The 72,089-nt window shown below is 44.6% G+C and overlaps 1 protein-coding gene and 1 long non-coding RNA gene across 2 annotated transcripts; one reads left to right on the top strand and one right to left on the bottom strand.

The window, feature by feature from the left end:
- Nucleotides 1-17,746: 17,746 nt before the first annotated feature.
- LOC139181161 (X antigen family member 5-like) lies at nucleotides 17,747-22,691 on the bottom strand. Its single transcript, XM_070784034.1, has 4 exons — nucleotides 22,002-22,691; nucleotides 21,388-21,526; nucleotides 20,852-20,977; nucleotides 17,747-17,853 (listed from the first exon to the last, which is right to left on the bottom strand). Exons 1-4 carry the CDS (start codon nucleotides 22,071-22,073, stop codon nucleotides 17,831-17,833), a joined length of 360 nt encoding a protein of 119 aa, XP_070640135.1. The 5' UTR covers nucleotides 22,074-22,691; the 3' UTR covers nucleotides 17,747-17,830.
- A 23,255-nt stretch (nucleotides 22,692-45,946) lies between these two features.
- Nucleotides 45,947-50,279, top strand: LOC139181068 (uncharacterized). Its single transcript, XR_011565197.1, has 4 exons — nucleotides 45,947-46,023; nucleotides 46,499-46,637; nucleotides 47,048-47,173; nucleotides 50,173-50,279. It is a non-coding gene; the product is annotated as an uncharacterized lncRNA (long non-coding RNA).
- The last annotated feature ends 21,810 nt before the right edge of the window (nucleotides 50,280-72,089 follow it).

The following is a 72,089-nucleotide window of genomic DNA, read 5'->3' as shown; positions in this document are numbered from 1 at the left end:
CGTACCCACACACTGTATTGTTTCCTCATAAAAGGGGAAAAAGGAAGAAAAAAAGGAGAAAATGAAGGAAAAAGAATAAAAGGAGACCCATGATGCTTACTGTATTGCGGCATCCATGTTGGACTGTGAGTAAAGAGAAAACTCCTCAAAGAACCTAATCAGAAAGGTAACTGACAATCACACAACATGAAATCAGGGGAATGGATGGGCTCAAGCACAGTGTCCATGTACACGGAGAGCAGTGGGAGAAGAATGGAGGGCACGGGGGAGGGTAAGAGTAGAAGGAGCCATGGGAGCAAGAGGAAGCTGAGGACAGCAGAGTGACAGGGCCCCTGTGGACTTGCCCAGGACACTGATCAGCAGGTTCAAACCTTCCATCCTGCTGATGGCAGTCTGCGTGGAAGTTACAACTCTCATCCCTGAAATAAAGTAGCCCGGCTCTCCGAGCTGTATTCATCCAACAAGTATCCCCCCAGCACCCACCTGGTCATCGATGCCCTCAGCACAGTGCCGAAAGCAGCCATAGCCTAGGACAGAACTCAGTCTCAGGAGGTAACAGATTGTCCAAGATATAGAATAAATGGGAAGCCAAGTGGGAAGGGACGAACACTAGACACTCCTGTCTGAGTGGGGATCGAAGACAGGATGCCCATCACCCGCTCAAAGGAACAGAAATGTGAGCCTAGAATTTTCAGGGTTCACTCACTGGCAATTCAGTTGAGAAACAGCTGCTATAATGGTGATGCAGTAGGAAGAAGAAAGGCGAGTGCTACTCTGGTACAATAAGGTTCTGGACAATGTGGGATTAAAAGACAGACACAGCCCTGGACCTATAAAAACTGAGCTAAGAGGTTTGCTCTAGCCACTTTTTTCGCGTATGTGGTTTGCAGCGAACAAATTGACAACGTATCAACAGCTGCACTGCTCTGTGTACCTCACCTTAACATCATTCATAAGACGGTGAACGTGTTCTGAGCACCTGTGGGGCACCAGACTCCCAGACCGGTGCTTTCCAGATTTTGTGGGCACAAGAGCGTTGCAGGCAGCAAGAGGGTCCTCAAGGAGCTCACCATGGGGTGGGCAGGGAGCCAGACTGAAGACAATGGTGAAACAAGTGTGATGAGAGCCTTGGCCTCAGGAGCCAGCAGAGGCTGGGATCAGAGGGTCAGGAATGGGCTTCTCCTGGGGGTGGGATAACATAGAATATTATTGTCCCCACTTGCAGACCTGGGAACCGAGGATCAGAGAGGGTGAGCATCTTACTCAAGGTCACACTGCTTGGTAGTGGTCCTGACCATTTTTCATCTGTGTGGGTTCAAATGTGAAGGTTTCTGCACTGTTGATAATGCCACCCTCTCAATGTTGTCACCTATTTTAGCTCACAATCACCACGTTACACATTCCCTTGACTCTAGGTCCTCCTTTATTAGATAAATAATCTCCTGAACAAAGTATAGATTTCCTGTTAGCACATCCAGTCTGTCCACTTTATAAACAAAATGTCCGTGCAGGGCATGTTGGCTCTACCGAAACTGATGGTTTACACTGAGTTTCTACTGCACCCACATGCAGGGTAAAGAAAATGGATCACTGGGATCTGTAGTTTTACTTACCTATTTCACACAATCTCAAGCATAATTTTAAATGTAGCCAATATTCAATTAAAAACAGCAGAACCACTTCCTTCCTAAAATGACCACTCATGAAAAGAGTTCATTCAATATCAGTACATTCTAGGCAGGAGACTAAGCCCCTTTCACAGGGAGTTGTGGAAATTCATTTCCTTAAGACATGGAAATACTTTTTTTTTTTTTTTTTTTTTAATATTTTTACTGTTGCTGGTTCCCTGAGAGACTTAAGCAAGCAATGCCACTTCACTTTTCTGTTTCTGACAAAACAAACAAGCAAAGCAACCCTAACACACAGGCGCATAGACGTATGTAATACACCCAATAGAGGTGTGTCAAATATAAGGCAATAGTATTGGAAATATAAGGGCTTCCCTGGTGGCTCAGTGGTAAAGAATCCACCTGCTAATGCAGGAGACTGGGGTTTGATCCCTGGGTCATGAAGAGCCCATGGAAAAGGAAATGGCAACCCACTCCAGTATTCTGGCCTTGGAAATCCCATGGACAGAGAAACCTGGTGGGTACAGTCCATGGGATCACAAAAGAATGCGACACGACTTAGGGACTAATCAACAACAATCGAAATACAAAGGGAAACCCCTAACTAATCATATATCCAAATTTCTGACCACAGCAGAGGTCTACTGCCCAGGATCAGCTGTACCCCAGGACACCAGACAACCAAAGATGCCTTCCTTTTTAAATTACTATACACTGCTACTGGTCGATTCAGGAGATAAAAGTTTTCAAGAACATTGCATACCAAGGCAGGACTCAAGGAGCCTGTTACAAGTATGTACTTATTCCTATGTCACATCAAGGTCTAACTCACGCACTCTGGAGAAAGAACACCTGTGATGATTTCAATATGGGAAATGCATTCCCCCTGGAATTTTGTCTCATTTTGTGACGTGGGACAGGAGATGTGGAGGAATCTGATGCCAAGGAAAGAGCCTACTTCTGAACCTGGTGAACATTGATTTGAGCCCAGTTATCATGGTCATTAACTGATGTCCATAGCATGTTACCATATCGGTTTAAAAATGGCAGTCTGCAAACAGAGAAAGAAATAAGTCACATACAGACTGTCCATACTGTTCACGGGGTTCTCAAGTACGTCAAGGCTGTATACTGTCACCCTGCTTATTTAACTTATATGCAGAGTACATCATGCGAAATGCCAGGCCGGATGAAGCACAAGCTGGGATCAAGATTGCTGGGAGAAATATCAATAACCCCTGATATGCAGATGACACCACCCTTTTGGCTGAAAGCGAAGAAGAACTAAAGAGACTCTTGATGAAAGTGAAAGAGGAGAGTGAAAAAGTTGGGTTAAATCTCAACATTCAGAAAACTAGGATCATGGCATCCGGTCCCATCACTTCATGGGAAATAGATAGGGAAACAATGGAAACAGTGAGAGACTTTATTGTTTGGACTTCAAAATCACTGCAGATGGTGACTGCAGCCACGAAATTAAAAGACGGCTTCTCCTCGGAAGAAAAGCTATGACCAACTTAGACCACATATTAAAAAGCAGAGACATTACTTTACCAACAGAGGTCCGTCTAGTCAAAGCTTTGGTTTTTCCAGTAGTCATGCATGGATGTGAGAGGTGGACTATAAAGAAAGCTGAGTGCTGAAGAATTGATGCTTGTGAACTGTGATGTTGGAGAAGACTCTTGAGAGTCCCTTGGACTGCAGGGAGATCAAACCATCCATTCTAGAGCAAATCAGTCCTGAATATTCATTGGAAGGACTGACGCTGAAGCTGAAACTGCAATACTTTGGCCACCTGATGAGAAGAACTGGCTCATTGGAAAAGACCCTGATGCTGGGAAAGATTGAAGGCGGAAGGAGAAGGGGACAACAGAGGATGAGATGGTTGGATGGCAGCACCTACTCAATGGACATGAGTTTGAGTAGGATCCGCGAGTTGGTGATGGACAGGGAAGCCTGGCATGCTGCAGTCCATGGGGTTGCAAAGAGTCGGATATGACTGATTGATTGAACTGAACTGAAGACTGTCCAACCGCCATCTGATACTGAAGAGGTGGGGCATCTGCGGAAAATAACTCTTCTGAAAGAACAGGGATCCCACTTGGCTAAAGAGGATTCTGGTCCTGTGACACTACGGCACACGTGGTTGGCCCTAGAGAGATAGATGTCTCTCTCTGCGTGTCTGTCCCTCTCTCTACCCCTGGCTCTCACAAGTTCTTTCTCAGGATCAGGTTCTCAGCAGCAGGACGCCAATGCAGTGCCTCCCATGCTCAGCCCGTGCGAGAAGCCGGGAGTGGGAGGCGGTCTTCTATTCCTCCCATCCACACTAAGGCCTCCCATCCTTAGTGTGTGTGGAATAGAAGGGTGAAGACCACCGAGAGGAGTCCTCCAGCGTCCTATAGAGCCAACCCGCCCTTGAGCGGGGAGGAGTCTGCGGGCATGATTATAACGTCACAAAGATGGGACATTTACCCCTCCACTCCTTATAGAAGGAACTTCCTGCGTATTCCCTGCGTTCTAGTGGGTTGAGAGGGAGCCTGGAGTGGCCTGAAGAAAAGTAGGTTCCTCCCCGAGCACGGCGTCAGTAGGGCGATGGGGATTCAGAGAAGAGGAGTTAGTGCCGGGCCCTCTCGACCGCGTGCCCCGAGGTCCTTGCCAGCAGCTTGGAGGCTAGGAGGGACCATCGCTGCCAGAGTCGCAGGAAGTTTCCTTCCACACAGATGACAGTTGGTGATGGTCGGCTCTTGGGGTTGGAGGGTGGCGGCTTCTCCCCGATTGCCTGGTAATTTGTGTTGTCGCCTGCCAACGTGAGGAGCAGCTCCTGTTACTTGAATGTTTTTCTACCAATTGTTCCTAGTAACACACTGCTGCTGCTGCTGCTGCTGCCAAGTCGCTTCAGTCGTGTCCGACTCTGTGCGACCCCAGAGACGGCAGCCCACCAGGCTCCCCCGTCCCTGGGATTCTCCAGGCAAGAACACTGGAGTGGGTTGCCATTTCCTTCTTCAATGCATAAAAGTGAAAAGTGAAAGTGAAGTCGCGCAGTAGTGTCCGACTCTTCGCGACCCCATGGACTGCAGCCTACCAGGCTCCTACATCCATGGGATTTTTCAGGCAAGAGTACTGGAGTGGGGTGCCATTGCCTTCTCCGAGTAACACACTAGGAAAGAGTAAAAGCAAACTAATAGAGACACTGGCTGTATTTCTACCGATTGCAATTGGGAGAGCACCACAGACCTGATGATCAGACTGCCAGCAAGGTGGTTTGCACTGTACTTCATTCCACAGAGAGTAGTAGAGAAGTGACAGTGGGGACCTTTGCAGGGGGGAAAACATTTAGGGGGAAATCTTGTCGACAAAAGAGGAAACAATTATCTTTGTGACTAGCTAGTTTCAGTTGAACTGACTTTTAGTCACCGTTCCTAGTCATGAGACAGAAAACAAGGAGTTGGATGGTCTGTGTCTGCCTTTTAATGACAAGGAGGAAGGTCTGTACTTGACCTTGTAGTAGGTAAACCCAGGAGTCACTGGATACTTTGGATGAGTCTTACCGAAGTCCGACGGGGAAGGGTGGTGCTTTGCATTAAGTCATTTTGGGGACATGAAAGTCTGCAGAGATTTCTTTACTGTGGCTTTTCTTAACAGCTCAGGTGAAGTTGAACTTTGTCAGCATGGTAAATATGTGCATCTTTCATGCCGGTCCCAGTAGATAAGTATAAAGGCAGAGAGGTTCGAACACCCCCCACCTTTTAAAATTGGATTATGATTGCTTTAAATGTTGTGCTAATTTTTGCTGTAGGACAAGGGTGAATCAGCTATAAGTATATACATATATCCCCTCCCTCTTGAACCTCTCTTCCACCCCCCAACCCCACCCCTCTAGGTCATTACAGAGCACCAAGCTAAGCTTCCTGTGCTATATAGAAGCTTGCCCTAGCTATCTGTTTTACACATGGTAATCTGTATATTTCAGTGCTGCTGCTGCTAAGTCCCTTCAGTTGTGTCCGACTCAGTGCTACTCTCTCAATTCAATCCATCCTCTCCTTGCCTGCTGTGTCCATAATTCTCTTGTCCATGTCTGAGACTCTAATTTTGCCCTGCAAATAGGTTCATCAGTACCTTTTTCTAAATTTCACATATATCTGTTGATGTAGGATGTTTGTTTTTCTCTTTCTGATTTATTTCACTCTATAACAGGCTCTAGCTTCATCCAATTCACTAGAAATGACTCAAATTCGTTCCCTTTTATAACTGATTAATATTCCACTGTATACATGTACCATAACATCTTTATCCATTCATTGACAAACATCTATGTTTCTTCCATATCATGGATATTGTAGATACTGGTGCAAGGAACATTTCGGTACATCTGTCTGAATAATAGTTTTCTCAGGGTGTATGCCCAATAGTGTGATTTCTGGGTCATATGGTAGTTTTATGGGCTTCCGTGGTAGCTCAGCTGGTAGAGAATCCATGTGCAGTGTGGGAGAACCCAGTTCAAATCCTGGGTTGGGAAGACCCCCTGGAGAAGGGATAGGCTAGCCACTCTAGTATTTACGGGCTTCCCTGGCGGCTCAGACAATAACAGATCTGCCTGCACTGCGGGAGACCAGCTTTGGTCCCTGGGTTGGGAAGATCCCCTGGAGGAGGGCATGACAACCCACCTCGGTATTCTTGCCTGGGGAATCCCCATGGGCAGAGTAGCCTGGTGGGCTACAGTCCATGGGGGTGCAAAGAGACGGACACAGCTGAGCAACTAAGCACAGCACAGCACGAGGTAGTTTTATTTATTCCCAGTTTTAAAGGAAATCTCCATACTGTTCTCCATAGTGGCTGTATCAACTTTCATTCTCGCAAACAGTAAAGGAGGATTCCCTTTTCTCCACGTCCACTCCCACATTTATTGTGTGTAGATTTCTGATGACCATTCTGACTGCTGTGACAAGATAGCTAATTGTCGTTCTGATTTGCATTTCTCTCATGATGAACAAGGTTCAGCATCTTTTCATGTCTTTGTTGACAGGTTCCGTTTTTACTCTGGAAGTAATCAACACTTGAACATCACTGTATAGTTAGTTCTCAAGAGGTTTGGGTTTTTTTGGTAATCTAAATGAAGGCAGCAAAAAGGAGTCATTATCACAGAATAGAATCATAATCCTCTTCAATTCAGGAAACTAGGTCCCAGAGAGTGTAAGTAACTTGCCCACGGTCACAGAAGAAGTAAGTGGTGGGACCTTGATTCAAATCTAGGTGTCTGTGGCTTCATCACCTCCCAGCTCGGCATCACAGGGTGATGGTTTCCAGATCCACACATCAGGCTCAGCACTCTCTTCCTGACTACAGACTTCCCTAGTCAACTGACAGGGCTGCAGGGAGACTGCACTCAACAAGTGCTAGGCAACTTCTGGGACACCGGAGATGCCTTCACAGGGAAGAGAAGTGAAAGACACACTGGGTTCCACAGGCCTCTACCCACCCCCTGGAGGGAATGAGGAGCTACAGGAGGTTCTAAAGGGGGCTGTTTCTCTGAGAGACAGGCTGATGGACTGCCGTTCTGCATGCATGTGACAAGAAACACTTGTTCCTTTGAGTTTATTTTTCTTTACGGTTGAGAATACATAGCACATGGTGAAAATACACAAAGCAGATATGTAAAACCAAGCGGATATATGGATAAGCAGATACATTCCCATTATACCAACAGAATACCTGACAGTAAGACAGCACTTCTTTGTAAAAGAAGAACATTCTCCTAGACTAAAGCAATGAAACAGGAAATTAGTCTGTTTCTTAATTCTTAGCCTCATTCCACCATCACAGATGAGGCATCATGGGCACAGAGAAGTTAGGTCAGCTCCCCCAAGTCGTTCTAATAGTTTGTGTTTGAGTCCTCCGGGCAAGGAATATGCAACATGTCCAAACTGTATCCATCCCCCTCCCCCTGCTCCCCACACAGCTGCACCTCCTTTACTGTTACCAGATAAAATGTTATTGTTGAATCACGCAAAGACGCTGGGATTCTTGGCCTCCGGAGGAGAAGAATTCAATCCGGGGCCAGAGACGAGACTTGATCACTCAGAGCTTTTGTGTAATAAAGTTTTATTGAAGTATCAAGGAGATAGAGAAAGCTTCTGACATAGGCATCAGAAGGGGGCAGAAGAGTACCCCCCTCCCCCCGCCTGCTACTCTTCAGCTGGATGTTATATAGTCACTAGCAGTCTGTTAATGAAAGAAAGGAATGTCTGAAAACTCAGAATGGCACCAGGCCCCTCACCCATAAGATGCATTTTGGGATAATCTTGGCACCAAATGGTTCATCCTGGGCCATAAAATGATTAACTTGAATCTTGAAGAAGGGCAGGTCACCATACAAATAGTTTCGTTTGCATAGATTAGGGGAACAATATCTGAGTATAACATGTTGATTTCTCAAGTAGGTTCTGAGCCAAGAGGCGGAACTGACTTGAAGACAGAGTCTGGGGTAAATGCATAGTACATTAGCATAGCTTAAGATAAACATTTTCATAAGAGAAATGCATTGGTTATCTCTAGGTTTGAGAATAGTTAACTTCAGGTGAAACCAGGTGTCATTGTGGCAACACAGTATTTTAAGAGAAACCGCTTTTTAAATTTGTATAGAGAAGGAAAAAAATATCGCTAGTTTGTTTCCTCTTGCCCCTTAAGAGAGATAAAAATGTCTGTCACATGCAGGCTATTTCTTCTGTTTGGAGACCTCTGGCCTTCCTGCCTGTTACTCTCTCACTGATTCAGTGCATCCCAGCCTTCTCCCCAGCTGCTTAGGCCAGAGATGCTTAAAGCCATCCTTGCCTGCTGCCTCTCTCTCACCACACTCTCAATCATCAAGCCTCACCTCTCTGCCTCCTAAGTCTAAGTAAGATTCTCTTCCTTCTCTCCCTCAGCACAGTGAATTCCCTAGGCCAGGTCACCCTCGTCTCTCTCCTTGACAAGCACCAGCAATCCTGATGCTTTCCAACACATGGTCTGTCCTGCTGCCTGAGGAAGGGAAGCTTTCTTCAGTGCAATCTGGGCATGACACCCCTGCTCAAAACTCTGCACAGGCTGCCTGCTGCTCTTAGGATATTGTACAGCCACCTGGACTAGGCGCAGGAGGTCTTGTCTGCCCCCAAATGCCCGATCTTCACCAGACACCCTCCTTCCTCTCCAAGCCCCACTTGATATTCCAGCCACCCAGACCTCTCTCTGTTCATCAGATGGCTGGTGTGCTCACACTCGTACTCCCTAGCTGCCCCCCACCCCCTTGTTGCCCCCTCCCCACCCACCAATTTCACAATCTCACTCCTGCCTTTGCCTCCATCTTACATGCCCTTCTTCCCTCCTCATCTGCCTGATTCCTTCTTAGGTTCAGCGGTCAGGCTGGGTAGGGCAATTTCCATTTTTCCTGGGGAGTACCTGGGTGAAAAGTCACAGTTAACAGATTTGATATTATTACCAAATGCAAGGTGGTGGAGATTTCACTATGAATCCCTGCTGCTCGATGAGCTGATGAGAAATGCAATCAGATGGCAGAGTTTGTCTGGGAAAGGCTTCCTTGCTAAGCAAAGGATACAGACAGAAAAGCTCTCCTTGTGCTTTATATGGGCCTGTTGTTGTCTTTGAATATGGCCTTTTGAATTTGGTCACAGCATTGGAAGCATAAAGGGATCCAGGGTGACCACCTGCTTCACAGTGAGCAGGGATAAGCCGAAGCATGGAAGTTTCACAATGTCACTTTACGGTGTCTGTGACCCAGTACACGGAACAGGACTTGAGCTTCCCCACCCATGCAGTGTGTGTTGATGAGATTTTCACTATTTTTCACGTTATAGTGTTGAGTTCCTGTTAGGACGAGATGAAGTATATTGATACGTCCTCCCTATGCGGGGTGTGATTTACTAGTCCCTGTGGTCATCAGGGAGGCAATGACGAGCTCTCAGCTCAGTATGGGGACCCTCCTAGGGAATGTCACAGCACCTTCTTGCAACTCCTCAGGTGTCTCCACCTGGTGCCATCAACCCATGGAGGGAACTGCCAGTTCCTGTGATGGCCAGTGGAGGGAGCGACCCCACTGCTGCTTCGACCTGCTACAGATTCAACTGTGACGACTGACTCCCTTCACTATAACTCCTCTGAGCAGAACACACCTAAATATGAAATGAAGTGTGTGCCTGTGGTATGTAAAGCCAATTAAATAGTTGGACATGGCACCAGTTCCACCACCACACCCCAAGCCTCACCCCAGCCAGAGGATGGAGTAGACTCTGAAGGGGCTCAGGCATGCCTCCCTTTCCACTGATGTGTCCGTAACGGGTGGCGGGGGGCAGTGTAAATTACTCACCTGGAGCATAATTATGGAGCTTGTGGGAGCCAGGTATATGGGGTTTTATTCCCCACAGACCCAGAGGGGTAAGGATGAACCCCAGCCTTCTCACAGACAAGGAAGCAAGCTGAAAGAGCTTAGGTGGCTGATGCAGTAAAAGCTGGATCTTGGAGTCATGCCCTAGATTCAAGCCAGTCTTCTCTGCAGTCACAACAACACGCGTGGCTTGTGTTTCAGTTACTGAGATGCAGATGTTCCATGAGAGGAGAGCCATCAGTGTCCCAATCTCCTGTCCACTTGTGAAACACGGGTATCCAATAGGGCAAAGCCACCTGAAAGGGTCCTAAGCCCCTTTGTGTGCGCCTTAGGAGGAGCTGCCTTGCAGCCAAGAAACTGGAGTCCGCTGTTAGGAAAGGGTTGCTCCAGAGACAACAGCAAGCAGGAGTTTAACTTCCCCTGCGGGGAGGCACTCTGCCATATCAGAGAGGCTTTGCAACCAACCCCCACCCCAGTTATGTCTCCACCAGTCTCACTCTGTTTATCAGATATAAGGAATCAGGAGGCACGCCAAAGCACAGCAAGTGTTTTTAGTGGCTGTAAGACAGCACTGGAGACGACCCAGCTGCCATGGTGCTCTGGAGACATCTGGGGATGAAATCTGTCTGGCTCCACCTGTGTCCAGGTCTGTGCCCTTCTGCTCGTGTGTGTGTAAACTGTGGAAGGTCAAAGTGCCACCTCAAGAACCCCCCACCCTGGTCCCCACCACGAGAATGTGTCCTGACTAGGGATCCACACCTCATCCCACCCCCGGACATATGGCAGGGGTCAGATGCTCTCTTCTGTGTTCCCTGAGTTCTATAATTTAAATCCTGCCATCGCTTTTCTCACACAGCACGTGGCAGTCATCTGCTTGTAGGTGACAGTCCTCATCATGCCTAACGAACTCAGCCGCAGTAGGAGGAGACATAGCGTCTGGTCCCTGCGTAGAACTATTTCCTCAAAGAATGAAGGACCGGGATTCAAGGTAAATTCTCAGACAATAAAGCGTAGCTCTTCGTGGACCAGTTACTTTTGTGTTAATAACGACACAGGAGAATGGAGTAAGCAGGACATCTGTAGAATCAGATTCCCTTCCCTGTGGGGGCGGGGATTGGAGTGCATGTTTCATATGACCCCTAATTCTGGAAACTCCTGATCAAAGAGGCTGCAAGGTTCATTACACACGTGTGGGTCACTCTGTTGCCCCATCAGCCACAGTTGTAGCCTCACAGTGGAACTGGGGTCAAGATCCTGAGAGCACCATTCAGGTCACTGAACGTTTCCCAAGGACCAAGTGGCAATGTAGGCCCCGTAACTATGTGTCCAGACGATGGACTGTTGAATGAACTCAGGCTGCTAGTGGAGTCTCTGACACTGTGCCCGGAGCACAGGCGTCTATGGAGTCGGGGACACCAGTACAGGTAGGAAAGGCGTGTCGAGTCCAGGGGAGGCCGTCAGCCTCACTCGGAGCTGCCCCTCGTGCATCCTCCTCACTCCTTGCTTGCCCCACCTCAGCTGTCTGTGCTCTTTCCCCCTGTCCTGCCTCTGCCTCCCTCACAGGCCTGGTACAGGCATGTCCATCAGCACCTATGACCCCTGCTTGTCCCTGTTGGTTCACCGACAGAGCAGACGCTTACCCAGTGCTGCCGTATCTAGTCCCCGCTTTCTGTTCAACTCTCACTCCCTGCTCCCAGATGCCCTGGCCACCTGGCTATGTCTTCCCCCGCCTTTATCCCCACTGTTCCCTCTTCTGCGATATCCTGACCCCAGATGTCTGCTGTGCTGACTCCTTTCCCCCTTCAAGTCTTTGTTAAAATATCAGCTCCTCAATGAAGCCCGCCCTGGTTGCTCTGTTCAATACTGTGACTTGCAGCTTTCCGCCTTGCTGCCCACAGTACCAGTCCCTTACAGGACTTACATGTATCTGATCACAGCACCACCCCCTTCTAACACACTGTAGAATGTCCTGGGTTGTTATGAGGTAGGGTGCCTCCTACCCCCACCCCTTCCCCTTTGGGGAGAGTAAGTCCAGCACAGGGATTTCTGTGGGCTGGCCACTTGTATCCAGTACAGAGAGCCAAGAAAAGCCTCGATGAATATGTGCTGCCTGAAGCAATGTGCCTGCCTCCCTGCTAGACTGTGAGACCCCTGGGGGTCCTGTTCTTCTCATCCTTGGGGCAGGCCCTCCCTCCATGCAGGGAGAGGGCCTCAAGTTGTCTTGCCTCAGTTTCAGCCACACCTCCAGGCCAGCAGCTCTGTGACCTGGGACTCAGGAGTCACCTGGCTTCACTTCAAACTGTAAACACCTGTCCTTAAAGGAATGTAGGTATTTTCAATGTTTAGACTTTACTTTGGGCCTCAAGTTTTTGGCACCCACATTGAGTACGAATTGTGAGTAAACTCTTCCAAGCTAGGCTTCAACAGTACGTGAACTGAGAACTTCCAGATATAGTTAGGTTTTGAGGAGGCAGAGCAACCAAAGATCAAATTGCCAATATCTGTTAGGTCATGGGGAAAGCAAGGGAATTCCAGAAAAACATCTACTTCTGTGTCATTGACTATGCTAAGACCTCTGACTGCGTGGATCACAACAAATAGAGAAAATTCTTAAACAGAGGGCAGTACCAGACTACTCGAACTGTCTCCTGAGAAACCTGTATGCGGGTCAAGAAGCAACAGTTAGAACCAGAGTTGGAACAAATAACTGTTTCATAACTCCTTCATGGGGAAGGAGTATGACAAGGCTGTATATTGTCATGCTGCTTATTTAACTTAGATGCAGAGTACATCATGCGAAATGCCAGGCTGGAATCAAAGATTGCTGGGAGGAATATCGACAAGCTCAAGTACACAGACGATAGCACTCTAATGGCAGAAAGGAAAGAGCAAATAACCTTTTGATAAAGGTGAAAGAGGAGAGTGAAAAAACTGCCTTAACCTCAACATTTAGAAAACTAAGATCATGGCATCTGGTCCTATCACTTCATGGCAAATAGAAGGGGGGAAGTGGAAGCAGTGACAGAATTCATTTTCTTGGGCTCCAAAATCACTGCAGATGGTGATTGCAGCCATGAAATTAAAAGACACTTGCTCCTTGGAAGGAAAGCTATGACAAACCTAGCTTGCACACATTCTCAGGCACTTCAGTAGTGTCCGGCTCTTTATGACCCCATGGACCGAGGCCCAACAGGCTCCTCTGTCCAGGGGATTCTCCAGATGAGAATCCTGGAGTGGGTTGCCATGCCCTCCTCCAGGGGATCTTTCTGACTCAGGTATTGAATCCGTATCTCCTAAGTGTGCTGCCTTACAGACAGATACTTTACCACTGAGCCCCCGGAAAAGCACATGACAAACGTAGACAACATTAAAAAGCAGAGCCATCACTTTGCTGATAAAGGTCTGTAGAGTCAAAACTACGGTTTTTCCAGTAGTGATGTACAGATGTGCGAGTTGGATCATTAAGAAGGCTGAGTGCCAAAGAACTGATGCTTTCGAATTGTGGTGCTAGAGATGAGCCTTGAGAATCCCTTGGACAGGAAGGAGAACAAACCCGCCAATCCTAAAGGAAATGAACTCTGATATTCACTGGAAGGACTGATGCTGAAGGTGCAATACTTTGGCCACCTGATGCGAATAGCTGACTCACTGGAAAGGACCCTGATGCAAAAAGATTGAAGGCAGGAGGAGAAGGGGGCGACAGAGGGTGAGATGGTTAGATAGCATCACCAACCCAATGGACATTAATTTGATCAAACTCAGGGAGATAGTGTAGGACAGAGGAGCCTGGCATGCTGCAGGCCATGGGTAGTAAATGGTTGGACACGACTCAGCGACTGAACAACAACCACCACCTCCACCTTACCTTTGAGCTTGCCTAAGCTGCCAGAGCCCCACTCTCAGCAGGGTGAAGAAGCTTTCTGTGTCTCTCAGTGGTAAAGGCTGAGACTTCTGTCTTCACACACTCAGTGCCCCCTGCTTAGGTGATGATGGGTCCTTAGAATGCTCATCACTCCCTCCCAGAGCTCAGACCAGGAAGCCTTCTCACAACAGGAATGGAGCACCTACCCTGGTACAGAAATGGGAGTTGGAGCTGTTTACCCCCTCTCAATGTGTTTTCTCCCTTTGCATTCATTTGCACATTTCTTCTTGAGTCACCGAATCCAACTCCGCTCATCCCCTCCTGGTAACTGTAACAAGCTGCACCTGCATCTCTATCAGGGCGGGTGCACGTACCCCCCGCACTATGTATTTTCCTTCTCTCCCTTCAGAATCTCTAGACTCCCAGACACCACCCTCAAAAGGGGCAGTGATGCAGGGGAGGTTGTGACTCTCATCCACAGCCTGGGCCAAAGCACGGCTGTGTTATATATAACCTCTTTCACTCTTAGAATGAACCTTATCTTCTAGCTTTCCTCCTGCTTCTTGGCCACCCTGCTCACCGTTTTGCTTGGCTTTTCCCTTAGGTCCATTCCCTGTGTTTCTCCTTTGCACTTCTTTTCTGTTTATGTGTCTGTCTGGTCCACCAGTGTGATATTCCCATCATCCACCTCACATCACTGGTCTTGTTATTTCAAGCGTTGCAGATACAACCTGAAACACGCTAGTAATCAATATGTGTGTACTAAATGAAGGAATATTTTTAATGACTGACAGGAAAAGGATCTCCTCCATGTAGGAGTCAGTATACAGGTGTCATATTTGTAGCGCCATACCTAGTCTTGTGTGTTGTTCCAGACACTGTAGGGGTGTGACTCTGTCTTGGTGCCCTGGTGCCCTTGCATGTCCCCACTTAGGCTACGTAGGCAAGGCTAAACTGCAGGCTGACTTGAATCTTGTCAGAGAACCTCCTGATTGCTCTTGCAGCAAGGGGAGATAAGCAGCCTGATGAAGAGCTGCTATGAGGCCGTTTCTCACCTGCCTCCTCATCCAGCTGGAGGTGACACAAAGTTGTTACTCATCCACCTCTGGTTTCAGTTGAACATAGAATGGTCTCCCTAGCCCCACCTGAGAGTACAGCTCTGGACTGCAGAGCTGCTCAGTGCCATAGGGCACAACTGCGGGCTCCTTCCTGGCACAGACCCACCACCTGTAGTGCCTTTACTGAGGCCTTCCAATTCAGTGGCAAACCGCGGGACTAGGGACAAGGCAACTGACACCAGGGTCATATTGCTTCTGCACTGTCTGTAAGGTAGAATCTGAATCCATTCGGGTTCATTGTCTCCTTACTGGCCAAGCCCGTAGAAGGTGACAAGCCAAACTAACAACTGCAGCGGTGCCCTGAGGCCCTGTAGCTCCTGCGCTGTGACTTAGGGACTGGCTGCCTGACTACGTGACAGAGTCTGGTGTTGAGTTGTGTGATGTTGCATGACTAGAATATTGGCTTATTTTCTTTGTCACCACACACAGCAAGGAGCACAGCTTTCACTACATATTATGACTTAGGGTAGCCTTGTCAGTCCTCATTAACAAACCAACCTTAGAAAGGATGCCGTGTCTGACACCAGCTACACTGCTATTGAGTCAATATATTTATTTAGACAAAATATGTTTCTGAAGTCCAATTCATTTTAAAAGTTAGCCTTATAGTCTACTTGAAATTCAAAATCTGTATCACTTGAGAAAATTCTAATTGTAAAGGTAAATGAAATTAAAAATTTTGAAAGTTTAAATGAAAAATTGGAGAATAAGCCAAATCCATTTGCAATGTAATGCCTACTACACGTTATCTTGTTTATTCTTCATAACAAATATTTAGTGTAAACTTGTAATTTCCATTTCAGAAATGGGGAAACAGATCCAAAGGATGTAAATACCTTTCTCATCTTCACACAGTATGTGTCAGAGCCAGTATTGACACTCTAAGTTATGTCACGTGCTGTGCTTAGTCGCTCAGTTGTGTCCGACTCTTTGCGACCGCATGGACTGTAGTCCGTCAGGCACTGCTATCCATGGGGATTCTTCAGGCAAGAATACTGGAGTGGGTTGCCCTGGCCTCCTCCAGGGGATCTTCCCAACACAGGGATCGAACTCAGGTCTCCAGCACTGCAGGCAGATTCTTTACCGACTGAGCCACCAGGGAAGCCCAGTTATGTCATGTCATAGCCAATAAGGAGACACAGCTGATAAGACTCAAGTCATTTTGGCTCATGAAGTTCCCCTCGCTCCTTTCCCTTTTCTTCTAGCTAGAATCTATTCTTGTCAGGCAGCTCCATGACCTAGGGGCTTTTTCACACACTTTTTGGTAAGATGGGACACTCTAACTTAAGTCTCATGGTAGATTTGAACCTCCCATTTTCAGTCCTTTTGGACCTGGGTTTTCATACCTCTGTAAGGGCACAACAGCTGCTGTTTATAATCCCCTGTTACTCCCTAAGCAGAGTGCATTCTGAATAGATCCTTTGTTGCAGAAATATAGTTTTTGGTGTGTGAGGATGCAGATGGAGGCTCAGAGATGTAAGCGTTTTGTTACTATGTAATAATAAGGATATAAGGGAGGAATCAGACAGCTGGAGGACTTCCCTGTAGCTCGAACGGTAAAGAATCTGCCTGTGATGCAGGAGACCAGGGTTCGATCCCTGGGTTGGGAAGATCCTCTAGAGAAGGGAATGACAATCCACTCCAGTATTCTTGCCTGGAGAATTCCATGGACAGAGAAGCCTGGCGGGCTACAGGTTGTGGGGTCGCAAAGAGTCGGACATGACTGCGTGACTAACACACACACACACGCACAGCTGGAGGGCTTCTGAGTTCTGGTGATTATCAAGCCAATGGAGGATGTCACGGAGAAGAAAAGATGTTTGTGGCTGCTCTCTCCCTGTACCCAAAAAAAAACTTGGAAGGCAAGTCAGAAGTGTGTGAAAGATACTCTGTGGCATTTGCCATGGAATTTGACAGCAGTTTTTTTTCTCTGTCTCCCTAGAACCTTTAACAATGGCTTTGGAATTTCATTTCTCTATAGGACAATACAAATATATTAAGTTTTAAAAAATGTTTCCCTGTCAATGATTTTATCAGGGACCATATGAGATTTGGGTGGCACATTTTGTAAACCCACATATTCAAGAGAAGATCAAAGGCTTTTATGACTTTTTATGTGTGGGTATATATATGTATTTGTATGTATTAACATGTAGATTACACCTAAAGAATACGTTATGACCAAATTTTTTTTAACCATAGAAGTGCAAGGGTGGTTTACATGTATAAGGTTACCAATGCAATTCACCACATTAATAGAAAAATGGAGGGAAATCAATTCTATCATCATCACAATTGATGCAATATAAGTGTTTGATGAAAATTAATCTATATTTAAGACAGCAAACTAGGAATAGAATGGAACTTACTCTGATAAAGTATATCTACAAAAAAGAAACTTAAACAGGTTGAAATGGAGTAGATTTTTCATTTCCTATCAGGAAAAAAATGCTGATTATCACCTGTTTTAGTCAAGACTGTTCTGGCTAGGTTTGTTCAATGCTGCAAAATGAGGAAAGGTTTAAGATTTAAGCCAGTAGAAACTGTTGATACTCAAATATAATAGTATATTTTGAAAAGCAAAAACAATCTAGATCTAAAGTTTTGGAATTAATATGCATATTTAGAGGAATTGTTGGACAGAAAGTCTATATATAAACATTCTATCTCTACATACATCCTCAACTAGACGATAAAAATCGCAAACCATGAATTTTCAATAACATTAAATACCCAGGGATAAAGTTAACAAAACATGTGCAAGTAGAAAATGAAGCTTTATTGACAGAACATTAACAGTCAAATATACAGCATAAGAACAGCAGAGATGGCTTCAGTTTATCTTCTTTCAAGCAAATGGTTGCCCTTCACCTATAATATAAACATTAAAAAGTTACTTAGCAGAACTTTATTTCAGTGACAGGAGAGGTATACAAAGTTCACTGCAGTTGTAGTTTTGTAAAATGGACTAAAACAGGAACACTAAGGGCGACCCTTTGGCTTACCTTCAGTTAATCCTCTACAGAGACTTTATAGACTTTTCAGGCACATTACCAGTATTTTTAAAAACACACTACTCTTCCTAGTTATACAAGAAAACAAGGACACTGAGTTCAGAACAAATGAAATCAATGGAACCTATCAGAAGGTAGTTTTCAGTAGAAGGCAAAACTGTGTACACATTCAGTAAAATATCTAACAACAAAAAGCACCCTAAGAAAAAGAAAATGCACAAAAAAATGAAACAAAAAATCCCAAAAAAGTATCATTTAAATGTATTGATTTGAAATAATATTCTGAATATAGGATAGCTAAACAGTTGTTCTCTCTGTTACTGCTTAAGTGAAGTAAATAAAAAGGCCAGTATTACATTTGTTTCTTCTCTACTGTGGAAAAGTATAGAAGTTTTCATTTGTTTTAGTTTATCCCTGATACGGTTGTTTTAAGGTGGTTCAGCATTTGTCCCCCTTTTTACTTGTGGCCCTCATGTAATTCTAAACGTTTCTTTTCACCCTGGAAAGCATTCCAGTTGGTATAATACATTATATGGTGACACTAATTTTAAGTCATTACTATCACTGGCGACATGGTGACATCAAAATGTGAAGAAGAAATAGGACTGTTTCTCACAGCCACACCAAAAAAAGAAAGAAAAAAAGGAGAGAAGAGAAGAAAAGGGAGAGCAAGAGGGTGTATGAGTGAGACAGAAAAGCAAGTAGGAAGACAGAAAGAAAATCTGGAAAAGCAGATATTTTCTTTGCTTCTAAATGATAATGGCTTTTGAGAGACAACTCTGACCAATTTCAAAAGTTCATCCACGGTATCTGTGATGTTTACTTATTTAGTTACCGTGGGGTATGTTAAACAGTGTTTGTTTTTCTATCCTATTAGCCATTTCATCAATATTCTGAAAATATCTGAGTTCCAGATTATACTGTTTTAATTCTGTAATATACTAACTGTTAGTGTCTTGTTCATATTTCCTATTATGTGTACTTGGGCTTTGTCCATTTTCTTCACAATTATGTAAACTGAGAGGAATGGACTGGGAATTTGGGGTTGGCAGATACAAACTATTACACTCAGAATGGATAAACAACAAGGTCCTACTATGCCGCACAGGGCACTACGTCCAATGTTCTGTGAAACAGAAACAATATTAAAAAAATGTATATAAAATGTATATATGTGTGTTAAAAATTACGTAAACTAGCACATTGTCTGTATTTATTAGTTGAATTTATTTTCCTCTTCCTAACAATTCATACCTGTCTTTTATTAAGTATCTTTTTCTTTTTCCTGTAGGTTTATTCTGTTGCTCTTTTTCTTACCTTTTATATTGTATGTAGGATTTTATATGTATGTGCTTTGTAATTTATTTATTGTTCTTTTTAAGTACCACACATATTTATGGCTAAGAGTTTTCTATGAGAACATTTTAATCATGTTCTGTAGTTACTTGAAAGTAGACTGGAAGTGGTATTTTCATCTAAATGTTCTAATGGAATGGAACAAAAATGTAAAGTGAAAATATTTAGAAGGCTAATACACAGTAAATTCTTCCCTAACCATGAAGTTCTTCCTTTAAAATCAGAACCATGCAATTCATTGTCAGCAATTTGGAAAACACGTATGTGAAGGACACTAAGTTGATTATGCAGGAAGAACTAGAGTTACAGACTTTGAACTTCAAAACTTTTTAAACGGATGTATCAAAGAGCAAAAATAACATATTTGATATGGTTAGAGATGATTATAGCATGAGGCTCAGATTTTTATTAGTTCTTTAAGACTGACAGTTCTTTACGAGTGGGATGTATGGCAAATACCACCATCAAAAACCATCATAGCATTGCAAAGTAATTATCCTCCAATTAAAATAAGCAAAAATCCCCCCAAAACTCAGACCAAACGTGGGGGCAGGTAGTGTGCATAGCATGTGTATCTTACTCACACCTGCCTTGAACATCACTGACTACATGCACTCTCTCAACTTCATCAGCCACAGACACAGGAAACTAGACTATCTTTTGCCATTTCATTGTTCAGTCATTTCATGCTTCATTGGGGAAAGGATTTAAAATGCAACTTTTTAAGAGCTAGAGAATTCAGAATTTGAGAGAATTTCACAAACTCAAGCAGAATATTGGCTCATTTTCTTTTTTAAAAAAGTTTATATATTTATTTAAATTGGAGGCTAATTACTTTACAATACTGTGGTGGTTTTTGCCATACATCGACATGAATCAGCCACAGGTGTACATGTGTTCCCCATCAGAAAATGAAATCTCAATTCCCCTGTTATAATTTGACTCAAGATGCTATTTTATGATAAATAAATCACGAAAAACAGAATTCTTGTATGCATTCCATCAAAGAGAACCAGAGAATGCAAAAATTAGCATTGGAAAATTAGCATTTTAGTATACTTGTTCTGAATTCACAACTTATATGAGTAAAGTTGAGTTTAGAAGTTAAGGGATTTTGCAGAATCACACGCATTATGTTAAAGCTGGTACTAGAACCAGTTGAATGCCTGAGCATATTTCATATAAACTGATATTTATTACAAATGCATTACATATTTGTTACAAGCACAAATTATAAAAGAACCTGAAAATTATTAGCTGTTGCTTAAAGTACTTCTACTCAAGAGAAGAAAATGGTTTCTATTTTCAATTCGATATGGCTTTGATCCTGTCTGTTTCTTTATTTGAAAGTCTGTAAGTCAAGCACTCAGGCATCTGGGGTCTGAACTATCTTTCAAAAAATATGTGAACTCTGTTATTAAAATAATAGTAATGTTCCCTCTATATAATATTCTGAAAAACAGAAACCACATAAATTACTTTCTGAATGGATGACATACCTGCTTCTGGCATTTCAACAGGCTCTGTATTTGATGCAAGCTCCTCCTGGACATCAGGACCATCTCCACCTTTGCCCCCAGTCTTTGCCTCAGCCAATTCCTGGAGATCAGTTTCCAGGTCAGAATCTTTAAAAAGAAAAAAAATGTATCAATTCAGCTGTAAAGCATACAGTATAAACAACGGAATGATAATATTGATTCCCTCAGTATTATGAATTAAAAGCCTTAGGCTAGTATGGTAAAAATGTGATGAATAAGAACCTCAGGAGCATTATTCCAGGAATGTTTTGCTGGAGAAAAAGGAAAGCAGAATTTTCCGAACGCTATTACCATTTTCCTTTCCCAGGGTTGTCCTAAGACACCTTAGTTGCCCCCTTCTCTTTGTCTTGAAAACAAGGGAAAATTCGAGCAACCACACTAACCTGCAAACTATACTCTCCTCAGTTTTTCAGGAACTGTCTGAAGTCCTTTTCTAATGTTTCCTTTCCTCCCCTTGCTGGTTATGTCTTAAGTCATGATGCACACATACACTTTACCTCCAGACGCATCCTTCTCCTTCTCTTCATAATGATTCATTGGATCCTCTCCATTTACTTCCTCCTTTCCAGCTGTGATATCCTGAATCTCAGCTGGCGGTTCCTCTTGTTGAGGTTGCTCAACACTGGGCTGCTGGTCCTAGTAGAGTGTGCATGCAAATAAAAACCTTTTGTTGTTAATACATCTAACAGCATAAATATACATAATACACAGATATATCTAATCATAAGTAAACCTAACTTTTCCCAGCCCAATTCTATGTACTTACTTTTAATTAAGTTACTTTTTCCCACAGAGAAGAGTTTGCTCCCATAAGAGTTACCCAGAAAGACTCCTGGAGCTATTTAAATCTATGTTGGGATGGAAGCATGCAATCTGTTGATAATAAGCAGGAGGAGGGAGTCACTGGGCACATTTCAAGGGCATTTAACAGTATACTCATCTAGGCAACACCAGACTGTAAGACATCTGGATCAATGTTCCTTCCTAAGACAAACTGTCACCCTTTATCAGCATGGAAGACCTAACGTTATCACTGCATCTGTATTACTTAACATCATTTCTCAAAAGTAAATTTGTGCTAAGAGAATACAACAAATGGTAAAGTACTCACAACCACAGGTTCATCCACCTCGGAGGAATCTTGATCTATAGGTCTCAATGTTGATGCTACTTTCTCACTCATATTTCTTCCCAAAAGTAGAATATTGTGATTTAGAAAATGTATTTAAGAGTACAGCTATATTTGTCACTTTTATGACCATATGTTGACTTACTATTTTTAAAAATGTGAAAATGATTTCAAAACAAAACTCGGGTTAAGTATGAGTGTACATGCGTTCCAATTACACCAAAGACGGTTTCTTGCAAAGCCACTTGTGTCTTGGCTAAGACGGCAGAGAAATCACCTTAAGGTACACAGGAAGACAGAATTTTTGTGAGGAAGTTTGATTTCACAACAGAATTCTCCATCATGTAGATATTTAGTGAAATGCTGCTAGGAATTTAAAAATTCAGGACTATTGCTTTTGTCACACTCTTATTCACCGGACCTATTTTCCCCAACTCTCTTGGAAATCGGTTGGAACGGGAAGAAAGGCTCAGTCTTTACAGCCTGTCTATGGCGATTTTCTCAGCGTCTGTGGCTGAGGTGAGTCTGCATACAGAGAAACCGGTCCACTTCTCTCTTGGCACCTTAACGCAAACCTCGCGATACGGTCACAACCCCACCGTGGTCCGGTTTCTAGGCCTTTCCTTAATTGCCCACCCCGCCCGCTGCCCAGGTCCCACTGCGGGCCCCAGATTCTGTGCTCTGTCGTCAGTTCCAGGGCCCCCATGAGCCAGATATCTCAAACAGCACCCCCAAGTCTCCCCCCACTGTCATCTGACCCCCTGCTCTCCTCTGCCCACCGCCCTTCCTTTCCCGCCACCAAGACAAGAAGTATGGCATCGCAACACCTGTGAGGAGAAAGATGACGACCTCGAGGGCCTTCCTCCTCAAAGGCCCCACATGGCACTGCCCGACCCGCCCAAAACTCACTGGCTCCCCCTCACACGCATGCACACTTAAACTCCAGACAGGACAGATCTGTAAACCTACCTGGCGAGTCTCAAGTAGTGAGAAAGAACCGGGACTGAATAAACACACCTGTCTCAGGCCCAACGCTCCTCACAGAATGCGCTCAGGAAGGCGGATGCGCACCAAGGCGCGTGCACAGCAAAGGGTGTGCGCACACACTGAGCATGCTCCCTGAGTTTGGCGTGTGCAGTGCAGGCTGAGGATTTCCCGCCACTAAGGTAGAGTCTTGGAACCACAGGGTCTCTGGAGGATGAGAAAAGGGGTTAAAGACTGTATTTTTTTCCTTCCAGGGCAGTCTTTCTTATGCATCCACAAACTGTGGTGATAGGTAGTCCCAGGTTACCCTTAGTGGAGAATGTGTCTCGGGAAGACACTCATGACAGAAATAGATATTAAGATTTTTAACACCTATTTTTATACATGCTTTGATGAACCATTTCCTTCTCTGCTTCTGGGATTTTCATCATGCTTGCAATGGCTTTACTCACTTCCATGGAATAAATACATAAATACATACCTCTGTTTCCATTGTTTTTGCTTGGAGCACTGCACATTTAAGTCTCTGAACTGGTAACTCATTTCTCTGAATATATCTCTGGTTCCTGTACAATATTGTTCTTTTAGCATCAGACTTTACTTTCACCAGCAGACACATCCACAACTGGGTGTTGTTTCCACTTTGGCTTAGCCTTTTCGTTCCTTCTGTAGCCATTTCTTCACTCTTCTCCACTAGCACATTCTTCTTATTCTATTACAGCGGGAATTTTTGTACTTACTAGGAGTTTTAATTTTACCCAAGAGAAAGGAAAACAAGTTCACACAAGGACTTTTACTCAAATATTCTACTCATGTACTCCTAATACTAGAAACAGAAACTAGAAACAGCCCAACTATTCAAAAACTGGTATATAGATGAAAGAAGAACAAGAGTATACTCGTACAAAAGAACACTACACAGTCATTTACAAAGGAACTACTAATGCATGTAACAGCAAGGATGCATCTCAGCTGTGCCAATGAGAGATGTCAGACACAGAAAGCTGTGTATTATATGATTTCATTTCAGTGGATTTCTGGAAAAGGCACAACTATAGGCACAGAAATGTATCTGTGGTTGCCAGTGTATAGGAGTGGAGGAAGGAGTCTGAATGCAAATAGCCCAAGGGAGCATTTTCAAACCAATGGGACGTTTTCTGCATTTTTATTGTGGTAGCATTTACATGATAGTATGCATATGTCAAAACTCAACAAACGGTAATGCTTTAAAGTGTTGACTTCTATTGTATATAAATTATATCTCAATACTCCTCACTTTTGTTAGAGGAAAAGGAACTTTTACATATTTAAATGTTGGTTATCATATCCATCTAGATCAGGAGCTCATAAACATAAAAATCTTATTTGCAATTCTTCCCAGACCTGGCCAACTTCCAGGATTCCCCATGCCACCTTTGCACTCTTATGACAGGACACAGAAACTTGGTCTTAACCATGTTTACAATTCCCTCTCCTTCAGCTCAAGTCCATATTCTTGCTGAGTTCTGTCCCTTTTACTTCGAAAATGTCTAATGCGTCTACTTTTTGCCAAGTCCCCCACATCTGTTGTAGTCCGAAGCCTCCCTCTGTTTAACTGTCAACCCCCTTCTAATGGTCTCTCACATCCACTCAGGGTGTCTCTTACAATTGCAAAACTGTTTATGACTTTCTAGATAAAGGCTACTGTCCTACACAAGAACTTGAAGGTATGGTCTAGCCCTTGCCCAGCTTGCTAACAACATGGGAAGCAGAGAATCCTCCTCTTTTCTCCCTTATCGAGCTTCATTCACACCCTTCAATTTCTTAAGCTTAGATTGTCCCATATTTCTGAAGCCTCCTGGTTAGTAAACTCCTTCAAGCTAGGCTTCAACGGTATATGGGATGAGAACTTCCAGATATACAAGTTGATTTTGAAGAGGCAGAGAAACAAGAGATCAAATTGCAACATTCCTTAGATCATGGAGAAAGCAAGGGAATTCCAGAGACACACCTACCTCTGCTTCATTGACTAGACTACCTCAAGGCCTCTGACTTCATGGATCACAACAAACTGTAAAATTCTTAGAGATGGGAGTACCAGACTAGCTGACCTGTTTCCTGAGAAACCTGTATGAGGGCTAAGACGCTACAGTTAGAATAAGACATGGAACAATACACTGGTTCAACATTGGGAAAGGAGTAGGACAAGGTTGTATATTGTCACTCTGCTTATTCAACTTACACGCAGAGCACATCATGGGAAATGCTGGGCTGGATGACTCACAAGCTGGAATCAAGATTGCTGGCAGAAATATCAACAAGCTCAGATGTGCAGATCATACCACTCTAATGGCAGAAACTGAAGAGGAACTAAAGAACCTCTTGATGCGGGTGAAAGAGGAGAGTGGAAAGGCTGACTTAAAACTCAACATTCAAAAATATAAGATTATGCCATCCAGTCTTATCATTTCACGGAAAATAGAAGGGGGGAAGTGGATGCAGTGACAGATTTAATTTGGGGGGCTCCAAAATCACTGTGGATGGTGATTGCTGCCATGAAATTAAAACACTTGATCCTTGGAAGAACAGCTATGACAAAGCTAGTATGCATGCATGCTCATTGCTTCGGTTGGGTCTGACTATGAACCCATGGACCGTAGCCTGCCAGGTGCCTCTTTCCATGGGATTCTCCAGGGGAGAATACTTTAGTGGGTTGCCATGCCCTCTGCCCATGGGGCATGGCAGGGGATCTTCCCAACCCAGGGGTGAAACCCATGTCTCCTGCATCCCGTGCATTGCAGGGTGATTCTCTTTCTTTTGCCACTTTATTTATTTTTTAATTGAAGGATAATTGCTTTACAGAATTTTGTTGTTTTCTGTCAAACATCAGCAAGAATCAGTCATAGGTACACCCATGCAGGAGAATTCTTTACCGCTGAGCCACCAGGGAAGCCTATGTCAAACCTAGACAGCATAGTATAAAGCAGAGACATCCCTGTGCTGACAAACTATGGCTTTTTCAGTAGTCGTGTACAGATGTGTGAGTTCGATCATTAAGAAGGCTGAGTGACAAAGAATTGACGCTTTCGGTTTGTGGTGCTAGAGAAGACATTTGAGAATCCCTCGGACAGCAAGGATATCAAAACAGCCAATCCTAAAGGAAACCAACTGTGAATATTCACCGGAAGGACTGATGCTGAAGCCGAAGCTCCAACACTTTGGCCACCTGATGGCAAGAGCCGACTCACAGGAAAAGACCCTGATGCTGGTCGTAAAGCAGGTTACGCCATGGTGACTGCTGAACAGGTTTTAGAGGCAAAATCTCTCCCTCAGGGAACCAGTGCTCAGTTAGCAGAACCTGTGTCTCTGACCCGAGCTCTGGAGTTAAGCAAAGGGCAGCGAGCAAATATCTACACTGATTCTAAGTATGTTTATTTGACTTTATACGCTCATGCTGCAATATGGAAAGAAAGACAGTTTAAAGGGCAACAGAAGAACCTGTTAAGCATTTCAGAGAGATCCAGAGACTTTTAACTGCCATATATTGTCCTAAAGAAGTAGCTGTTATGCATTGCAAAGGGCATGGCAGGGATGGGACTAAAGCAACTGAAGGTAATCAGCTGGCTGACTGTCAAGCCAGATAAGTGGCACTTTAGGCAGCCCACCAGGCTCCACAGTCCCTGGGATTCTCCAGGCAAGAACACTGGAGTGGGTTGCCATTTCCTTCTCCAATGCGTGAAAGTGAAGTTGCTCGGTCGTGTCTGACTCCCAGCGACCCTATGGACTGCAGCCCACCAGGCTCCTCGGTCCATGGGATTTTCCAGGCAAGAGTACTGGAGTGGGGTGCCATTGCCTTCTCCAATAAAGAAAGCTGAGCGCTGAAGAATTGATGCTTTTGAACTGTGGTGTTGGAGATGACTCTTGAGAGTCCCTTGGACTTGGACTTGGAGATGAAACCAGTCAATCCTGAAGGAAATCAGTCTTGGATATTCATTGGAAGGACTGATGCAAAAGCTGAAGCTCCAAAACTTTGGCTACTTGATGCGAAGTGTGGACTCAATGGAAAAGCCCCTGATGCTGTGGAAGATTGAGGGCAGGAGGAGAAGCAGGCAACAGAGGATAAGATGGTTGGATGGCATCATTGCCTCAATGGACAGGCCTTTGAGCAAACTGAGCAAACTCCAGGATATAGTGAAGGACAGGGAAGCCTGGCGTGCTGCCGTACATGAGGTTGTAACGAGTCAGACACCACTGAGTTTCTGAACAGCAACAATGTAAAATGTTTAAGTCCCTGATAACTCAGCTGGTAAAGAATCCACCTGCAGTGCTGGACACCCTGGTTCGATGCTGGGTCGGACAGATCCACTGGAGAAAGGATAGGCTACCCACTCCAGTATTCTTGGCCTTCCCTTTTGGCTCACCTGTTAAGGATGCTCCTGCCATGCGGGAGACCTGGGTTCGATCCCTGGGTTGGGAAGATCCACTGGAGAAGGAAAGGCTACCCACTCCAGTGTTCTGGACTGGAGAATTCCATGGAATGTACAGATCACAGACTGTATATGGACTGTATAGACCATGGGTTTGCAAAGAGTCGGACATGACTGAGTGACTTTCACTTTCAGCAGGTGTGGTAGTTCTTTTTCCTCTTTTCTTATTCTCACTTGTCGAGCTTTCTATTTCAAAAAACAACAGAAAGTTTTCCACAACCCCCCTCCTTGCCCACAGCCCAACAAGGGCTTCCCAGGTGGCAGAGCAGTAAATAACTTGCCTGTCAATGTAGCAGACAGGAGGACAGGGCTTAGGTTGAGAAGATCCCCAGGGAGAGGAAATGGTAACCCACTTCTGTATTCTCGCCTGGAAAACCCCATGGACAGAAGAGCCCAGCAGGCTACAGATCATGGTGTCACAAAGAATCAGACAGGACTGATCACCCATGCACCGCCCCCCACCACCACCCCAACATTCAGGGGACTGGCTCCCAGTGTGTTCAATGCACTCCTGCCTGACCCACAACTGCAGGAAGACTTCAATTACTTTTGCAAAGGAGAGGCTAACAGGCATCTGTTTACATTTTGGAATGACAGGAAATGTTGGGAAAAGTTAGAATGGCCTTGTCATTTTTGATAGGGTAACAGGCAGGAAGGCCAGAGGTCTCCAAACGGAGGAAATAGCCTGCAAGTACCAGACATTTTTACCTCTCTTAAGAGGCAGGAGGAAATAAACTAGCGATATTTTTTTCTTCTCTATACAAATTTAAAAGCAGGTTTCTCTTAAAATACTTTGTTGCCATAATGACACCTGGTTTCATCTGAAGTTAACTATTCTCAAACTTTGAGTTAACCAATGCCTTTTTCTTATGGAAATGTTTGTCTTAAACTATGCTAATGTTCTATGCATTTACCCCAGACTCTGTCTTCAAGTCAGGGTTCCGCCTCTTGGCTCCGAACCTACTTGACAAACCAACATGTTATACTCAGATATTGTTCCCCTAATCTATGTAAACAAAACTATTTGTATGGTAATCTGCCCTTCTTCAAGATTCAAGTTACTCATTTTATGGCCCGGGATGAATCGCCTGGTGCCAAGATTATCCCAAAATGCATCTTATGAGTGAGGGGCCTGGTGCCATTCTGAGTTTTCAGACATTCCTTTCTTTCATTAACAGACTGCTAGTGACTATATAACATCCAGCTGAAGAGTAGCAGGCGGGGGGAGGGGGGTACTCTTCTGCCCCCTTCTGATGCCTATGTCAGAAGCTTTCTCTATCTCCTTGATACTTTAATAAAATTTTATTACACAAAAGCTCTGAGCGATCAAGCCTCGTCTCTGGCCCCAGATTGAATTCTTCTACCCCAGAGGCCAAGAATCCCGGCGTCTTTTCTTTCAGCAACAACCTTTGATTTTCCCCTTGGGGTGTGACCTCCAGTTCCCCTGCCCTTCTCAGGTTGGAAGGCTTCCCCAGACTTCAGGCCACCAGACAGCTGAGCTGAGGGGCCGCACCAGAGAGCAGGGCTCAGAAGCAGAGGCAGGTTTGGGGAAAACAGACATGTCCATGACAAGGAAGGTTTCCCAGGGCTGGGTGTACAGTGGTGCTCCTGGCTGACAGCTTTGTGGTGGAGGTGATGATGTTCTGCAGGTTTGGGAATAAGTGAAGATGGAGATGGGGGAAGCTTTGGATTACACAGAGGATATATTAGAAAAGAGCAGGGTGTCCCTGCTGCATTTTGTCAGTCACAGAAAAAAACTTGTCCTCCACAATGGCATTTCCACCACTGTGACTGAGGGAGACCTTCAAAACAATAGCAAGAAACTGGCCCCCACGGAGGGCCTCAAGGAAGGTAACCCCATACCTCAATGGTCTAGACAAGGAAGCCTGGTTGATGGAAGCCGCAGTGGATGAGTTCACAGTCAACTCAGATCAATCAACCTCTCACTTTCTTTATAGACAGCTGTCAGATGGAGACATCAGGAGGTCACAAACACCTCATGTCTGAAGCCTGGCAAGTGACAAAGTATCTCAATCGAGACATAAATGCCCAAGTGGCTCAGGGTTTCAGTCCCTGCAGCACCGGACCAAAGACAGAGCAACCTCCCTCTGGGACCCTGGTCTCCCGCCAGCTGTGCAGCATCAGAGCCTGGATCCAGACTCACACATACCCCAGGGACTTCACACTATGGGTCACAAAACCCAAATTTCGATGATACACTCGACCAGATATGGACCAAGGTTAGAGCAGCTAGCAGACCTCACTGCACTGAACACCCAACACCAAACAATACACCAAACTGAAACGCCTAGAGACTTGATAAGTGAGGCAAGACACATGAAATCGGCTGAGATGAAATTTGAATACAGGCTGACATGCATTTTAACAACTTCATAAGCTGCCATGGAGAAACCCAACAGCACAGAGACCTCACACCCTGGACACAGAAGTCGCAATCACACAGCTCACACCATAGGACACAATCACACCAACCGCACAGAGCACTGGTATGGTGAATGCATACAGCTCTTTCACGATGTTCCATGCAGCCACCACAAAGAGACCTCAGACCATGGTACCCCGCATCCTACAAACCCCAAAGTTCACAGCCCAAGATATAGTAAAACCCTCAAGGTTTCAGCACCCTCAATCCCTGGCTCACAGACTTATCTCCAGGTCAGAGATGGCACACTCAGGGTGCAGAGCCACCAAAGGGTCAGAGACCTCCCATGCTTTGACAAATACACTTTGTGATGTCACAACCAAGGGTATGGACACCTAGGGTGTTCACGTCCCCTGAAATCCCTACATGGATCATTCCTAGTTGTGGACTTGACACTCTTCTAGGGAGCTGGACATAAGGAGTCCAGCCTCCTGCCTAGACCTCCCACCCTACAAATGGTGCCAAGATGCCAGTAAAGGCACATGCACTCCCCTGCCCCACTGAGGCCAGTGTGAACTGGTAAAACACCTTTGCAGGGGTCTGTGGCAGCTCCCATCAGAATTCACATTCCATCCTGCCCTCACCCTCAGCAGCATTTGCCTTCATGAAAGAGGGACATGTGTTAGTCCTATTTTGATGCCTCCTTGGCGTTTAGAACAGCGTCAGGCACATGCACATAGTAAGTATTCCACAGATGTGTGTTTAGCCAAGGAAGTCTTTGATCCAGCAATCTCACTGCTGTGAATGTGCCTTAGGGAAATATTCCTACATGTTCAGAGATGTGTGTACATGACAGCAAATTTCTAGGGGAAACTCTAGTGCCCATTGATAGTCAGCGACCATTTGTTTAAATTTTCATTTATTTCTTTCAACTGTGTTTTGTCATTTTCAGTGTACAAATCTTACACCTTCTTGGTTAAATTAACTCCTAAGTATATTGCTCTTGTTATTCAATTATAACTGGAATTTTCTTACTTATTGGGAGTATTCACCACTTGTATAGAAATACAGATGAGTTTTGCGTGTTGAATCTGGTGATGATTTCACAGAGTGTACACAGCTTTTTACATGTTACACATACCAGAATATAGTAGTTTTAAAAACAGAAATTAAAGCGAAATAAAGGCATTCTCAAATTAAAAAAAAAAATCAGGGAATTTGTTGGTAGAGCTGGCTGGCAAGGAAAACTAAAGGAAATTCTTCAGGCTGCAATAAGTGAATTCAGATGTTAATCAGAATCCATGTGAAAAAGCAAAGAGCACAGGTAAAGGTAATTATATGAACGAAAATACTTTATGGATACACATTTCACTCCTTCCTGTATTTAAAAAGCAACTGTCTAAAACAATACCACATAAATTATTGTGAAAGAGATAGTTGCTCAATCGTGTCTGACTCTTGGCGACCCCATTACCGTAGCCCCCCAGGCTCCTCTGTCCATGGGATTCTCCAGGCAAGAACACTGAAGTGGTTAGCCATTCCCTTCTCCAGGGGATCTTCCTGACTGAGGGATTGAACCTAGTCTCCTGCATTGCAGGCAGATTCTTTACTGTCTGAGCCACCAGAGAAGCCCAATTTTTGTTGGGCAAATAACATATGGAATGTAATATATTTGCAGTAACAGCACAAAGGAGGTGGTTGGGAGCAAAGCTGTATTAGGGAAGGAAACAAGACAGGATGGTGTCAGATCCACACGAACATATGCAAAGTATCCGAAATCATGACAAAGAAGTTTAATATCACAGAACTTGTAAACATATACCTGATATCCTGCCTATATCAGCTTTTCATAGATATAACATTATAGTAATATAATAATGATAGGAGTGTATTAATGGGATGTACCCTTTATAGATCTAGTATTTGTGACAATGTGAGGAAAAGGGGGAAAATGGAATAGAGCGATATAGGAGTAATCCTTGTATATATCATTAGGATTAGATAAATTTTAAGCTGATTGTGATAGAGTAAGATGTTTATTAGTGGCATTAGTAATAAACATCTGACTTTTTAGAAAAGGAAAGATACACCCATCTGAATGGAGAGTTCCAAAGAATAGAAAGGAGAGATAAGAAAGCATTCCTCAGTGATCATTGTAAAGAAATAGACGAAAAAATAGAATGGCAAAGACTGGGGATCTCTTCAAGAAAATTAGAGATACCAAGGGAAAACTTCATGCACAGATGGACACAACTAAGGACAAAACCAGTATGGACCTAACAGAGGCAGAAGATATTAAGAAGAGGTGGCTAGAAGACACAGAACTATAAAAAAAAGATCTCAATGACCCAGATAACCACGATGGTGTGATCACTCACCTAGAGTCAGACTTCCTGGAGTGTGAAGTCAAGTGGGCCTTAGGAAGCATCGGTATGAACAAAGCTAGTGGAGGTGATGGAATTCCAGCTGAGCTTATTTTAAGTCCTAAAAGATGATGCTGTTAAACTGTTGCACTCAATATGCCAGCAGATTTGGAACACTCAGCAGTGGCCACAGGACTGGAAAAGGTCAGTTTTCATTCCAATCCCAAAGAACGCCCATGCCAAAGAATGTTCAGACTATGGCACAATTGAACTCATCTCACACGCTAGCAAACTAATGCTCAAAATTCTCCAAGCAAGGCTTCAACAGCACGTGAACTGAGAACTTCCAGATGTTCAGGCTGTATTTAGAAAAAGCAGAGGAACCAGAGATCAAATTGCCAACATCTGTTGGATGATAGAAAAGGAAGAGATTTCCAGAAAAATACCTACCTCGGCTTTGTTGACTACGCCAAAGCCTTTGACTGTGTGGATCACAACAAACTGTGGAAAATTCTTAAATAGGTGGGACTACCAGACCACCTTACCTGCCTCCTTAGAAATCTGCATGCAGGCCAAGAAACAACAGTTAGAACCGGACATGGAACAATGGACTGGTTCCAAATTGGGGAAGGAGTACGTCAAGGCTGTACATTGTCACCCTGCTTACTTAACTTATATACAGAGAACATCATGTAAAATGCCATGCTGGATTAAGCACAAGCTGGAATCAAGATTGCTGGGATAAATATCAGTAAGTTCAGATATACAGATGACAACATCCTTATGGCAGAAACTGAAGAGGAGTTGAAGACCCTCTTGATGAAAGTGAAAGAGGAGAGTGAAAAAGCTGGCTTAAAACTCAACATTTATAAAGTAAGATCATGGCATCCTGTCCCATCACTTCATGGCAAACAAATGGGGAAACAACGGAAACAGTGACAGACTTTATTTTCTTGGGCTCCAAAATCACTGTGGATGGTGACTACAGCCATGAAATTAAAAGACTCTTTCTCCTTGGAAGAAAAGCTATGACCAACCTAGACAGTATATTAAAAAGCAGAGACATTGCCAACAAAGGTCCGCCTAGTCAAAGCTATGGTTTTTCCAGTAGTCAGGTATGGATGTGAGAGTTGGCCTATAAAGAAAGCTGAGCACTGAAGAATTGATGCTTCTGAACTGTGGTGTTGGAGAAGACTCTTGAGGGTCCCTTGGACTGCAAGGAGATCCAACCAGTCAATCCTAAAGGAAATCAGTCCTGAATGTTCATTGGAAGGGCTGATGCTGAAGCTGAGGCTCCAATAATTTGGCTACCTGATGTGAAGAACTGACTCATTGGAAAAGTCCCTGATGATGGGAAAGATTGAAGACAGGAGGATAAGGGGATGACAGAGGATGAGATGGTTGGATAGCATCACCAACTCGTTGGACATGAGTTTGAGCGAGCTCGGGACTTGGTGATGGACAGGGAGCCCTGGTGTGCTGCATGCCATGGGATCACAAAGAGTCGGCCAAGACTTAGTGACTGGACTGAACTGAAGTTGTTTATGGTAGCCTATAGCTCAGGAAATAACTTAAAATAGTAAAAAAAAATCAGTAAGAATTTAAAATGGTACATTAGAAAATACCCATTTAATGCAAAAGAAAGCAATAATATGAGGACCATAGAATAAAATGACATGAGAGAGAAAAATATATTGGCAGATGTAAGTCTGCATCAACATTAAATGTGAATAGATAAAACAATACAACCAAAAGGCAGACATTGAGAGACCAGTTTTAAAAAAAAACAACCAAAGATCCAACTGTATGTTGTCTACAGAGGGCACAGTTTAGATTCTAAGATATGTGAATTACTGTGTGTGTGTGTGTGTTCAGTCGCTCAGTCATGTTCAAGTCTCTGGGGCACCATGCACTGTAACCTGCAAGGACCCCTCTTCATGGAATTTTCAAGGCAATAATACTGGAGCGGGTTGCTATTTCCTACTCCAGGGGATCTTCCAGACCAAGGCATCGAACCTGAATTGGCAGGTGGGTCCCTTACAACTAGCGCCACCTGGGAAGCCTTATATGACCCAGCAAATCTACTAGACAACTTTACCGAAGAGAAATGAAAACATGTTCACACAGTGGCCTGTACTCAAATATTCCACACATGTATCCCGAATAGCCACACATAGAAACAACCCAACTATTCAACAGCTGGTATACAGATGAAAGAAAAACAAGAATATACCCATACAAAGGAATACTACATGGTAATAAAAAAAGAAACTACTAATGCACGTAACAGCAAGGATGTGTCTCAACTGTGCAAAAACTGTGAGAAACCAGACACAGAAGACTACATATTATATGATTTCATGTTAGTGGATTTCTGGAAAAGGCACAGCTATTGGAAAAGTATCTGTGGTTGCAAGGATATAGGAGTAGAGGAAGGAGTCTGATGGCAAATAGCCCAAGGGAGCATTTTTGAACGATGGGCTGTTTTCTACATTTTTATTGTGGTAGCATTTACACCACTGTATACATCTGTCAAAACCCTACAAACTGCAATGTTTTAAAGGGCTGGCTTTTACTGAATACAAATTATACCAGAATACTTTTTTTTTTTTTTAAAGGAAAGGGAACGTTTAAGTATTTAAATACTGGTTATTGTATCCATCTAGACGATGAGCTCCGGAGAAGGCAATGGCACCCCACTCCAGTACTCTTGCCTGGAAAATCCCATGGATGGAGGAGCCTGGTAGGCTGCAGTCCATGGGGTCGCTGAGGGTCGGACACGACTGAGCGACTTCACTTTCACTTTTCACTTTCATGCATTGGAGAAGGAAATGGCAACCCACTCCAGTGTTCTTGCCTGGAGAATCCCTGCTGTCTCTGGGGTCGCACAGAGTCGGACACAACTGAAGTGACTTAGCAGCAGACGATGAGCTCAAAAACATAAAAATCTTATTTGGAATTCTTCCCAACTTCTAGGATTCCCCATGACAGTTTTGCACTCTTTTGGACACACAAACTTGGTCTTAACCATGTATACGATTCCCTCTCCTTCACCTCAAGTCCAAATCCTTGCTGAGTTCTGTCCATTTACTTCATAAACATCTAATGTGTCTACTTTTACCCACATCCACCACATCTGCTCTAGTCCAAAGCCCCCCTCCATTTAATTGTCAACTCCCCTTCTAACTGTCTCTTATATCCATTAAGGGTGTCTGTCTCCCTCGTCCCTCCCTCCCCCTCCCTCTCTCATAGTTGCACAACTGTCTATGTCTTTCTAGATAAAGGCTACTCTCCTACACAAGGACTTGAAGGCACAGTCTAGCCCCTGTCCACCTTGCTAGCAACAACGAAAGTAGAGCTTCCTTTTCTTGTCTCTCTTATCAGGCTTCCTTTACACCATCCAATTTCCTAAGCTTCTCCACTTAGATTGTCCCCAATTTCTGAAGCCTCCTGGTTAGTAAAGTCCTTCAAGCTAGGCTTCAACAGTACGTGAAACAAGAACTTCCAGATATACAACTTAGGTTTCGAGGAGGCAGAGGAACCAAAGATCAAATTGCCAGGATACTTTAGGTCATGGAGAAAGCAAGGAGAATTCGAGAAAAACATCTACTTCTGCATCATTGACTACGCTAAGACCTCTGACTGCGTGGATCACAACAAACTGTAGAAAATTCTTAAACAGAGCAGAGTGCCAGACTACCTGACCTGTCTCCTGAGAAATCTGCATGCAGGTCAAGAAGCAAGTTAGAACCAAAGATGGAAGAGGTGACAGCTTTAAAATTGGGAAAGGAGTATGACATGGCTGTGTGTCGTCAGGTAACAATGGCCTCATAATATGAGACAAAGGAATTAACTTCCTTGGGACTTGGCAGGTGGCACTAGGCGTGAAGAACCTGCCTGCCAATGCATGAGAGAGTCAGGTTCAATCCCTGGATCAGAAAGATCCCCTGGAGGAGGCCCTGGCAACCCACTCCAGTATTCTTACCTGGAGAATCCCAGGGACAGAAGAGCCTTGTGGGCCACGGTCCATAGGATCGTAAAGAGTCAGAGACGAGGAAGTGACTTAGCATGCTCATGCGTGAACTTACTTAATAGATATAAAAGTATTCATCTTCATTACTTTTTGAGTGAACTTTGCTTGTCAGTATTTTTCAAGAAATCCTCTCATTTTATGTAAATATCAATTTTTTGGAGAACATTTTTCTGCTCTCCTTTTTAAAACATCTTTATTGAAATAGAATTGATATACAGCAAATTGTATATGTTTAATGTGTACAATTTGATGAGTTTGGACATATGCAAACAATGATACTATTATCACCACAATCAAAGTAAGGACATATCCAACACCTCCTAAACTTTCCTTGTGTCTCTTTAGTTTTGTATTATGTTAGACTGTGTGTGTGTGTAGTGAGAACACAATATTAGATTAACTCTCAACAAATGTTGGGGCTACGCAGGTGGCTCGGTGGTAAAGTATTCACCTGCCAGTGCAGGAGATGCAGGAAATGGGGGTTTGATCCCTGGATTGGCAAGATCCCCTGGAGGAGGAAATGGCAACCCATTCCAGTATTCTTGCAGGAGAATCCCATCGACAGAGGACCCTGGCGGACATGACTCAAGAGAATTGGCACACATTTGGCATGTATGCATAAGTACTTATAAGGTGCTATTTCACTTCATCCTCACTAGGACCCTGGAAGAAAACCCTTTCACCCCTGCAGAATTCTGAGACCCTCTCCCTTTCCTTCCAGCCCCCTAGGAACTGCCCCGGACTCCTGGTCTGGGTCTGAATTTTATCTGGATCCTGAACAGATTTTTCAGTTTGGCCCTCACAGGGACTTTATGACAGACCCTGTGTGTGGGCAGGAGACAGGTGTCTGGCAGAATCCTGGGGGTAAAAAGCAGGGTCTTGAGGGGATCTTCTGAGGGAGCGTGGGTGCTGGGTGAGAGGACACAAATGGGGTGAGGCCCTGTGAGTAGGGCTGGGGGAGGGGCTAACGAGGCCCCTGAGTGGGGAGGGGAGGCCTGGTGGAAGGGGAGGAGAGGGGTGGCAATTTGGGGAGAGAGAGGAATTGAGGCAGCTGCCCCCAGGAGATGGACTCTGGAAAATGACAGAGGTGATTAGAGGGATGTAAGGGAGTTGTCATAGGCACAGTGAGGGGAAACCCTCTCCTCTCTCCAGAATTCAGTAGTTCAGAGTGGGTGCTGCGATAGAGAGGACCAGGTCCCTGGGGCTTCTTCTGTGGAACTGGCATTCACTCCGAACCTTCCATAGGGCAGGATACAAAGTTACCATGACCAGAGTTGACCAGGGTGGGGTTAGGGTCATTCTCAGGACCCAGACATGGGAAATCAATTTCAGAACCCCTTAGCTCTAAGACACACCATGCCCCTGGAATGAACCTGCCTTCCTCAGGGTGACATGCTGCTGACTGCGGGCTGCAGGAATTGCAAGACTGGAGGCCTCTCTCCCTTGGGGTTGACTGAACAGAGACTCAGTGCAAATGCCCACGCAGTAGCCCAGAGGCAAAGATGTGGGGCTCTGTGTCCCAGGGTGCAGACTGAGGCTCTGGGGGAGGGGTGTGAAGCCTCTGAGGTAAATGGGAGCTGTTAGCTAGAGTAGTGAAATGATTGGTTTTAAATTTATGAATTTATGTATCCTAACTTATGAATTCAATAAGAATTCATAAATTTCCACCCACAAGAATAAAAAAAAAGATAACTAAAGACAAAACTTCCCAATATCAGGAAAGAAATAGGTTACAGATTCCACAGAAATTAAAAAGATTCTATGAATAATTCTATATAACTACATCTGGCAATTTAGGTGAAGTGGAACAAACTATCAAAGGTCAGTGAAAAAGAAACACATAATCTATATTAAAAGCCAGCTTGTGGTTGAAAAATTTACAGAAAAGAAATCTCCAGCCCCAGATGGTATCCCAGGCACAAAAGAGAAGGTGAGGGAAAGAAAGGGTAGGGACAGGGAAAAGGTGAATATATATATATCCTAAACCAATCATTTCATCAATCAAGGTGAATTGGGCCAAATCCAAGCAATATGATGAAACCACTCATTTTTTTTCTCATTGTCCTCCAGCTTCCCCTTCCTGCCTCTCTCCTTTGCTCCAGTTCCTTTCTCTTTCTAAAGTCCTGCCCTCCATCAAGGGGAGCAATATTATGAGGCATGATTCCCATGCCTCATAATCCCATGATTATAACTGATGTCCGCTGCTTGGCTGACATTCAGTGTGGATGCTACCATCCCTGCAGCTGGTACACTGAAGCTCTCTGTCTCTCATGATGGACCAGAAGGTTTCACTCTAATTTCAAGTATAGGTAGGAAAGAAGGTGCAGGGCACATGTTGGAGCCTTGAGTCCTTCATCTAAGAAATGCAGAAGACCACAAACTGGGGGAGAAACAGAAATAGCAGCACCAGGCCCCTTTCAATGAGAGCTACGTGCCAAATCCAGCACATCACAGGATTCCCTGACATTCAGGAACACGCCAAGTAGATTTCCATGCCAGGACTGTTGCATTTATTGTTTCTTCTGCCTGGAATGCTCTTCCCTTAGGTAACCCCACAGCCTGCTCCCTTACTTCCTCCAGATCTCTGCTTACTTGCCATCTTTCAGGGAGTCTTTCCCTCATTATCTTGAATAAAATAATAACATCATACCTACAGACACCTTTTCCCCTGATCTAGCAATATCTTTCTTCATGGTGCCTGCCACCCTTGCTTCTTTACTGACCACCAAGTCTATGAAAGGAGAGACTTGGTTAGTTTTGTCCTGTCCCAAACTCCTCCAGTAGTGCTCAGGTCTATGGCAGGCGCTCAGAAAACATTTTCTGGAGGACAGTCTGGATCCAGGCCCTTTACACACATCGCTAACATGCACAGGTGCCCTGCAAGAGGCACATTGGCCCCATTGTATTAATTATGATACAAACTGAGATTTCAGGAGACAATTGGTACACTCAACAACACACAGTCAGCATGTCAGTTTCCAGGCTTCGGAATCATATCTGCCAGCTTCCAAATCCTCAGTTCCCGGACAGAGACCTCACAGCCAAAAACATAAGAGGTTTTATTTCTAACACAAAGACTCCAAACAGCTCACAAATACCCAGAGACACCAAAAAGAGCTCACTGAATCTCTGCACAGAGGGTACACAACTCGAGTCTCAGATGTTCAAACACAACAGAGACCATAACCATACACACTGTGACAGAGACCCTACAAACAGCCCAAAGTCTTCCAGACAGAAACAAATGAGAACTGCACAGATACTTCACATCATGGAGAATCACTCCCAAACCACTGGGACACTTACCGACCTAATACAAAACCCCTAAACGGAAAGACAGAAGTTTTAATAACTCAAGAACATCATATAACCTTAAGATAAAGTTTCCAGACAAATGAAAAACTTGCAACCTGTGCATAGATCCACAAGCAGCTGATAGTTTACACCTTTACACTGACCCATCCTTAAAGCAGCACAGAGACATCACAACTTCGGACCCAGAATCAAAAGCTCAGTGATCTCACATTCTAGGGTGCAGATGCCTACACAGAGATCTCTCACCCAGGGACTGAAAGGCCAGCAAGCTCCAAAGATGCACATCCCAGTATACAGGCACACGTCCTAGAGGCTTTGTACTGTGGCTCACAAAATCCGCTCAGATCAAATATCCCATCACTCACAACATCGCCCAAAGCCTCAAGGAGATCAAATGTACCCAACAGCAAAACCTGTGTTGTCACACGTAGCAATACACAATCCCAAGCTGCCAGATACAGGTTACTCTCCAGGGAGAGACACCAAACTCAGAGACCTCTCCCTGGACATGAATTGCATGCATTTGTGCGAATGACCGTGCGCTGCCACACGATCCAGACTGAACGAGAGCTGAAGAAGACTGAAACTCCGTCACCATGCACAGCCAGGGACTGCGCCAAACGTCGCCACTAACCAGGACTCGACCCCTTCGTGAAAAGCAATAAAACTCGGAGGAAAATTCTAAGTCCTGAAAATCTGGGCACGCCAACGCAGGCGCACGCGTATACAGGCGCTCTCGCCCTCAGTTCCTGTTCTGCGACCACAGTGCGGGCAATCACGCGGTGGCCAATCACTGCCCAGAACGCTTCCCTGACGCCATACCCAAACCGACAGCCAGTCTCTCGCTCCGTAGTCGTCCCAGCTAGGAAGGGGTGGAGTTGGAAAAGAGACGCAGAAAGTTTCCGCTTAATACCGGTGTCCATTCGGATTCGAAAGCAGTGGGAAGACGAAGAGGAGCGAATGGGGATGGGCCCAGTGGCGCCATGAGTGCCGCTGCTGGGAACTGTGGTCCATCCCCGACGCGGTGTAAGGGGACCCTCTCTGTTGTCACACGCCCTCTCCCAATGGTACCTTTCAGAGTGGGTGATCTTACCGCTACCCCTCAGTGGTACATCCCAGGACAGAACTGTTTCATCTCGCGCGCCCCTTGCTGGTGGGATTGGGAAACAGCAGATATAGATGCCTGTGGACCATTCCAGGAGGATCCCCAAAGGGCGGAAGCGCAAAGTTAGGGTGAAAACCCCACAGATTGCTGCAATTTGGGTCTCATAAAAACGTCTTCATAAACTGAAGATTGCGTCTCTATGGGGATCACTGTAGTAACAGAGAGCATTGAAAGCATTTTATCTATGCTGGCATTGTGCTTGTTTGTGCTTTCTTGTTTAATAAAGAATAGGTCTCATGAATGCCAGCCACCTTACCGACTGGGATCTGACGGCCTGGGGTGGGGAAGGCCTCTCTCGTTGACTGAGAGTAATATGAGAAAGAGACAACAGGACCTTCCATTCTGTTAGGAAAGGGGTCAACTCCGAGGGGACTCAAGGACACCACCACGTAGGTGAGATAAAGACCATGGCTTTGTAACCACCTTGTCATCCCTGAATATGTTCCCTAGCAGGGTCCTCAGCCTGTCTAGCTATGCTTCTCTCAGCAAGTTTAAAATCCCATGGATGGAGGAGCCTGGTGAGCTGCAGTCCATAGGGTCGCTGGGAGTCAGACACGACCGAGCAACTTCACTTTCACGCATTGGAGAAGGAAATGGCAACCCACTCCAGTGTTCTTGCCTGGAGAATCCCAGGGACTGTGGAGCCTGGTGGGCTGCCTAAAGTGCCACTTATCTGGCTTGACAGTCAGCCAGCTGATTACCTTCAGTTGCTTTAGTCCCATCCCTGCCATGCCCTTTGCAATGCATAACAGCTACTTCTTTAGGACAATATATGGCAGTTAAAAGTCTCTGGATCTCTCTGAAATGCTTAACAGGTTCTTCTGTTGCCCTTTAAACTGTCTTTCTTTCCATATTGCAGCATGAGCGTATAAAGTCAAATAAACATACTTAGAATCAGTGTAGATATTTGCTCGCTGCCCTTTGCTTAACTCCAGAGCTCGGGTCAGAGACACAGGTTCTGCTAACTGAGCACTGGTTCCCTGAGGGAGAGATTTTGCCTCTAAAACCTGTTCAGCAGTCACCATGGCGTAACCTGCTTTACGACCAGCATCAGGGTCTTTTCCTGTGAGTCGGCTCTTGCCATCAGGTGGCCAAAGTGTTGGAGCTTCGGCTTCAGCATCAGTCCTTCCGGTGAATATTCACAGTTGGTTTCCTTTAGGATTGGCTGTTTTGATATCCTTGCTGTCCGAGGGATTCTCAAATGTCTTCTCTAGCACCACAAACCGAAAGCGTCAATTCTTTGTCACTCAGCCTTCTTAATGATCGAACTCACACATCTGTACACGACTACTGAAAAAGCCATAGTTTGTCAGCACAGGGATGTCTCTGCTTTATACTATGCTGTCTAGGTTTGACATAGGCTTCCCTGGTGGCTCAGCGGTAAAGAATTCTCCTGCATGGGTGTACCTATGACTGATTCTTGCTGATGTTTGACAGAAAACAACAAAATTCTGTAAAGCAATTATCCTTCAATTAAAAAATAAATAAAGTGGCAAAAGAAAGAGAATCACCCTGCAATGCACGGGATGCAGGAGACATGGGTTTCACCCCTGGGTTGGGAAGATCCCCTGCCATGCCCCATGGGCAGAGGGCATGGCAACCCACTAAAGTATTCTCCCCTGGAGAATCCCATGGAAAGAGGCACCTGGCAGGCTACGGTCCATGGGTTCATAGTCAGACCCAACCGAAGCAATGAGCATGCATGCATACTAGCTTTGTCATAGCTGTTCTTCCAAGGATCAAGTGTTTTAATTTCATGGCAGCAATCACCATCCACAGTGATTTTGGAGCCCCCCAAATTAAATCTGTCACTGCATCCACTTCCCCCCTTCTATTTTCCGTGAAATGATAAGACTGGATGGCATAATCTTATATTTTTGAATGTTGAGTTTTAAGTCAGCCTTTCCACTCTCCTCTTTCACCCGCATCAAGAGGTTCTTTAGTTCCTCTTCAGTTTCTGCCATTAGAGTGGTATGATCTGCACATCTGAGCTTGTTGATATTTCTGCCAGCAATCTTGATTCCAGCTTGTGAGTCATCCAGCCCAGCATTTCCCATGATGTGCTCTGCGTGTAAGTTGAATAAGCAGAGTGACAATATACAACCTTGTCCTACTCCTTTCCCAATGTTGAACCAGTGTATTGTTCCATGTCTTATTCTAACTGTAGCGTCTTAGCCCTCATACAGGTTTCTCAGGAAACAGGTCAGCTAGTCTGGTACTCCCATCTCTAAGAATTTTACAGTTTGTTGTGATCCATGAAGTCAGAGGCCTTGAGGTAGTCTAGTCAATGAAGCAGAGGTAGGTGTGTCTCTGGAATTCCCTTGCTTTCTCCATGATCTAAGGAATGTTGCAATTTGATCTCTTGTTTCTCTGCCTCTTCAAAATCAACTTGTATATCTGGAAGTTCTCATCCCATATACTGTTGAAGCCTAGCTTGAAGGAGTTTACTAACCAGGAGGCTTCAGAAATATGGGACAATCTAAGCTTAAGAAATTGAAGGGTGTGAATGAAGCTCGATAAGGGAGAAAAGAGGAGGATTCTCTGCTTCCCATGTTGTTAGCAAGCTGGGCAAGGGCTAGACCATACCTTCAAGTTCTTGTGTAGGACAGTAGCCTTTATCTAGAAAGTCATAAACAGTTTTGCAATTGTAAGAGACACCCTGAGTGGATGTGAGAGACCATTAGAAGGGGGTTGACAGTTAAACAGAGGGAGGCTTCGGACTACAACAGATGTGGGGGACTTGGCAAAAAGTAGACGCATTAGACATTTTCGAAGTAAAAGGGACAGAACTCAGCAAGAATATGGACTTGAGCTGAAGGAGAGGGAATTGTAAACATGGTTAAGACCAAGTTTCTGTGTCCTGTCATAAGAGTGCAAAGGTGGCATGGGGAATCCTGGAAGTTGGCCAGGTCTGGGAAGAATTGCAAATAAGATTTTTATGTTTATGAGCTCCTGATCTAGATGGATATGATAACCAACATTTAAATATGTAAAAGTTCCTTTTCCTCTAACAAAAGTGAGGAGTATTGAGATATAATTTATATACAATAGAAGTCAACACTTTAAAGCATTACCGTTTGTTGAGTTTTGACATATGCATACTATCATGTAAATGCTACCACAATAAAAATGCAGAAAACGTCCCATTGGTTTGAAAATGCTCCCTTGGGCTATTTGCATTCAGACTCCTTCCTCCACTCCTATACACTGGCAACCACAGATACATTTCTGTGCCTATAGTTGTGCCTTTTCCAGAAATCCACTGAAATGAAATCATATAATACACAGCTTTCTGTGTCTGACATCTCTCATTGGCACAGCTGAGATGCATCCTTGCTGTTACATGCATTAGTAGTTCCTTTGTAAATGACTGTGTAGTGTTCTTTTGTACGAGTATACTCTTGTTCTTCCTTCATCTATATACCAGTTTTTGAATAGTTGGGCTGTTTCTAGTTTCTGTTTCTAGTATTAGGAGTACATGAGTAGAATATTTGAGTAAAAGTCCTTGTGTGAACTTGTTTTCCTTTCTCTTGGGTAAAATTAAAACTCCTAGTAAGTACGAAAATTCCCGCTGTAATAGAATAAGAAGAATGTGCTAGTGGAGAAGAGTGAAGAAATGGCTACAGAAGGAACGAAAAGGCTAAGCCAAAGTGGAAACAACACCCAGTTGTGGATGTGTCTGCTGGTGAAAGTAAAGTCTGATGCTAAAAGAACAATATTGTACAGGAACCAGAGATATATTCAGAGAAATGAGTTACCAGTTCAGAGACTTAAATGTGCAGTGCTCCAAGCAAAAACAATGGAAACAGAGGTATGTATTTATGTATTTATTCCATGGAAGTGAGTTAAAGCCATTGCAAGCATGATGAAAATCCCAGAAGCAGAGAAGGAAATGGTTCATCAAAGCATGTATAAAAATAGGTGTTAAAAATCTTAATATCTATTTCTGTCATGAGTGTCTTCCCGAGACACATTCTCCACTAAGGGTAACCTGGGACTACCTATCACCACAGTTTGTGGATGCATAAGAAAGACTGCCCTGGAAGGAAAAAAATACAGTCTTTAACCCCTTTTCTCATCCTCCAGAGACCCTGTGGTTCCAAGACTCTACCTTAGTGGCGGGAAATCCTCAGCCTGCACTGCACACGCCAAACTCAGGGAGCATGCTCAGTGTGTGCGCACACCCCTTGCTGTGCACGCGCCTTGGTGCGCATCCGCCTTCCTGAGCGCATTCTGTGAGGAGCGTTGGGCCTGAGACAGGTGTGTTTATTCAGTCCCGGTTCTTTCTCACTACTTGAGACTCGCCAGGTAGGTTTACAGATCTGTCCTGTCTGGAGTTTAAGTGTGCATGCGTGTGAGGGGGAGCCAGTGAGTTTTGGGCGGGTCGGGCAGTGCCATGTGGGGCCTTTGAGGAGGAAGGCCCTCGAGGTCGTCATCTTTCTCCTCACAGGTGTTGCGATGCCATACTTCTTGTCTTGGTGGCGGGAAAGGAAGGGCGGTGGGCAGAGGAGAGCAGGGGGTCAGATGACAGTGGGGGGAGACTTGGGGGTGCTGTTTGAGATATCTGGCTCATGGGGGCCCTGGAACTGACGACAGAGCACAGAATCTGGGGCCTGCAGTGGGACCTGGGCAGCGGGCGGGGTGGGCAATTAAGGAAAGGCCTAGAAACCGGACCACGGTGGGGTTGTGACCGTATCGCGAGGTTTGCGTTAAGGTGCCAAGAGAGAAGTGGACCGGTTTCTCTGTATGCAGACTCACCTCAGCCACAGACGCTGAGAAAATCGCCATAGACAGGCTGTAAAGACTGAGCCTTTCTTCCCGTTCCAACCGATTTCCAAGGGAGTTGGGGAAAATAGGTCCGGTGAATAAGAGTGTGACAAAAGCAATAGTCCTGAATTTTTAAATTCCTAGCAGCATTTCACTAAATATCTACATGATGGAGAATTCTGTTGTGAAATCAAACTTCCTCACAAAAATTCTGTCTTCCTGTGTACCTTAAGGTGATTTCTCTGCCGTCTTAGCCAAGACACAAGTGGCTTTGCAAGAAACCGTCTTTGGTGTAATTGGAACGCATGTACACTCATACTTAACCCGAGTTTTGTTTTGAAATCATTTTCACATTTTTAAAAATAGTAAGTCAACATATGGTCATAAAAGTGACAAATATAGCTGTACTCTTAAATACATTTTCTAAATCACAATATTCTACTTTTGGGAAGAAATATGAGTGAGCAAGTAGCATCAACATTGAGACCTATAGATCAAGATTCCTCCGAGGTGGATGAACCTGTGGTTGTGAGTACTTTACCATTTGTTGTATTCTCTTAGCACAAATTTACTTTTGAGAAATGATGTTAAGTAATACAGATGCAGTGATAACGTTAGGTCTTCCGTGCTGATAAAGGGTGACAGTTTGTCTTAGGAAGGAACATTGATCCAGATGTCTTACAGTCTGGTGTTGCCTAGATGAGTATACTGTTAAATGCCCTTGAAATGTGCCCAGTGACTCCCTCCTCCTGCTTATTATCAACAGATTGCATGCTTCCATCCCAACATAGATTTAAATAGCTCCAGGAGTCTTTCTGGGTAACTCTTATGGGAGCAAACTCTTCTCTGTGGGAAAAAGTAACTTAATTAAAAGTAAGTACATAGAATTGGGCTGGGAAAAGTTAGGTTTACTTATGATTAGATATATCTGTGTATTATGTATATTTATGCTGTTAGATGTATTAACAACAAAAGGTTTTTATTTGCATGCACACTCTACTAGGACCAGCAGCCCAGTGTTGAGCAACCTCAACAAGAGGAACCGCCAGCTGAGATTCAGGATATCACAGCTGGAAAGGAGGAAGTAAATGGAGAGGATCCAATGAATCATTATGAAGAGAAGGAGAAGGATGCGTCTGGAGGTAAAGTGTATGTGTGCATCATGACTTAAGACATAACCAGCAAGGGGAGGAAAGGAAACATTAGAAAAGGACTTCAGACAGTTCCTGAAAAACTGAGGAGAGTATAGTTTGCAGGTTAGTGTGGTTGCTCGAATTTTCCCTTGTTTTCAAGACAAAGAGAAGGGGGCAACTAAGGTGTCTTAGGACAACCCTGGGAAAGGAAAATGGTAATAGCGTTCGGAAAATTCTGCTTTCCTTTTTCTCCAGCAAAACATTCCTGGAATAATGCTCCTGAGGTTCTTATTCATCACATTTTTACCATACTAGCCTAAGGCTGTTAATTCATAATACTGAGGGAATCAATATTATCATTCCGTTGTTTATACTGTATGCTTTACAGCTGAATTGATACATTTTTTTTCTTTTTAAAGATTCTGACCTGGAAACTGATCTCCAGGAATTGGCTGAGGCAAAGACTGGGGGCAAAGGTGGAGATGGTCCTGATGTCCAGGAGGAGCTTGCATCAAATACAGAGCCTGTTGAAATGCCAGAAGCAGGTATGTCATCCATTCAGAAAGTAATTTATGTGGTTTCTGTTTTTCAGAATATTATATAGAGGGAACATTACTATTATTTTAATAACAGAGTTCACATATTTTTTGAAAGATAGTTCAGACCCCAGATGCCTGAGTGCTTGACTTACAGACTTTCAAATAAAGAAACAGACAGGATCAAAGCCATATCGAATTGAAAATAGAAACCATTTTCTTCTCTTGAGTAGAAGTACTTTAAGCAACAGCTAATAATTTTCAGGTTCTTTTATAATTTGTGCTTGTAACAAATATGTAATGCATTTGTAATAAATATCAGTTTATATGAAATATGCTCAGGCATTCAACTGGTTCTAGTACCAGCTTTAACATAATGCGTGTGATTCTGCAAAATCCCTTAACTTCTAAACTCAACTTTACTCATATAAGTTGTGAATTCAGAACAAGTATACTAAAATGCTAATTTTCCAATGCTAATTTTTGCATTCTCTGGTTCTCTTTGATGGAATGCATACAAGAATTCTGTTTTTCGTGATTTATTTATCATAAAATAGCATCTTGAGTCAAATTATAACAGGGGAATTGAGATTTCATTTTCTGATGGGGAACACATGTACACCTGTGGCTGATTCATGTCGATGTATGGCAAAAACCACCACAGTATTGTAAAGTAATTAGCCTCCAATTTAAATAAATATATAAACTTTTTTAAAAAAGAAAATGAGCCAATATTCTGCTTGAGTTTGTGAAATTCTCTCAAATTCTGAATTCTCTAGCTCTTAAAAAGTTGCATTTTAAATCCTTTCCCCAATGAAGCATGAAATGACTGAACAATGAAATGGCAAAAGATAGTCTAGTTTCCTGTGTCTGTGGCTGATGAAGTTGAGAGAGTGCATGTAGTCAGTGATGTTCAAGGCAGGTGTGAGTAAGATACACATGCTATGCACACTACCTGCCCCCACGTTTGGTCTGAGTTTTGGGGGGACTTTTGCTTATTTTAATTGGAGGATAATTACTTTGCAATGCTATGATGGTTTTTGATGGTGGTATTTGCCATACATCCCACTCGTAAAGAACTGTCAGTCTTAAAGAACTAATAAAAATCTGAGCCTCATGCTATAATCATCTCTAACCATATCAAATATGTTATTTTTGCTCTTTGATACATCCGTTTAAAAAGTTTTGAAGTTCAAAGTCTGTAACTCTAGTTCTTCCTGCATAATCAACTTAGTGTCCTTCACATACGTGTTTTCCAAATTGCTGACAATGAATTGCATGGTTCTGATTTTAAAGGAAGAACTTCATGGTTAGGGAAGAATTTACTGTGTATTAGCCTTCTAAATATTTTCACTTTACATTTTTGTTCCATTCCATTAGAACATTTAGATGAAAATACCACTTCCAGTCTACTTTCAAGTAACTACAGAACATGATTAAAATGTTCTCATAGAAAACTCTTAGCCATAAATATGTGTGGTACTTAAAAAGAACAATAAATAAATTACAAAGCACATACATATAAAATCCTACATACAATATCAAAGGTAAGAAAAAGAGCAACAGAATAAACCTACAGGAAAAAGAAAAAGATACTTAATAAAAGACAGGTATGAATTGTTAGGAAGAGGAAAATAAATTCAACTAATAAATACAGACAATGTGCTAGTTTACGTAATTTTTAACACACATATATACATTTTATATACATTTTTTTTAATATTGTTTCTGTTTCACAGAACATTGGACGTAGTGCCCTGTGCGGCATAGTAGGACCTTGTTGTTTATCCATTCTGAGTGTAATAGTTTGTATCTGCCAACCCCAAATTCCCAGTCCGTTCCTCTCAGTTTACATAATTGTGAAGAAAATGGACAAAGCCCAAGTACACATAATAGGAAATATGAACAAGACACTAACAGTTAGTATATTACAGAATTAAAACAGTATAATCTGGAACTCAGATATTTTCAGAATATTGATGAAATGGCTAATAGGATAGAAAAACAAACACTGTTTAACATACCCCACGGTAACTAAATAAGTAAACATCACAGATACCGTGGATGAACTTTTGAAATTGGTCAGAGTTGTCTCTCAAAAGCCATTATCATTTAGAAGCAAAGAAAATATCTGCTTTTCCAGATTTTCTTTCTGTCTTCCTACTTGCTTTTCTGTCTCACTCATACACCCTCTTGCTCTCCCTTTTCTTCTCTTCTCTCCTTTTTTTCTTTCTTTTTTTGGTGTGGCTGTGAGAAACAGTCCTATTTCTTCTTCACATTTTGATGTCACCATGTCGCCAGTGATAGTAATGACTTAAAATTAGTGTCACCATATAATGTATTATACCAACTGGAATGCTTTCCAGGGTGAAAAGAAACGTTTAGAATTACATGAGGGCCACAAGTAAAAAGGGGGACAAATGCTGAACCACCTTAAAACAACCGTATCAGGGATAAACTAAAACAAATGAAAACTTCTATACTTTTCCACAGTAGAGAAGAAACAAATGTAATACTGGCCTTTTTATTTACTTCACTTAAGCAGTAACAGAGAGAACAACTGTTTAGCTATCCTATATTCAGAATATTATTTCAAATCAATACATTTAAATGATACTTTTTTGGGATTTTTTGTTTCATTTTTTTGTGCATTTTCTTTTTCTTAGGGTGCTTTTTGTTGTTAGATATTTTACTGAATGTGTACACAGTTTTGCCTTCTACTGAAAACTACCTTCTGATAGGTTCCATTGATTTCATTTGTTCTGAACTCAGTGTCCTTGTTTTCTTGTATAACTAGGAAGAGTAGTGTGTTTTTAAAAATACTGGTAATGTGCCTGAAAAGTCTATAAAGTCTCTGTAGAGGATTAACTGAAGGTAAGCCAAAGGGTCGCCCTTAGTGTTCCTGTTTTAGTCCATTTTACAAAACTACAACTGCAGTGAACTTTGTATACCTCTCCTGTCACTGAAATAAAGTTCTGCTAAGTAACTTTTTAATGTTTATATTATAGGTGAAGGGCAACCATTTGCTTGAAAGAAGATAAACTGAAGCCATCTCTGCTGTTCTTATGCTGTATATTTGACTGTTAATGTTCTGTCAATAAAGCTTCATTTTCTACTTGCACATGTTTTGTTAACTTTATCCCTGGGTATTTAATGTTATTGAAAATTCATGGTTTGCGATTTTTATCGTCTAGTTGAGGATGTATGTAGAGATAGAATGTTTATATATAGACTTTCTGTCCAACAATTCCTCTAAATATGCATATTAATTCCAAAACTTTAGATCTAGATTGTTTTTGCTTTTCAAAATATACTATTATATTTGAGTATCAACAGTTTCTACTGGCTTAAATCTTAAACCTTTCCTCATTTTGCAGCATTGAACAAACCTAGCCAGAACAGTCTTGACTAAAACAGGTGATAATCAGCATTTTTTTCCTGATAGGAAATGAAAAATCTACTCCATTTCAACCTGTTTAAGTTTCTTTTTTGTAGATATACTTTATCAGAGTAAGTTCCATTCTATTCCTAGTTTGCTGTCTTAAATATAGATTAATTTTCATCAAACACTTATATTGCATCAATTGTGATGATGATAGAATTGATTTCCCTCCATTTTTCTATTAATGTGGTGAATTGCATTGGTAACCTTATACATGTAAACCACCCTTGCACTTCTATGGTTAAAAAAAATTTGGTCATAACGTATTCTTTAGGTGTAATCTACATGTTAATACATACAAATACATATATATACCCACACATAAAAAGTCATAAAAGCCTTTGATCTTCTCTTGAATATGTGGGTTTACAAAATGTGCCACCCAAATCTCATATGGTCCCTGATAAAATCATTGACAGGGAAACATTTTTTAAAACTTAATATATTTGTATTGTCCTATAGAGAAATGAAATTCCAAAGCCATTGTTAAAGGTTCTAGGGAGACAGAGAAAAAAAACTGCTGTCAAATTCCATGGCAAATGCCACAGAGTATCTTTCACACACTTCTGACTTGCCTTCCAAGTTTTTTTTTGGGTACAGGGAGAGAGCAGCCACAAACATCTTTTCTTCTCCGTGACATCCTCCATTGGCTTGATAATCACCAGAACTCAGAAGCCCTCCAGCTGTGCGTGTGTGTGTGTGTTAGTCACGCAGTCATGTCCGACTCTTTGCGACCCCACAACCTGTAGCCCGCCAGGCTTCTCTGTCCATGGAATTCTCCAGGCAAGAATACTGGAGTGGATTGTCATTCCCTTCTCTAGAGGATCTTCCCAACCCAGGGATCGAACCCTGGTCTCCTGCATCACAGGCAGATTCTTTACCGTTCGAGCTACAGGGAAGTCCTCCAGCTGTCTGATTCCTCCCTTATATCCTTATTATTACATAGTAACAAAACGCTTACATCTCTGAGCCTCCATCTGCATCCTCACACACCAAAAACTATATTTCTGCAACAAAGGATCTATTCAGAATGCACTCTGCTTAGGGAGTAACAGGGGATTATAAACAGCAGCTGTTGTGCCCTTACAGAGGTATGAAAACCCAGGTCCAAAAGGACTGAAAATGGGAGGTTCAAATCTACCATGAGACTTAAGTTAGAGTGTCCCATCTTACCAAAAAGTGTGTGAAAAAGCCCCTAGGTCATGGAGCTGCCTGACAAGAATAGATTCTAGCTAGAAGAAAAGGGAAAGGAGCGAGGGGAACTTCATGAGCCAAAATGACTTGAGTCTTATCAGCTGTGTCTCCTTATTGGCTATGACATGACATAACTGGGCTTCCCTGGTGGCTCAGTCGGTAAAGAATCTGCCTGCAGTGCTGGAGACCTGAGTTCGATCCCTGTGTTGGGAAGATCCCCTGGAGGAGGCCAGGGCAACCCACTCCAGTATTCTTGCCTGAAGAATCCCCATGGATAGCAGTGCCTGACGGACTACAGTCCATGCGGTCGCAAAGAGTCGGACACAACTGAGCGACTAAGCACAGCACGTGACATAACTTAGAGTGTCAATACTGGCTCTGACACATACTGTGTGAAGATGAGAAAGGTATTTACATCCTTTGGATCTGTTTCCCCATTTCTGAAATGGAAATTACAAGTTTACACTAAATATTTGTTATGAAGAATAAACAAGATAACGTGTAGTAGGCATTACATTGCAAATGGATTTGGCTTATTCTCCAATTTTTCATTTAAACTTTCAAAATTTTTAATTTCATTTACCTTTACAATTAGAATTTTCTCAAGTGATACAGATTTTGAATTTCAAGTAGACTATAAGGCTAACTTTTAAAATGAATTGGACTTCAGAAACATATTTTGTCTAAATAAATATATTGACTCAATAGCAGTGTAGCTGGTGTCAGACACGGCATCCTTTCTAAGGTTGGTTTGTTAATGAGGACTGACAAGGCTACCCTAAGTCATAATATGTAGTGAAAGCTGTGCTCCTTGCTGTGTGTGGTGACAAAGAAAATAAGCCAATATTCTAGTCATGCAACATCACACAACTCAACACCAGACTCTGTCACGTAGTCAGGCAGCCAGTCCCTAAGTCACAGCGCAGGAGCTACAGGGCCTCAGGGCACCGCTGCAGTTGTTAGTTTGGCTTGTCACCTTCTACGGGCTTGGCCAGTAAGGAGACAATGAACCCGAATGGATTCAGATTCTACCTTACAGACAGTGCAGAAGCAATATGACCCTGGTGTCAGTTGCCTTGTCCCTAGTCCCGCGGTTTGCCACTGAATTGGAAGGCCTCAGTAAAGGCACTACAGGTGGTGGGTCTGTGCCAGGAAGGAGCCCGCAGTTGTGCCCTATGGCACTGAGCAGCTCTGCAGTCCAGAGCTGTACTCTCAGGTGGGGCTAGGGAGACCATTCTATGTTCAACTGAAACCAGAGGTGGATGAGTAACAACTTTGTGTCACCTCCAGCTGGATGAGGAGGCAGGTGAGAAACGGCCTCATAGCAGCTCTTCATCAGGCTGCTTATCTCCCCTTGCTGCAAGAGCAATCAGGAGGTTCTCTGACAAGATTCAAGTCAGCCTGCAGTTTAGCCTTGTCTACGTAGCCTAAGTGGGGACATGCAAGGGCACCAGGGCACCAAGACAGAGTCACACTCCTACAGTGTCTGGAACAACACACAAGACTATGTATGGTGCTACAAATATGACACCTATATACTGACTCCTACATGGAGGAGATCCTTTTCCTGTCACTCATTAAAAATATCCCTTCATTGAGTACACACACATTGATTACTAGCATGTCTCAGGACGTGTCTGCAATGCTTGAAATAACAAGACCAGTGATGTGAGGTGGATGATGGGAATATCACACTGGTGGACCAGACAGACACATAAACAGAAAAGAAGTGCAAAGGAGAAACACAGGGAATGGACCTAAGGGAAAAGCCAAGCAAAACGGTGAGCAGGGTGGCCAAGAAGCAGGAGGAAAGCTAGAAGATAAGGTTCATTCTAAGAGTGAAAGAGGTTATATATAACACAGCCGTGCTTTGGCCCAGGCTGTGGATGAGAGTCACAACCTCCCCTGCATCACTGCCCCTTTTGAGGGTGGTGTCTGGGAGTCTAGAGATTCTGAAGGGAGAGAAGGAAAATACATAGTGCGGGGGGTACGTGCACCCGCCCTGATAGAGATGCAGGTGCAGCTTGTTACAGTTACCAGGAGGGGATGAGCGGAGTTGGATTCGGTGACTCAAGAAGAAATGTGCAAATGAATGCAAAGGGAGAAAACACATTGAGAGGGGGTAAACAGCTCCAACTCCCATTTCTGTACCAGGGTAGGTGCTCCATTCCTGTTGTGAGAAGGCTTCCTGGTCTGAGCTCTGGGAGGGAGTGATGAGCATTCTAAGGACCCATCATCACCTAAGCAGGGGGCACTGAGTGTGTGAAGACAGAAGTCTCAGCCTTTACCACTGAGAGACACAGAAAGCTTCTTCACCCTGCTGAGAGTGGGGCTCTGGCAGCTTAGGCAAGCTCAAAGGTAAGGTGGAGGTGGTGGTGGTTGTTCAGTCGCTGAGTCGTGTCCAACCATTTACTACCCATGGCCTGCAGCATGCCAGGCTCCTCTGTCCTACACTATCTCCCTGAGTTTGATCAAATTAATGTCCATTGGGTTGGTGATGCTATCTAACCATCTCACCCTCTGTCGCCCCCTTCTCCTCCTGCCTTCAATCTTTTTGCATCAGGGTCCTTTCCAGTGAGTCAGCTATTCGCATCAGGTGGCCAAAGTATTGCACCTTCAGCATCAGTCCTTCCAGTGAATATCAGAGTTCATTTCCTTTAGGATTGGCGGGTTTGTTCTCCTTCCTGTCCAAGGGATTCTCAAGGCTCATCTCTAGCACCACAATTCGAAAGCATCAGTTCTTTGGCACTCAGCCTTCTTAATGATCCAACTCGCACATCTGTACATCACTACTGGAAAAACCGTAGTTTTGACTCTACAGACCTTTATCAGCAAAGTGATGGCTCTGCTTTTTAATGTTGTCTAGGTTTGTCATGTGCTTTTCCGGGGGCTCAGTGGTAAAGTATCTGTCTGTAAGGCAGCACACTTAGGAGATACGGATTCAATACCTGAGTCAGAAAGATCCCCTGGAGGAGGGCATGGCAACCCACTCCAGGATTCTCATCTGGAGAATCCCCTGGACAGAGGAGCCTGTTGGGCCTCGGTCCATGGGGTCATAAAGAGCCGGACACTACTGAAGTGCCTGAGAATGTGTGCAAGCTAGGTTTGTCATAGCTTTCCTTCCAAGGAGCAAGTGTCTTTTAATTTCATGGCTGCAATCACCATCTGCAGTGATTTTGGAGCCCAAGAAAATGAATTCTGTCACTGCTTCCACTTCCCCCCTTCTATTTGCCATGAAGTGATAGGACCAGATGCCATGATCTTAGTTTTCTAAATGTTGAGGTTAAGGCAGTTTTTTCACTCTCCTCTTTCACCTTTATCAAAAGGTTATTTGCTCTTTCCTTTCTGCCATTAGAGTGCTATCGTCTGTGTACTTGAGCTTGTCGATATTCCTCCCAGCAATCTTTGATTCCAGCCTGGCATTTCGCATGATGTACTCTGCATCTAAGTTAAATAAGCAGCATGACAATATACAGCCTTGTCATACTCCTTCCCCATGAAGGAGTTATGAAACAGTTATTTGTTCCAACTCTGGTTCTAACTGTTGCTTCTTGACCCGCATACAGGTTTCTCAGGAGACAGTTCGAGTAGTCTGGTACTGCCCTCTGTTTAAGAATTTTCTCTATTTGTTGTGATCCACGCAGTCAGAGGTCTTAGCATAGTCAATGACACAGCAGTAGATGTTTTTCTGGAATTCCCTTGCTTTCCCCATGACCTAACAGATATTGGCAATTTGATCTTTGGTTGCTCTGCCTCCTCAAAACCTAACTATATCTGGAAGTTCTCAGTTCACGTACTGTTGAAGCCTAGCTTGGAAGAGTTTACTCACAATTCGTACTCAATGTGGGTGCCAAAAACTTGAGGCCCAAAGTAAAGTCTAAACATTGAAAATACCTACATTCCTTTAAGGACAGGTGTTTACAGTTTGAAGTGAAGCCAGGTGACTCCTGAGTCCCAGGTCACAGAGCTGCTGGCCTGGAGGTGTGGCTGAAACTGAGGCAAGACAACTTGAGGCCCTCTCCCTGCATGGAGGGAGGGCCTGCCCCAAGGATGAGAAGAACAGGACCCCCAGGGGTCTCACAGTCTAGCAGGGAGGCAGGCACATTGCTTCAGGCAGCACATATTCATCGAGGCTTTTCTTGGCTCTCTGTACTGGATACAAGTGGCCAGCCCACAGAAATCCCTGTGCTGGACTTACTCTCCCCAAAGGGGAAGGGGTGGGGGTAGGAGGCACCCTACCTCATAACAACCCAGGACATTCTACAGTGTGTTAGAAGGGGGTGGTGCTGTTATCAGATATATGTAAGTCCTGTAAGGGACTGGTACTGTGGGCAGCAAGGCGGAAAGCTGCAAGTCACAGTATTGAACAGAGCAACCAGGGCGGGCTTCATTGAGGAGCTGATATTTTAACAAAGACTTGAAGGGGGAAAGGAGTCAGCACAGCAGACATCTGGGGTCAGGATATCGCAGAAGAGGGAACAGTGGGGATAAAGGCGGGGGAAGACATAGCCAGGTGGCCAGGGCATCTGGGAGCAGGGAGTGAGAGTTGAACAGAAAGCGGGGACTAGATACGGCAGCACTGGGTAAGCGTCTGCTCTGTCGGTGAACCAACAGGGACAAGCAGGGGTCATAGGTGCTGATGGACATGCCTGTACCAGGCCTGTGAGGGAGGCAGAGGCAGGACAGGGGGAAAGAGCACAGACAGCTGAGGTGGGGCAAGCAAGGAGTGAGGAGGATGCACGAGGGGCAGCTCCGAGTGAGGCTGACGGCCTCCCCTGGACTCGACACGCCTTTCCTACCTGTACTGGTGTCCCCGACTCCATAGACGCCTGTGCTCCGGGCACAGTGTCAGAGACTCCACTAGCAGCCTGAGTTCATTCAACAGTCCATCGTCTGGACACATAGTTACGGGGCCTACATTGCCACTTGGTCCTTGGGAAACGTTCAGTGACCTGAATGGTGCTCTCAGGATCTTGACCCCAGTTCCACTGTGAGGCTACAACTGTGGCTGATGGGGCAACAGAGTGACCCACACGTGTGTAATGAACCTTGCAGCCTCTTTGATCAGGAGTTTCCAGAATTAGGGGTCATATGAAACATGCACTCCAATCCCCGCCCCCACAGGGAAGGGAATCTGATTCTACAGATGTCCTGCTTACTCCATTCTCCTGTGTCGTTATTAACACAAAAGTAACTGGTCCACGAAGAGCTACGCTTTATTGTCTGAGAATTTACCTTGAATCCCGGTCCTTCATTCTTTGAGGAAATAGTTCTACGCAGGGACCAGACGCTATGTCTCCTCCTACTGCGGCTGAGTTCGTTAGGCATGATGAGGACTGTCACCTACAAGCAGATGACTGCCACGTGCTGTGTGAGAAAAGCGATGGCAGGATTTAAATTATAGAACTCAGGGAACACAGAAGAGAGCATCTGACCCCTGCCATATGTCCGGGGGTGGGATGAGGTGTGGATCCCTAGTCAGGACACATTCTCGTGGTGGGGACCAGGGTGGGGGGTTCTTGAGGTGGCACTTTGACCTTCCACAGTTTACACACACACGAGCAGAAGGGCACAGACCTGGACACAGGTGGAGCCAGACAGATTTCATCCCCAGATGTCTCCAGAGCACCATGGCAGCTGGGTCGTCTCCAGTGCTGTCTTACAGCCACTAAAAACACTTGCTGTGCTTTGGCGTGCCTCCTGATTCCTTATATCTGATAAACAGAGTGAGACTGGTGGAGACATAACTGGGGTGGGGGTTGGTTGCAAAGCCTCTCTGATATGGCAGAGTGCCTCCCCGCAGGGGAAGTTAAACTCCTGCTTGCTGTTGTCTCTGGAGCAACCCTTTCCTAACAGCGGACTCCAGTTTCTTGGCTGCAAGGCAGCTCCTCCTAAGGCGCACACAAAGGGGCTTAGGACCCTTTCAGGTGGCTTTGCCCTATTGGATACCCGTGTTTCACAAGTGGACAGGAGATTGGGACACTGATGGCTCTCCTCTCATGGAACATCTGCATCTCAGTAACTGAAACACAAGCCACGCGTGTTGTTGTGACTGCAGAGAAGACTGGCTTGAATCTAGGGCATGACTCCAAGATCCAGCTTTTACTGCATCAGCCACCTAAGCTCTTTCAGCTTGCTTCCTTGTCTGTGAGAAGGCTGGGGTTCATCCTTACCCCTCTGGGTCTGTGGGGAATAAAACCCCATATACCTGGCTCCCACAAGCTCCATAATTATGCTCCAGGTGAGTAATTTACACTGCCCCCCGCCACCCGTTACGGACACATCAGTGGAAAGGGAGGCATGCCTGAGCCCCTTCAGAGTCTACTCCATTCTCTGGCTGGGGTGAGGCTTGGGGTGTGGTGGTGGAACTGGTGCCATGTCCAACTATTTAATTGGCTTTACATACCACAGGCACACACTTCATTTCATATTTAGGTGTGTTCTGCTCAGAGGAGTTATAGTGAAGGGAGTCAGTCGTCACAGTTGAATCTGTAGCAGGTCGAAGCAGCAGTGGGGTCGCTCCCTCCACTGGCCATCACAGGAACTGGCAGTTCCCTCCATGGGTTGATGGCACCAGGTGGAGACACCTGAGGAGTTGCAAGAAGGTGCTGTGACATTCCCTAGGAGGGTCCCCATACTGAGCTGAGAGCTCGTCATTGCCTCCCTGATGACCACAGGGACTAGTAAATCACACCCCGCATAGGGAGGACGTATCAATATACTTCATCTCGTCCTAACAGGAACTCAACACTATAACGTGAAAAATAGTGAAAATCTCATCAACACACACTGCATGGGTGGGGAAGCTCAAGTCCTGTTCCGTGTACTGGGTCACAGACACCGTAAAGTGACATTGTGAAACTTCCATGCTTCGGCTTATCCCTGCTCACTGTGAAGCAGGTGGTCACCCTGGATCCCTTTATGCTTCCAATGCTGTGACCAAATTCAAAAGGCCATATTCAAAGACAACAACAGGCCCATATAAAGCACAAGGAGAGCTTTTCTGTCTGTATCCTTTGCTTAGCAAGGAAGCCTTTCCCAGACAAACTCTGCCATCTGATTGCATTTCTCATCAGCTCATCGAGCAGCAGGGATTCATAGTGAAATCTCCACCACCTTGCATTTGGTAATAATATCAAATCTGTTAACTGTGACTTTTCACCCAGGTACTCCCCAGGAAAAATGGAAATTGCCCTACCCAGCCTGACCGCTGAACCTAAGAAGGAATCAGGCAGATGAGGAGGGAAGAAGGGCATGTAAGATGGAGGCAAAGGCAGGAGTGAGATTGTGAAATTGGTGGGTGGGGAGGGGGCAACAAGGGGGTGGGGGGCAGCTAGGGAGTACGAGTGTGAGCACACCAGCCATCTGATGAACAGAGAGAGGTCTGGGTGGCTGGAATATCAAGTGGGGCTTGGAGAGGAAGGAGGGTGTCTGGTGAAGATCGGGCATTTGGGGGCAGACAAGACCTCCTGCGCCTAGTCCAGGTGGCTGTACAATATCCTAAGAGCAGCAGGCAGCCTGTGCAGAGTTTTGAGCAGGGGTGTCATGCCCAGATTGCACTGAAGAAAGCTTCCCTTCCTCAGGCAGCAGGACAGACCATGTGTTGGAAAGCATCAGGATTGCTGGTGCTTGTCAAGGAGAGAGACGAGGGTGACCTGGCCTAGGGAATTCACTGTGCTGAGGGAGAGAAGGAAGAGAATCTTACTTAGACTTAGGAGGCAGAGAGGTGAGGCTTGATGATTGAGAGTGTGGTGAGAGAGAGGCAGCAGGCAAGGATGGCTTTAAGCATCTCTGGCCTAAGCAGCTGGGGAGAAGGCTGGGATGCACTGAATCAGTGAGAGAGTAACAGGCAGGAAGGCCAGAGGTCTCCAAACAGAAGAAATAGCCTGCATGTGACAGACATTTTTATCTCTCTTAAGGGGCAAGAGGAAACAAACTAGCGATATTTTTTTCCTTCTCTATACAAATTTAAAAAGCGGTTTCTCTTAAAATACTGTGTTGCCACAATGACACCTGGTTTCACCTGAAGTTAACTATTCTCAAACCTAGAGATAACCAATGCATTTCTCTTATGAAAATGTTTATCTTAAGCTATGCTAATGTACTATGCATTTACCCCAGACTCTGTCTTCAAGTCAGTTCCGCCTCTTGGCTCAGAACCTACTTGAGAAATCAACATGTTATACTCAGATATTGTTCCCCTAATCTATGCAAACGAAACTATTTGTATGGTGACCTGCCCTTCTTCAAGATTCAAGTTAATCATTTTATGGCCCAGGATGAACCATTTGGTGCCAAGATTATCCCAAAATGCATCTTATGGGTGAGGGGCCTGGTGCCATTCTGAGTTTTCAGACATTCCTTTCTTTCATTAACAGACTGCTAGTGACTATATAACATCCAGCTGAAGAGTAGCAGGCGGGGGGAGGGGGGTACTCTTCTGCCCCCTTCTGATGCCTATGTCAGAAGCTTTCTCTATCTCCTTGATACTTCAATAAAACTTTATTACACAAAAGCTCTGAGTGATCAAGTCTCGTCTCTGGCCCCGGATTGAATTCTTCTCCTCCGGAGGCCAAGAATCCCAGCGTCTTTGCGTGATTCAACAATAACATTTTATCTGGTAACAGTAAAGGAGGTGCAGCTGTGTGGGGAGCAGGGGGAGGGGGATGGATACAGTTTGGACATGTTGCATATTCCTTGCCCGGAGGACTCAAACACAAACTATTAGAACGACGTGGGGGAGCTGACCTAACTTCTCTGTGCCCATGATGCCTCATCTGTGATGGTGGAATGAGGCTAAGAATTAAGAAACAGACTAATTTCCTGTTTCATTGCTTTAGTCTAGGAGAATGTTCTTCTTTTACAAAGAAGTGCTGTCTTACTGTCAGGTATTCTGTTGGTATAATGGGAATGTATCTGCTTATCCATATATCCGCTTGGTTTTACATATCTGCTTTGTGTATTTTCACCATGTGCTATGTATTCTCAACCGTAAAGAAAAATAAACTCAAAGGAACAAGTGTTTCTTGTCACATGCATGCAGAACGGCAGTCCATCAGCCTGTCTCTCAGAGAAACAGCCCCCTTTAGAACCTCCTGTAGCTCCTCATTCCCTCCAGGGGGTGGGTAGAGGCCTGTGGAACCCAGCGTGTCTTTCACTTCTCTTCCCTGTGAAGGCATCTCCGGTGTCCCAGAAGTTGCCTAGCACTTGTTGAGTGCAGTCTCCCTGCAGCCCTGTCAGTTGACTAGGGAAGTCTGTAGTCAGGAAGAGAGTGCTGAGCCTGATGTGTGGATCTGGAAACCATCACCCTGTGATGCCGAGCTGGGAGGTGATGAAGCCACAGACACCTAGATTTGAATCAAGGTCCCACCACTTACTTCTTCTGTGACCGTGGGCAAGTTACTTACACTCTCTGGGACCTAGTTTCCTGAATTGAAGAGGATTATGATTCTATTCTGTGATAATGACTCCTTTTTGCTGCCTTCATTTAGATTACCAAAAAAACCCAAACCTCTTGAGAACTAACTATACAGTGATGTTCAAGTGTTGATTACTTCCAGAGTAAAAACGGAACCTGTCAACAAAGACATGAAAAGATGCTGAACCTTGTTCATCATGAGAGAAATGCAAATCAGAACGACAATTAGCTATCTTGTCACAGCAGTCAGAATGGTCATCAGAAATCTACACACAATAAATGTGGGAGTGGACGTGGAGAAAAGGGAATCCTCCTTTACTGTTTGCGAGAATGAAAGTTGATACAGCCACTATGGAGAACAGTATGGAGATTTCCTTTAAAACTGGGAATAAATAAAACTACCTCGTGCTGTGCTGTGCTTAGTTGCTCAGCTGTGTCCGTCTCTTTGCACCCCCATGGACTGTAGCCCACCAGGCTACTCTGCCCATGGGGATTCCCCAGGCAAGAATACCGAGGTGGGTTGTCATGCCCTCCTCCAGGGGATCTTCCCAAGCCAGGGACCAAAGCTGGTCTCCCGCAGTGCAGGCAGATCTGTTATTGTCTGAGCCGCCAGGGAAGCCCGTAAATACTAGAGTGGCTAGCCTATCCCTTCTCCAGGGGGTCTTCCCAACCCAGGATTTGAACTGGGTTCTCCCACACTGCACATGGATTCTCTACCAGCTGAGCTACCACGGAAGCCCATAAAACTACCATATGACCCAGAAATCACACTATTGGGCATACACCCTGAGAAAACTATTATTCAGACAGATGTACCGAAATGTTCCTTGCACCAGTATCTACAATATCCATGATATGGAAGAAACATAGATGTTTGTCAATGAATGGATAAAGATGTTATGGTACATGTATACAGTGGAATATTAATCAGTTATAAAAGGGAACGAATTTGAGTCATTTCTAGTGAATTGGATGAAGCTAGAGCCTGTTATAGAGTGAAATAAATCAGAAAGAGAAAAACAAACATCCTACATCAACAGATATATGTGAAATTTAGAAAAAGGTACTGATGAACCTATTTGCAGGGCAAAATTAGAGTCTCAGACATGGACAAGAGAATTATGGACACAGCAGGCAAGGAGAGGATGGATTGAATTGAGAGAGTAGCACTGAGTCGGACACAACTGAAGGGACTTAGCAGCAGCAGCACTGAAATATACAGATTACCATGTGTAAAACAGATAGCTAGGGCAAGCTTCTATATAGCACAGGAAGCTTAGCTTGGTGCTCTGTAATGACCTAGAGGGGTGGGGTTGGGGGGTGGAAGAGAGGTTCAAGAGGGAGGGGATATATGTATATACTTATAGCTGATTCACCCTTGTCCTACAGCAAAAATTAGCACAACATTTAAAGCAATCATAATCCAATTTTAAAAGGTGGGGGGTGTTCGAACCTCTCTGCCTTTATACTTATCTACTGGGACCGGCATGAAAGATGCACATATTTACCATGCTGACAAAGTTCAACTTCACCTGAGCTGTTAAGAAAAGCCACAGTAAAGAAATCTCTGCAGACTTTCATGTCCCCAAAATGACTTAATGCAAAGCACCACCCTTCCCCGTCGGACTTCGGTAAGACTCATCCAAAGTATCCAGTGACTCCTGGGTTTACCTACTACAAGGTCAAGTACAGACCTTCCTCCTTGTCATTAAAAGGCAGACACAGACCATCCAACTCCTTGTTTTCTGTCTCATGACTAGGAACGGTGACTAAAAGTCAGTTCAACTGAAACTAGCTAGTCACAAAGATAATTGTTTCCTCTTTTGTCGACAAGATTTCCCCCTAAATGTTTTCCCCCCTGCAAAGGTCCCCACTGTCACTTCTCTACTACTCTCTGTGGAATGAAGTACAGTGCAAACCACCTTGCTGGCAGTCTGATCATCAGGTCTGTGGTGCTCTCCCAATTGCAATCGGTAGAAATACAGCCAGTGTCTCTATTAGTTTGCTTTTACTCTTTCCTAGTGTGTTACTCGGAGAAGGCAATGGCACCCCACTCCAGTACTCTTGCCTGAAAAATCCCATGGATGTAGGAGCCTGGTAGGCTGCAGTCCATGGGGTCGCGAAGAGTCGGACACTACTGCGCGACTTCACTTTCACTTTTCACTTTTATGCATTGAAGAAGGAAATGGCAACCCACTCCAGTGTTCTTGCCTGGAGAATCCCAGGGACGGGGGAGCCTGGTGGGCTGCCGTCTCTGGGGTCGCACAGAGTCGGACACGACTGAAGCGACTTGGCAGCAGCAGCAGCAGCAGCAGCAGTGTGTTACTAGGAACAATTGGTAGAAAAACATTCAAGTAACAGGAGCTGCTCCTCACGTTGACAGGCGACAACACAAATTACCAGGCAATCGGGGAGAAGCCGCCACCCTCCAACCCCAAGAGCCGACCATCACCAACTGTCATCTGTGTGGAAGGAAACTTCCTGCGACTCTGGCAGCGATGGTCCCTCCTAGCCTCCAAGCTGCTGGCAAGGACCTCCGGGCACGCGGTCGAGAGGGCCCGGCACTAACTCCTCTTCTCTGAATCCCCATCGCCCTACTGACGCCGTGCTCGGGGAGGAACCTACTTTTCTTCAGGCCACTCCAGGCTCCCTCTCAACCCACTAGAACGCAGGGAATACGCAGGAAGTTCCTTCTATAAGGAGTGGAGGGGTAAATGTCCCATCTTTGTGACGTTATAATCATGCCCGCAGACTCCTCCCCGCTCAAGGGCGGGTTGGCTCTATAGGACGCTGGAGGACTCCTCTCGGTGGTCTTCACCCTTCTATTCCACACACACTAAGGATGGGAGGCCTTAGTGTGGATGGGAGGAATAGAAGACCGCCTCCCACTCCCGGCTTCTCGCACGGGCTGAGCATGGGAGGCACTGCATTGGCGTCCTGCTGCTGAGAACCTGATCCTGAGAAAGAACTTGTGAGAGCCAGGGGTAGAGAGAGGGACAGACACGCAGAGAGAGACATCTATCTCTCTAGGGCCAACCACGTGTGCCGTAGTGTCACAGGACCAGAATCCTCTTTAGCCAAGTGGGATCCCTGTTCTTTCAGAAGAGTTATTTTCCGCAGATGCCCCACCTCTTCAGTATCAGATGGCGGTTGGACAGTCTTCAGTTCAGTTCAATCAATCAGTCATATCCGACTCTTTGCAACCCCATGGACTGCAGCATGCCAGGCTTCCCTGTCCATCACCAACTCGCGGATCCTACTCAAACTCATGTCCATTGAGTAGGTGCTGCCATCCAACCATCTCATCCTCTGTTGTCCCCTTCTCCTTCCGCCTTCAATCTTTCCCAGCATCAGGGTCTTTTCCAATGAGCCAGTTCTTCTCATCAGGTGGCCAAAGTATTGCAGTTTCAGCTTCAGCGTCAGTCCTTCCAATGAATATTCAGGACTGATTTGCTCTAGAATGGATGGTTTGATCTCCCTGCAGTCCAAGGGACTCTCAAGAGTCTTCTCCAACATCACAGTTCACAAGCATCAATTCTTCAGCACTCAGCTTTCTTTATAGTCCACCTCTCACATCCATGCATGACTACTGGAAAAACCAAAGCTTTGACTAGACGGACCTCTGTTGGTAAAGTAATGTCTCTGCTTTTTAATATGTGGTCTAAGTTGGTCATAGCTTTTCTTCCGAGGAGAAGCCGTCTTTTAATTTCGTGGCTGCAGTCACCATCTGCAGTGATTTTGAAGTCCAAACAATAAAGTCTCTCACTGTTTCCATTGTTTCCCTATCTATTTCCCATGAAGTGATGGGACCGGATGCCATGATCCTAGTTTTCTGAATGTTGAGATTTAACCCAACTTTTTCACTCTCCTCTTTCACTTTCATCAAGAGTCTCTTTAGTTCTTCTTCGCTTTCAGCCAAAAGGGTGGTGTCATCTGCATATCAGGGGTTATTGATATTTCTCCCAGCAATCTTGATCCCAGCTTGTGCTTCGTCCGGCCTGGCATTTCGCATGATGTACTCTGCATATAAGTTAAATAAGCAGGGTGACAGTATACAGCCTTGACGTACTTGAGAACCCCGTGAACAGTATGGACAGTCTGTATGTGACTTATTTCTTTCTCTGTTTGCAGACTGCCATTTTTAAACCGATATGGTAACATGCTATGGACATCAGTTAATGACCGTGATAACTGGGCTCAAATCAATGTTCACCAGGTTCAGAAGTAGGCTCTTTCCTTGGCATCAGATTCCTCCACATCTCCTGTCCCACGTCACAAAATGAGACAAAATTCCAGGGGGAATGCATTTCCCATATTGAAATCATCACAGGTGTTCTTTCTCCAGAGTGCGTGAGTTAGACCTTGATGTGACATAGGAATAAGTACATACTTGTAATAGGCTCCTCGAGTCCTGCCTTGGTATGCAATGTTTTTGAAAACTTTTATCTCCTGAATCGACCAGTAGCAGTGTATAGTAATTTAAAAAGGAAGGCATCTTTGGTTGTCTGGTGTCCTGGGGTACAGCTGATCCTGGGCAGTAGACCTCTGCTGTGGTCAGAAATTTGGATATATGATTAGTTAGGGGTTTCCCTTTGTATTTCGATTGTTGTTGATTAGTCCCTAAGTCGTGTCGCATTCTTTTGTGATCCCATGGACTGTACCCACCAGGTTTCTCTGTCCATGGGATTTCCAAGGCCAGAATACTGGAGTGGGTTGCCATTTCCTTTTCCATGGGCTCTTCATGACCCAGGGATCAAACCCCAGTCTCCTGCATTAGCAGGTGGATTCTTTACCACTGAGCCACCAGGGAAGCCCTTATATTTCCAATACTATTGCCTTATATTTGACACACCTCTATTGGGTGTATTACATACGTCTATGCGCCTGTGTGTTAGGGTTGCTTTGCTTGTTTGTTTTGTCAGAAACAGAAAAGTGAAGTGGCATTGCTTGCTTAAGTCTCTCAGGGAACCAGCAACAGTAAAAATATTAAAAAAAAAAAAAAAGTATTTCCATGTCTTAAGGAAATGAATTTCCACAACTCCCTGTGAAAGGGGCTTAGTCTCCTGCCTAGAATGTACTGATATTGAATGAACTCTTTTCATGAGTGGTCATTTTAGGAAGGAAGTGGTTCTGCTGTTTTTAATTGAATATTGGCTACATTTAAAATTATGCTTGAGATTGTGTGAAATAGGTAAGTAAAACTACAGATCCCAGTGATCCATTTTCTTTACCCTGCATGTGGGTGCAGTAGAAACTCAGTGTAAACCATCAGTTTCGGTAGAGCCAACATGCCCTGCACGGACATTTTGTTTATAAAGTGGACAGACTGGATGTGCTAACAGGAAATCTATACTTTGTTCAGGAGATTATTTATCTAATAAAGGAGGACCTAGAGTCAAGGGAATGTGTAACGTGGTGATTGTGAGCTAAAATAGGTGACAACATTGAGAGGGTGGCATTATCAACAGTGCAGAAACCTTCACATTTCAACCCACACAGATGAAAAATGGTCAGGACCACTACCAAGCAGTGTGACCTTGAGTAAGATGCTCACCCTCTCTGATCCTCGGTTCCCAGGTCTGCAAGTGGGGACAATAATATTCTATGTTATCCCACCCCCAGGAGAAGCCCATTCCTGACCCTCTGATCCCAGCCTCTGCTGGCTCCTGAGGCCAAGGCTCTCATCACACTTGTTTCACCATTGTCTTCAGTCTGGCTCCCTGCCCACCCCATGGTGAGCTCCTTGAGGACCCTCTTGCTGCCTGCAACGCTCTTGTGCCCACAAAATCTGGAAAGCACCGGTCTGGGAGTCTGGTGCCCCACAGGTGCTCAGAACACGTTCACCGTCTTATGAATGATGTTAAGGTGAGGTACACAGAGCAGTGCAGCTGTTGATACGTTGTCAATTTGTTCGCTGCAAACCACATACGCGAAAAAAGTGGCTAGAGCAAACCTCTTAGCTCAGTTTTTATAGGTCCAGGGCTGTGTCTGTCTTTTAATCCCACATTGTCCAGAACCTTATTGTACCAGAGTAGCACTCGCCTTTCTTCTTCCTACTGCATCACCATTATAGCAGCTGTTTCTCAACTGAATTGCCAGTGAGTGAACCCTGAAAATTCTAGGCTCACATTTCTGTTCCTTTGAGCGGGTGATGGGCATCCTGTCTTCGATCCCCACTCAGACAGGAGTGTCTAGTGTTCGTCCCTTCCCACTTGGCTTCCCATTTATTCTATATCTTGGACAATCTGTTACCTCCTGAGACTGAGTTCTGTCCTAGGCTATGGCTGCTTTCGGCACTGTGCTGAGGGCATCGATGACCAGGTGGGTGCTGGGGGGATACTTGTTGGATGAATACAGCTCGGAGAGCCGGGCTACTTTATTTCAGGGATGAGAGTTGTAACTTCCACGCAGACTGCCATCAGCAGGATGGAAGGTTTGAACCTGCTGATCAGTGTCCTGGGCAAGTCCACAGGAGCCCTGTCACTCTGCTGTCCTCAGCTTCCTCTTGCTCCCATGGCTCCTTCTACTCTTACCCTCCCCCGTGCCCTCCATTCTTCTCCCACTGCTCTCCGTGTACATGGACACTGTGCTTGAGCCCATCCATTCCCCTGATTTCATGTTGTGTGATTGTCAGCTACCTTTCTGATTAGGTTCTTTGAGGAGTTTTCTCTTTACTCACAGTCCAACATGGATGCCGCAATACAGTAAGCATCATGGGTCTCCTTTTATTCTTTTTCCTTCATTTTCTCCTTTTTTTCTTCCTTTTTCCCCTTTTATGAGGAAACAATACAGTGTGTGGGTACGGACACTAGCTCTGATTCTAGACAGCCTTCCTTGCACCCAGTTCTCCCACTTGTTATCATCACATCTTGAGAAATTAAATTGGCTCACTGTGCCATAGCAGCCCACCTGAAAATGGGTGAATTATTCTGAATAATGCCATGGACTGAGCAGGTGGTTTTTGTGAGTATGGAATGAGGTTCGTAGGAATGTGTTGGCACGTTCCCTGTTGTAACAAATACTGAGCTGCAGCGGGGCAGGTTTCAGGTCAGGCCTTACCCTCAAGCTTCATGAAGCACTTCAAGGTCACGTTAGACATCTGTGTCCAGCCCTAGAGGCTCCTTCCTTCTCAGCCACAGTTCTCGAGCTTTTCCCTCACAGCTAGACGAACCCTCACCAGGAGGCTGGCTTTTCTGTTACACCTCTCCCACCTGGGCACCACTCACAGACTTCATCTTCTGTTGCATGCATGATGTTGTTCCTGGTAATTTTGGCTTCAGATGGATTGGGGCTGCTCCTATTGCAAGGGGATACCCAGGACTGATAACAAGGGTGTGATGTTTCCTGGCGCCCCCATGGCACGGAAACTCTCTGGGACGTGTGCCCAAACTCGTCTCCCCATGTCATCTCCCTCCATCCCACAGTTCACAGTCTACACTCAAGCTGGGTTCCAGTGCAGGCCCTACCAGCCCAGGCACTCTGCTTCAGCCTCAAATTCCTTATCTGTAAAGTGGCAATAACTCTACCTGTTGGTGAGGTTTATTGGGAGACCTAGTGGGGATAACAGATGTAAAACACCTAGCGCCCATGTCCTGGCAGGTGGAAGGCACGAAATAAATGGCTGTGTCCTCTATCAGCTCCTGTAATGCACAGCATCTGGTGTGGGATAATACAGTGACTCAGTTAATGTCTTTGGATTGGATTGAGAAAGATGTGACATATTGAGTGTGTATTAGGCTTCTCTGGAGAAACACAGCCAATAGTGAGAGTTACTTTAGGGAATTGGATCATGGGTTCATGTGTGCTGACAGTTCTGATATTCTTAGGCAGGTCAGCTGGCTGGAAATCCAGGTGGTAGTCCAGAGGCCCAAATGTGCAGAGCAGCCCAGCAACTTTGAGTCTCATGCAAGTTTCTCAGGCTGTAGTCTTGAGGCTAAACTGTTTCATGCTCAGGAAGGCTCAGTCCCTGCTCTTAAGCTTTTTCAACTGATTGGATGAAGAAACTGCCCCACCCCCACCTCCGTTATGCCAGGTAATACAATTCCCTTAAAGTCTACTGGGAGAAAAGTTACGACCAACCTAGATAGCATATTAAAAAGCAGAGACATTACTTTTCCAACAAAGGCCTGTGAAGTCAAAGCTATGTTTTTTCCAGTAGTCAAGTACAGACATGATAAAGAAAGCTGAGCACCGAAGTATTGATGTTTTAGGATTGTGGTGTTGGAGAAGACTCTTGAGAGTCCCTTGGACAGTAAGGAGATCGAACTAGTCCATCCTAAAGGAATTCAGCCCTGAATATTCATTGGAAGGACTGATGCTGAAACTGAAACTGCAATACTTTGAACGTCTGATGTGAAGAACTGACTCATTGGAAAAGACCCCTTGCTGGGAAAGATTGAAGGTGGGAGGAGAAGGGGACAACAGAGGATGAGATGGTTGGGTGGTATCACCGACTCAATGGACATGAGTTTGAGTAAGCTCCGGGAGGTGGTGATGCACAGGGCGGCCTGGCGTGCTGCAGTCCATGGGGTCACAAAGAGTTGGACACGACTGAGCAACTGAACTGAACTGAAAGTCTACTGATTACAATGTGAATCAAGTATCCAAGTACCTTTCTAGCCCGCCATCTAGTGGCTACCATCTGAAAAACCGGGCACCACAGCCAAGCCAAGATGACTTTTACTTTATTCATTCATCACATTGGGCAGGCAGTACACTGAGAGACATCACCTCCCAAACAGAATTTCTAGCCAATGGACTGTCTGTCTAGCTTTACTCATCTCAAGTAAAATCTGTTTCCTGGCCTCAGAAGCCACGTGAAATAACATAGAAAACTTGAGGCAGTGGTGATTTAAGGAGAGATTTGGTGCAAAATCTTTATTCATTTGGGCCAAGTGACAGCAGGGGATGAAATGGGGTGGGGTGGTGAAGGAAAGGAGATGTTGAATGTATTGCCCCAGCCACCTCCTTGCCCCCAGGTAGCCGACTTCAATAGGTCTGACTGGTATTAATGCCTTTGTGTGTAGGCTCACTATTAACACCACGTGTGTGGTACGAAAAACTTGGTGGGCAAAGCAGACAGCATGGCCAAATATTCAGTTCTCAGAGTGGATGGAGGGGAAAGAAGAAGAGTCAAGAATGATGAACCACAGGTTAGTTGTGAGTCAGTTTCTAAAATCTCAGTACTTCTTCACAAGGTGTGTGTGTGAATTCTTTTCTTTATCTGAGAATTGGCTTTCTCTCTGAAGAAATATCATTGTGAGAGACTCCTTGTGACATGTGAAAAGTGGTTGGGAGTGAATTGGGTTAAGGTCATTTTCCAAATGTTTCACACCAAGTGTTTGTTTAAGGGGACAGCAGTGGCCCTAAAGAACTGAACTAAGTGGTTGAAATACAGGATCAGTTACTGAAATGTGAAGAGACTCTTTCTGGGATGTGTGTTAATCCTAGCCTGCTGTCACAGGATTTGAACCGTCTTCCTAATGTCATTTGTTTCCTGCCCTTCAATGCGCTGGAGGCCGCAGTTCTGGTTACTAAAGTTTCGAAGTAAGTTCTCTGAGAAAAGTAGCTCTCTAGAAAAGAGCAGTGCCTGGGAAGCCGATCTAAAGTTTTAACATAGCCTAGACTGAGCGACTTCATCTTCACTTTTCACTTTCATGCGTTGGAGAAGGAAATGGCAACCCACTCCAGTGTTCTTGCCTGGAGAATCCCAGGGACGGGGGAGCCTGGTGGGCTGCCGTCTATGGGGACACACAGACTCGGACACGACTGAAGCGATGCAGCAGCAGCAGCAGCTAAAGTTTTAACATAGCCTAGTTTTAACAATACATATATGTAAATTTTGTTAGCTTCACCCAAGATATGATTATTCAAAGAATATAGAGATGCACCTACTTTAGTATCTACCACTGGATTTTTCAAATGAACATACAGTAAGATTGGCCTGGTTTTCTTATTTATTTCTTTATTGTGGCTGCACTGAGTCTTTGTTGCTGCATGAGGGCTTTCTCTAGCTGTGGAGAAGGAGCACTACTCTCTAGCGGTGGTGCGCGGGCTTCTCATTGCAGAGACTGCTCTTGTTGCAGAGCATGAGCTCTAGGCTCGTGGCTCCAGTAGTTGGAGAAGGCAGGTTCAGGAGTTGTGACACACAGTCTTAGCTGCTCTGTGGCACGTGGAAACTGCCTGGACCAGGGACTGAACACCTGTCCATTTCATTAGCAGGTGGATTCTTCTTCTTTTTTTTTAATCATTAATTTATTTTAATTGGAGAATAATTCTTTACAATATTCTGACGGTTGTTTTTTTTTTTTTTTACCATATATCAACATGAATTGGCCACAGTTATATATGTGTCCCCCCATTCCTGAACTGGGGGTCCCACCTCCCTCCCCACCCTATCCCTCAGGGTTGTCCCAGAGCACCAGCTTTGGGTGCCCTGCTTCATGCATTGAACTTGTGCTGGTCATCTGTTTTACATATGGTAATGTATATGTTTCAATGCTATTCACTCAAATCACCCCACCCTCCTCTTTCCCCACCGAGTTGAAAAGTCTGTTGTATAGGTCTCTGTCTTCTTTGCTACCCTGCATGTAGAATCGTTGCTACTGCCTTTCTAAATTCCATATATGTGCATTCCATATATATTTGTCTTTCTGTTTCTGACTTACTTCTCTCTGTATAACAGGATCCAGGTTCATCCACCTCATTTGCACTGATTCAAATGTATTCCTTTTTAATAGCAGAGTAATATTCCATTGTGTATATGTACCACTACGTCTTTATCCATTCATCTGCTCATAGACATCTAGGTTGCTTCAATGTCCTGACTATTGTAAATAGTGCTGCGGTGAACATAGGGGTATATGTGTGTC

Source organism: Bos indicus, chromosome X (assembly GCF_029378745.1).
Source record: "Bos indicus isolate NIAB-ARS_2022 breed Sahiwal x Tharparkar chromosome X, NIAB-ARS_B.indTharparkar_mat_pri_1.0, whole genome shotgun sequence".
In the NCBI taxonomy this organism is placed as follows: Eukaryota; Metazoa; Chordata; class Mammalia; order Artiodactyla; family Bovidae; genus Bos; species Bos indicus.
Note: the sequence above shows the minus strand (reverse complement) of the source record. Positions and strands in the feature narration are given on the sequence as shown.

Bases quoted from the DNA above. Each gene is read 5' to 3' on its own strand.
- LOC139181161 (XM_070784034.1), bottom strand. From the start codon at position 22,073: ATGAGTGAGAAAGTAGCATCAACATTGAGACCTATAGATCAAGATTCC. The intron at 21,527-22,001 runs GTGAGTACTTTA...ACACTCTACTAG, and splicing joins AGGTGGATGAACCTGTGGTT to GACCAGCAGCCCAGTGTTGA. The intron at 17,854-20,851 runs GTATGTCATCCA...TTTATATTATAG, and splicing joins TGTTGAAATGCCAGAAGCAG to GTGAAGGGCAACCATTTGCT.